The sequence below is a fragment of the Rhopalosiphum maidis genome, chromosome 2 (assembly GCF_003676215.2).
Source record: "Rhopalosiphum maidis isolate BTI-1 chromosome 2, ASM367621v3, whole genome shotgun sequence".
Lineage (NCBI taxonomy): Eukaryota > Metazoa > Arthropoda > Insecta > Hemiptera > Aphididae > Rhopalosiphum > Rhopalosiphum maidis.
The window spans coordinates 70920565-70974070 of record NC_040878.1 but is presented as its reverse complement, the minus strand read 5'-3'; the positions used below and the strand labels follow the sequence as shown (position 1 = coordinate 70974070).

General features: G+C 26.3%; 5 protein-coding genes and 1 pseudogene across 12 annotated transcripts; 2 read left to right on the top strand and 4 right to left on the bottom strand.

Annotated features, from left to right (window-relative positions):
- Positions 1-654: 654 nt before the first annotated feature.
- LOC113553715 lies at positions 655-3776 on the bottom strand (annotated as a pseudogene).
- On the bottom strand, positions 3632-4769 carry LOC113553716. Its single transcript, XM_026957200.1, has 3 exons — positions 4575-4769; positions 3908-4080; positions 3632-3842 (listed from the first exon to the last, which is right to left on the bottom strand). Exons 1-3 carry the CDS (start codon positions 4647-4649, stop codon positions 3653-3655), a joined length of 438 nt encoding a protein of 145 aa, XP_026813001.1. The 5' UTR covers positions 4650-4769; the 3' UTR covers positions 3632-3652.
- Positions 4770-15799: 11030 nt separating this feature from the next.
- Positions 15800-17576, top strand: LOC113551709 (40S ribosomal protein S2). The gene is made up of 6 exons (XM_026954112.1): positions 15800-15959; positions 16135-16341; positions 16460-16577; positions 16876-17039; positions 17113-17272; positions 17359-17576. Exons 2-6 carry the CDS (start codon positions 16141-16143, stop codon positions 17511-17513), a joined length of 798 nt encoding a protein of 265 aa, XP_026809913.1. The 5' UTR covers positions 15800-15959; positions 16135-16140; the 3' UTR covers positions 17514-17576.
- Positions 17577-19917: 2341 nt separating this feature from the next.
- On the bottom strand, positions 19918-29038 carry LOC113554325 (LON peptidase N-terminal domain and RING finger protein 1-like). 7 transcript variants are annotated; one of them, XM_026958119.1, is made up of 9 exons: positions 28771-29035; positions 28400-28628; positions 27136-27274; positions 27022-27071; positions 26745-26959; positions 26175-26388; positions 25875-26100; positions 20423-20487; positions 19918-19935 (listed from the first exon to the last, which is right to left on the bottom strand). In XM_026958119.1, the coding sequence occupies exons 2-8, from the start codon at positions 28512-28514 to the stop codon at positions 20469-20471; spliced, it is 978 nt and encodes a 325-aa protein (XP_026813920.1). In that variant the 5' UTR covers positions 28515-28628; positions 28771-29035; the 3' UTR covers positions 19918-19935; positions 20423-20468. The 7 variants fall into 7 exon arrangements, with proteins under 7 accessions (XP_026813920.1, XP_026813919.1, XP_026813918.1 ...); XM_026958118.1 differs by lacking the exon at positions 19918-19935 and adding an exon at positions 20226-20243; XM_026958117.1 differs by lacking the exon at positions 19918-19935 and having other exon boundaries at positions 20304-20487; positions 28771-29034.
- Positions 29039-29260: 222 nt separating this feature from the next.
- Positions 29261-31983, top strand: LOC113552361 (coiled-coil domain-containing protein 186-like). Its single transcript, XM_026955225.1, has one exon. The coding sequence runs from the start codon at positions 29835-29837 to the stop codon at positions 31356-31358; it is 1524 nt and encodes a 507-aa protein (XP_026811026.1). The 5' UTR covers positions 29261-29834; the 3' UTR covers positions 31359-31983.
- Positions 31984-34100: 2117 nt separating this feature from the next.
- Positions 34101-41048, bottom strand: LOC113553422 (E3 ubiquitin-protein ligase RNF8-like). Of its 2 annotated transcripts, none has more exons than XM_026956745.1 (9): positions 40348-41048; positions 40161-40271; positions 38345-38499; positions 36876-36960; positions 35295-35411; positions 35161-35230; positions 34977-35098; positions 34696-34894; positions 34101-34590 (listed from the first exon to the last, which is right to left on the bottom strand). In XM_026956745.1, exons 1-9 carry the CDS (start codon positions 40468-40470, stop codon positions 34385-34387), a joined length of 1188 nt encoding a protein of 395 aa, XP_026812546.1. In that variant the 5' UTR covers positions 40471-41048; the 3' UTR covers positions 34101-34384. The 2 variants fall into 2 exon arrangements, with proteins under 2 accessions (XP_026812546.1, XP_026812547.1); XM_026956746.1 differs by having other exon boundaries at positions 34385-34590; positions 34977-35095.
- Between the last annotated feature and the right edge of the window lie 12458 nt (positions 41049-53506).

The window sequence follows — 53506 nt, the reverse complement described above, 5'->3', positions numbered from 1 at the left end:
TTCTAATAGCAATCATCTTCCTCTTCTATATCTATCAGGCATACCGTTCACAAATATCTGGAAGAATATTTCTATTTTATTAAAATAGCATGTTAAAATAAAAATGATAATTGTTATTATCTTTCAATAATTTTTCCAAATTTTAGACTCATATTAACTAGTGATTAAAAATTATTTTTGTGAGTGTTGAATTGTCAAGTAAAGGACTTCAAACTTAAATAAATTGCTAAGTATTAAGTGATTACTAATTTAACATGAACTAAAGACACAAATTACTCTGAATTAAAAATATTATAATACAATTATAAAACAAAACATATTATAATATTAATATACTAGATAATTTATTTAATGCTTAAAAATAAAAATATTTGAAATTAATATTATTACATTATATACTACATATTGTATCATTGGTTATAAATTCAATAATAATATTAAAACTAAATTAAATTATTAATACATTTAGACAATACTTATAATTATATACCTACATAAACAAACCAATTATTATAATTTATAAATTTGTAATGCAATAATATTTGTTGCAACATAATCTTTTTTTATGTAAATACAAAAATAAGTAATGTATGATTTACTACAGTGTTTATTATGTTGTATAATATATTCATGAGTAGTTTTTATAATAATTAGTTTTTAATTTAACAAAAAAAAAAAAGCTAAAAATATTATAAGTATACATTATACATTACTAATTTTAATTTTAATCAAGAAATTAAAATTTATAATTAACCGATGGTAATGATGGTTTCCAAGGATTATGAACTGCGTTTGGATATTTTTTTTTTACCTAAAACAGTTAATTAATAATTTTATATATTATTTAAATCAAGCATAATACATTGTTATACTATATCAAGGACGTATACAGAAAAAAGTTTTGGGGACTGTTTTTTGAAAAGTAGAACATATTATAAATATACAAAAAAAAATTATAGTATACTTACAATACTTTTTTTAAATATAACCATTGATATAACAAAATTAACATTAAAATTAAAAAAATTAATAACCATACAAAAACTCAAATATTTTTTTTTGGGGGGGGGGGGGGTGTTTAAACAGCCAAAACACGATAGTAAGTACGATGTACTTAGCGTCTTATTATTATCGCCAATCGGAAAAATCATTCTACTCAGACCATTCTTAAGCAATTTGCAGATGAACATAAAAATATATCTAATGTTAAATTAATATAAAAAAAATTGTTATTAATAATTAAATTAAAATGTGTATGTTTTTGTTAAATTAATGATTTTGAAGTATTTATCTTCTATTAACAATAGAATATAATCTAAATATATCTATTTACAATAAAATTGTAAAATTTATATGAAGGGGTGCCCCAACAAAACCCTCCGTAGAGGGCCTATTCTATAATTATTAATTTAGCCCCCTTCTAACAAACCAAATTTACACCTAAGAGTTTTTTTTTTTTTGTATCGAGGACTGAAGGAAGGACGCTATGAGTCTGAACACTATGATTATAAATATTATTTCTTAGCTAAAAATTAAAAAATCTATATATTTAATTTTATTCAAACTTTGATATTTCGATTGTAAATGAATAATATAAAATATATACTATAAATTTTTATCTATGTGCATATATCAGATACCTAAACTGACTAAATAAGGCGATTCTTTTATCAAACAACACACATTATTTCAAAATCTATTAACTTTTTTAAATGACAACATACATTTTAAATTTTATATTCAAAACAGAATATTTTTTTAATGTCAAACAATTCCAATTTTGTGATGTTTTAGCTTAAACATTAAAGTGAATAAACGTATATCATAAAACTAATTATCTACATTATCTCATAGATATTTAATATATTTTAATCTTTGTATAAGTTTTAGTCACCAAAAATACTATAATTTAAAAATGTTCATTTTGCTTAAAAATTAAAATATAAATTATTATAATAACCAACAAGAACACAGTACATAGATAGTATTCTTATCGATAAATTTGAAATTTCTATTCACAATACAAAATTGAAACTACTAAACACTAAATTTCTATGTTGTCCATTTGTAAGATAAAAACAATATACGTGATTGACGTGATGCTCTTTAGTTTAATATTTATTTCATTTTGATTTATTACCAGCAAATTTAGAAATAGTAGTTTTTTTTTTGTACATTTAGATATTTTTTAACTATAGTAATATTTTCTGAGTAACACATAGATTTTCAATTCTAAAGTCATTACCATGAGTTATTGAAAATGAATTATTTTTATGATTACAATTTAATTTATATTTGTTAAAAATATCTGCAATCATAATTTAAAACATTGATGTAATAAAATACATATTTTACTAAAGTGTATTTTAAAAATCAGCCAATAAATATACTTGATATGAGTATAATATCAATAGTAATAAGGTTGGTAACAATAGAAATATTCCAATACATAATATAATACTATACAGAGCAAGTAGCATCGTAAAAATAGCCTATGTAACTGTGTACTACAACATAATAAAATTAAACAAAAGAAGGAAGTTAATTTTTAAAAAATATGATAATTTACTTACTTAGGGGAATAATATTTTGAACACAAATTCCATCATTAAGTGAATTAGCATGACAATCAAACCAATTTTGACGTCTAAATTCAATAATTTCATTCAACCACTTTTCATTAATATCAGTCAGATGTGGAGTCTTATAACGTTTAGAACATATTAATTTTGGAAAGGATTCATTTTTTGTTTCTTCCATATGATTACAGTAACATTCATTACTTTTAATATTTAATGTAACAGTTGGTGTTAATTTACTATATTCACAATTAATACATTTTTTGTCAATAACATTTTTTTTTAAATTTCTTTTATCAATCCAGGGTTTTGATGATAAGCTTTTAATCGAAGTATCATTATTAACTTTTTTTTGGCATACAGAGCAACCTAAACGGCTTTTTATTATATTTTTATCCATTGGTGTAGTTTGGACACCCATATCGCTAGTTTACTATATATCAGCTTCTTAAATCTAAAACATAATTTTATTATTTTATATTAAAGTAAAATATAGCATAGTGTAAATTGAAAAAAAATATATCAATATTTTATAATAAAGAGTTTCCTTTCAAACTATGAAAATACAATTAAACTATTCTCCATAATATACAAATTATAGATAAATTTTTTTTAAATTGGATATGTAACATATTTATAAAATGTGTATGAATTTTTAAATGTGAAGACATATAGATATTAAAAATGTTAATTAAACAATAATTAAAATATTTCTAAATTAACAATTTTGGTGTTTTAAAAAAATATTGTTTGTATGTAATTCAAAATTTAACATTAAACTGTTCTAAAAAGATAATATTAGTATTAAATTAAAATGTACCAATTTTTTTTTTTTACATTTTACTTAATTATTTTATGATTCAAAATATTATTTTGAATGCTACATTTTTAAAAAATTTAAGTCATTAAAAACCACTATTTTCTTCTCTTTTATAATTTGGAAAAAGACGCATAATATGTTTATTCAGTAATCGTTTAATTAAAATTTTTACAATTCTTATTTAAACACAAAAACAATAAAATTGTTTACACTTAGTAGATTTAAACGTAACTTTACCTCAAAAAATTATGTTTTATAATGAATCAAATTTTTCATCAAGCATATTGTCTAATTTTTGATGTCTAGCCATATTTGATAAAACTGCATCTAAACTAGTAGTTTTCTTCTTAGCACTTCCTTTTAATTCTTTTTTGCCATCCATACGATTTAAATTCATATGTGATATGTCTTCTTGAAAATCAAAATCAGATTGATCTAATGACCTAAAATAAATTGTATTATACAATTTTGTAAACAAATCAGTTAAAATTGAACAAGTCTATCATACTCTGCAATATCACAAAGTTCATTAGTAGTACTCTGAGATACTTGACTATCGTCAGGTGTTAATTCTCTTCGTCCAGGACAAGTCCATTCAAGTTTTAAAGATGTAACATTAGCTGACTCCAAGGCTTTGTACAATGAATAAATTTCAGATGGTTCAGGATAACATTCATTCATCTAGAAATTTATAATATATTTAAATATAAAATTTAACAATATTTTCTACTAGAAATGTTAATAGGTAAACAAAATAATTTACAATTTTGGGTAAATAATTAAACATTATACTTTGAGATTTCTAAACATACTCGGCTTTTGTAACATTTGTTTCCATAGGTACAGTTATTGATAATAGATTAATAATTGTATTCAATTATTTACTTTACTCACAGAAATAAAATTATAACAACTAAATTTGAATGTTTTTTTTTTAATTAATGAACAAATTCAAATATAGAAACAAGAAACTAAGAATTTTTCTTTTAATTTCTTGTTTATTTAATTTGTTAGTATTGATATTTGTTTCAGTCAACTTTAAAATGAATTGGTTAGCAAATTACTTATTATATATTATGGTTTCCATAGAGATTAAAACAAACATAAATTTCCTAGTCAAAATTATTGTATTTTTATAATCTTTAATTATGAATTATATTTAGTTTTACAATTACCTGATTTTGTTTAAAACCATAATTTTCATCATCAGAACATTCTATTATGTCTTGTGCATTAAAATGATCTGACATTATTTTCTATAGAAACCGAGAATAATAATTAAAAATATATATAACTATTAGCTTTTAACTCTTCCGCAGATTAAAAATTTGAAGATTAAAGTATAGAAATATAATAGGTAAAAATGTTATTTGTTATTTTAGTTATATTGAGTATTCTTTTTAATTACTAATTTGAATAAACAATAACATAACAAATTTACATAAATATTATACACTAATAACTATTGATTACTACTTTTTTTTTAATATTTAATTAATAAAATAAATCAATAATATAAACATTACATTTATGATAATAACAGAAAACAGTTCGACAAATCCGAATGGGGCTTAGACACCGATAAGTGATAAGAAATTACATTGGCTTTATGAGTAAGTGGTTACGTACCACCTAGATCCGGCGACAAGAAGATCCACATATGTCAACTGAATCCCTTTGGACATTTAAAACCTCAAAGACATTTTAGATTCCATATATAATATTATTATTAATTATACGTCTACTCGGACTTTTTGGCTTGTTAGTTGCTGGCTACTTAAGTTATATAGAAATTTTAATTGTTAATATAATTATTAATTGTAGGTACCTAGTTATTTTATATTTATATATAAAGATTAAAGGGGTAGGGGTAGAAAGTAAAAACTCTTTAAAAAATGATATACCTAAAAGAAAATAACTTAAATTAAACATTCATACATAATACATCATGTTTAATCTATGGACTATGGTACCTAATAAATAATAATAATTACATGACAAAATATTTTACAAATACAAAAACACCCAATAATATAAAATCCTTAATTAATACAAATTAACAAATTATAAGAGTCAAGAATCAGGATTATAAATAGTCTAAGCTAATAAAAGGTTTAAGTTACTACAAATTATTATTTATTCAATTAATAATTTTAAAAATTTATATTGTACATTTTCAATCTGATTGACATCTATGCTATTAAACTTTTATATTAAGCTCCTAAAACATCATAAGACATCAGTACATCACTATTAAAAGACCTTTTTTATTGACCAAATTGTTGTGGGATTTATTTAGGTATACTTAACATTTAATTCATAAAAACCAAATTGTAAAATAAAATTACCTTTAAATTAAATATTGACAAGCCGATAGCTTATGATGTTAAGGTCTCGTTTTCAAAATCCAAATGCGTTATAAATATAAATAGGTAACATACTAACATTGCAAACCCAAATACCCAATATTGTACATATTATATAATATGTAAATTATATATATATATAAAGTATGTCCATTTTCCATGGTATTAGTGCATTACCAATACAATAATACAAACTTATTAAATTTATATTTATAAACGCAAAATTACACTTTTAACAATAATGTTAGCTCAAAATAAGCTGTGGGTGCTAAGCACCCTCTGGCACCTCCGTGGACTGCATGTGCGACAATGGCGATGTTATTGTTTTAAAACATACTTTTGAATTTTATACATTTATAATTTATATAGTATATACATATGTAGGTAGGTTGTATCTCAATAATGTAATGTAATGTATAGGTACGTATATTGTATATAATCGATGAATTGTCGCATTGAACATAGGTTAGGTTAGAAGTTAGAATACAATAAGTGGAATGCTCACCACGTATTGTAATTATTGTAGCCCAAGCTACAACAATAATTTTTTTTCAAAACTATTTTATTGTAATACTTTATAAAACGTTAATATTTCTCGTTTCTTGATATAAATAATTATTTAATTGGTATTTAATAAAAAAACTGTATGCAAGGTAACTATAAGATAAGAATAACAGTGTTAGGTAATTTTCCACACCACCTTTATTATTAAACGACGTACAACATTGTCCGTATTGTTTAATAACTTTATGAGGTATTACACGAGGCGCGTTTTTTTTATTGTGGTGTCCCCAGTAGGCCTAATCCACATCGTAAGCTAAAACGCATCATATGCAGGGGCGTATTTAGGTAGGGGCTTTGAGTACCGTCACAACAAATGTGTGCCATAGAGGCATAGAATACTATAGTATTTATATAACATGGTGTTCTATGCTATTAACAGTTTCACCATTGCGCGGTGTAGAAGTTTTTAATTTTTTTTTTTATTAGGGGGAAGGCGGCAAAATATGTGTTGCCCTTATTCTAAAATTCCTAAATACGCCACTGATCATATGAATGCATTCAAATAATAAAAAAAATATACAATAACTTAAACTATGTAGATATCAATAATACTATATAATTTATTTCAATAAGGAAACCTAGGAATAAAAATATGATTTTCGCTATTGTACAAGCTACAAAAACGGGTAATGTGTATAATATGTGTGTTGCCGGCCGGCGATAGTCAATGTGTTGGATAAGTGGATGAGAGATGAGCGCTGACGCGTAAGGGGACAACTTAATAAAAATTATTATAATAACCTAACCTAACCTATACTATAAAACAAACACATCCTGGCAACACTTGATATTAAGATGAGCTTCTTATTAATGCTGCCAATCTTCCTCCGGGTTGAAACGAAGCAGAGTGCCGACACATTTCCCATCAGCTTTGTGACAAATTCTTCTTCACTAATAAATATTATATATAGTATACTGTACCTACTGGCTACTACGATTCTGAAAATTATAATATAATACAAACAAATCTTTTCGACAGTTGATATTAAGATGAGCTTCTTTTTGCTGCTGCCAGACGTCCTCCGTGTTGAAATACAGCCGACACATTTTCCATCAACTTTGTGACAAATTTTTCTTCACTAATAAATATTATATATAGTATACTGTACCTACTGGCTACTACAATTCTAAAAATTATCATATAATACAAACAAATCCTTTCGACAGTTGATAAATTGAGCTTCTTATTGATGCTGCCAATCTTCCACCGGGTTGAAACGAAGCCGAGTGCCGACACATTTCCCATCAGCTTTGTGACAAATTCTTCTTCACTAATAAATATTATATATAGTATATTGTATCTACTGGCTACTACGATTCTGAAAATTATAATATAATATAAACAAATCCTTTCGACAGTTGATATTAAGATGAGCTTCTTTTTGCTGCTGCCAGACGTCCTCCGTGTTGAAATACAGCCGACACATTTTCCATCAACTTTGTGACAAATTTTTCTTCACTAATAAATATTATATATAGTATACTGTACCTACTGGCTACTACAATTCTAAAAATTATCATATAATACAAACAAATCCTTTCGACAGTTGATAAATTGAGCTTCTTATTGATGCTGTCAATCTTCCACCGGGTTGAAACGAAGCCGAGTGCCGACACATTTTCCATAGCTCAATGACAAATTCATCGTCGGTGAGTAGTCCATTATCCAGCTAAATGTTTGGTTCCTATAAAACTACAAACTAATGTGCAAATTAAATGCAATTTAAACTCATAGAAAAAACAATTTTAATATTTCAGAAATCTGTTGGTGTTCTTTTATTTTTGAATTTAAATTAATTTTAAATTTTATATTCAAAATTTATCAGTTAAAAATGTAAATAAGAACTAAGATGATTATAGTATATTGCAGTTTAACTTTCTGTTCGGTGGCCACCTTTTAAATTCTTCACTCTCTTTTATAAGAAAGTTAAACAGCACAATAACTATAAAAAATATAAATTTAAACATACACAAAGATGAACTAGCTATGTAATAAGAAAAAAATTGGTAATTTATCAACGTATTATTGAAATAAAAAGAACACCTAAAACCGTAGTACAGTATATTATCTGAAAAAAAATCATAAAAGTTAAATATAATTTAAGTAAATATTCATAATATACTGTACTAGTGTTCAAAAAATTATAGTATTAAACAAACACAGCCTTGCGACACTTGTTATTCAGGTGATCTTCTTATTGATGCTGCCAATCGTCTTCCTGGTTGAAATTATACAAGAATATTGCGTAATTATTTCAGTTTTGTTGTTTTTCCGATATTATGGCAAGATCTGAAATTTTTTGTTTTATTTTACTATTTACCACCCAAAGTACCAAATAGATCATATTATTTGCTACAAGAATTCATGACAAACAGAAAATAAACTACATAATTGTAAAATCATTATACATTTTTCGCTACGTCCAGGATCTAAGGTGTACTTAATAACTTTATTTTATTCTTGGCAATTTCATCATTAATGCATGGTCGGTAACCTTTTTGATCTCTCAGGCCATATTCACAAATTAAAAACAGTTTGCAGACCAGATAAAAATAAAAATTTTATATTCTTAAATTATTTACTATAGAAAAAAATACTGTCTAAAACTTTAAAATAATAAAATATAAATAAAAAAAAATTTCAGTGTTTTAGAATTTAAAACGGGTCGTATATAATAACCTACCGGTTGCCGACCACTTAATTGGACTGAACGATCGGAAATAAAATATAGGTCTGTCATCGGGGTCACAGCTTGTAGAAGTCAATAAACATTTATTTTATGTATAAATAGTAAATTTATTACTACCCCAAAATTATAGGACAATTACGTAAGTATCCTTCGACGCTTTTCGGCGAAATCAAGCTGTGCCATATTAAAGTTCAAACGTGCACCATCACCGAAGAAACAGCTTGTTTATTTCTTCATTCGTCTTCTTTACGCTTCGGAATGGAATTATTGAAATATTTTATGAAAATGAGAGTACTTGTCATGTACTGAAGGCTGTTGTTTGACGACTGTTCAATAAAATTATTAGAATTGTTAATCATCTCCTACAAATGACAACGATTGTCGTTTGCCATGGATGATAAATATTATAATAATGTTTTTTTTATAGAACTCTTTGTAATTTTATAGGATTTATTATATTTCAGCTGTCTTGCATACGAAACTTTTGGTATCTAATTAATTTCATACGTAAAATCATAATAATTGTTTATTATCTTGACATTTTTTTAAATTATAATTTTATAACGGTTATTAACGGTTTTATACGGTATAATATGATAAATCTATATAGAACTCTTTATGATATTATACGATCTATTTTTCTATTTTAGCTGTTTGACATACGTAAAATTGAAACATATAAACTAGACCAAATCTTTATAGATATCACAAAGTATTAATATTTTATTCTAATGAAGATGATTACAAATTATTTTATTTAATCTATGAAAATAGTGAACTAAATAAAAATAATTATATTATTAAGTATTAAAAAAAAGAATTATGATTAATATTGTTATGTTTCTAAGTTATTATTTCTGCATTATTTTAATGCATTTTATATTCACGAACTAAAAATAGTTTGCGGAACAGACAAAAATAAAAATTTTATATTCTTAAATTATTTACTATGAAAAAAAATATTATCTGGAACTTTAAAATAATAAAATATTAAAAAAAAGATTTCATCGTTTAAGAATTTAAAACGGGTCGTATACAATAACCCGCCGGTTGCCGACCAACTGCATTGGACGATCGGGAATAAAATATAGGTCTAAGTAATCGAGGTGGCAACTTGTACAAGTCAATAAATATTTATTTTATGTATAAATAGTAAATTTATTTCTACCCCAAAATTATAGAACAATTAACCTACGCAAGTATCCTTCGACGCTTTTCGGCGAAATCAAGCTGAGATGCCATATTAAAGTTCAAACGCGCACAGCCACTGAAGAAACAGCCAGTTTATTTCTTCATTTGTCTTCTTTACGCTTCGGAATGAAATCATTGAAATTTTTTATGAAAATGAGAGTACTTGTCATGTACTGAAGGTTGTTGTTTGACGACTGTTCAATAAATTTATTAGAATGGTTAATCGTCTCCTACAAATTACGATAATTGTTGTTTGCCATGGATGATAAATATTATAATAATATGATAGATCATATGTTTTTTTTATAGAACTCTTTGTGATATTATAGGATTTATTTTTATATTTCAGCTGTCTTGCATGCGAAACTTTTGGTATCTAATTAATTTCATACGTAAAATCATAATAATTGTATATTCTGAATTTTTTTTTTAATTATAATTTTATTATTTCAATAGTTGTATGGTAAAATTTCTCACCAAAAAATAAGACCATGTTTGACCAGCGTAGTTTTACATTGTATACAATGCATTAATGCATTATACATTGAAAATTGAATTCAAATTATACAAATTCGTTATAGTGACATACTTAACCTAGTCTACATGTAGTATTGTAGTCATCTACTATAGTAGCTAAACTATAGTAGCAGTTTACGGTTTGGCTGAACTAAATGATTAATAATTTTAAAAATATTTAAAAGTTTAATCATTCAATTAATATTACATACTAAATAGTTAATAGATTATGATTTACGTTTTATAAAGAAGGACTTACAAAATTAATTTCTAAATATAAGCAGTTATTCACATTCGACTCGTTATATACACATGTGACTATATCATTCCCGTTTCGGTACCGTACTGCTTAAGAATAATACATACTCATACTATTTTTACTGATTTTAAAATAAATCGATAAATTCTAATTGATATGCTCAGATAATTTGCGATATTAATATATATATATATATATATATATATAATAAATGCATCTATTCATATGTGCTATGTTTATTTTATCCTATAAGTGTAAAATATTTTGAAAATTATAATATTTATAAGAAATGCAAACATTAAAATTTGTTAAAATTATCAAATAACTATAGTAATTCGTTTTTAAATTACTACAAAAAACAAAAATCGGTTGAAGAGAAATAGTTATCACAGAAATATGAAATGAATATCTAATAATGTCATAAAAATTCAAAATTTAGACAATTATAAAATATTAATGTGTTTTTTCGGAAAACTTTTTATTTTTGTTAGGGAAAAATAAACTTATATTAGTCAGGTACTCGGCCAGTTACAATTAATATAAATATAAATTATTATATAAAATGGGTCTGGTAATATACTAATATGACGATTGTGTATTTTCGGTCGCACGTATTGTATGCATCGCGCGTTCGTGAATAAAATCTATGCATACGTATATGTCACCCTGCGGGTAGCAGAATGTCCAGTGCATTAAGTATGTATTTATTTTATGTCTAAAAAAGTAAATTAAAGCTCCAAAGGTATAGAAAATCAAACTCACGTAAACATCGATTTTTTTTGTGAAACTTAGTTGTGTCATATTTAATGTCCACACGTTCAGTAACCACATTGCCGACACAGGAACACCTTTCCTCGTTCGTCTTTACCGCGTTTCGAATTGAAGATAATGAGATATTTCATAAAAATAAGCTGAAAAGAACGGCATATGCGTGTAAAATATTATATATATTAAAGTACGGTTTAAGGATTTGTACGTCTATTTTTTTTCTCCGTTAAAATGATTAAAACTGTCAATCGTCTCCAATGAATAGCGAAGATTAATGATTGCCATAGATGATAGATTAATATGATAGATCCATATCCATAGATTATATACTGTATTATTATATTGTAATATTATTATTAACCAGACATTTAAATTTATTCGGGAGTCTGCCGTTCGAGAGACTCAACTGTGACTTATAAAAATTGTATATGCACGACAAGGCGGAGGACGGGGTAGGTTGTATAGATGTTGTTCAGTACATTGAGACTAAACTCATTCAAAGTTTCTGCCATTGGCATCGCATAAATTAGTAAATAGTTGTTGTTATCGACATTTTTCGCCCGTATTATTAAGGCACTGTAGAGTAGTATCTTTATAGGGCCCTAGTATTATTATTGAAGACACCCATCTTCTCATTTTTAATGTAAAAATATAATACTAATATTATGATATCAATAATATTAATATCGAAAACCATCATAATTATTTTCAAAATAGATAAAAATATTAAATTATACTACAATTTTCTTCAATTTTTTTATTGCTTTACTACTTTTTTATGGCGAGTCGCCATCTCAAAGACCCTTGACAAGCCGCCACTGTAGGTGTGTCAATAAATTTATGGCATAAACACCTTAAAACTAATCTACATAATATTTTGAATACTTCTCTGTTAGTGTTGAATAATAATACACGAATTGGTGTCTTTAAATAATAGTTTTGTAATAACTTAAAACAAATAAATAGATAACTATACCTATAATTGTTATTTTTCGTTAAATATCCAGTTTTGTCAGTATTCAAATTTGGTATATGTTCTAACAGTAGCGCATAACACGGGTATGAACTGGGGAAAATTTTTCATAACTATTTATGGGTGGGTGGGTGGGTGTTAATCAAAAATAGTTTGTTATACTGTATCATGTATGTATATAGTTAAAAATAAATATAGTACTATTCGAACGTAACTAACTAAACATTTTTTTAGTAGGTGGGTCTAACACCAGCATTTTTTCTCCATAACATGAAATATAGATCGGCACCACTGGACTTACGACTAACCTCTGAGACTGGGAGTGAGAATATGAATAAAGTTAAAACTTTTAAGCAATAATAATAATAATATAATAGTAGCTATAGTTATATAGTTATACTATGTTACATACTATTCTGATTAATATATATAAAAAAACATCAGATGGTGACCAGACATGAGTTATTAGTCATTTTAACTAAGAAGTGAAATGTTCAGTAACTACATTTTAATTTTTTATTAGATGTATAAACGAAACCTAACATTATGAAAGCTTTATTTATGAAACAATTTATGCGTATATTATTAAAACATTAGGTTATAATAGAAAATATTTTTTAATTGTCTATTAAACAAAAATTATATGGATTATGTTAGATAACAACTGTATTATACTAGTGTCACTGCGATATAATAACGTAAAAACATTTAAATACATTGATAATTAAAAATTAATAAAACTAATTACAAAATTAGTTAAGTTGTAAAATCCTTATGATTATTAGATTCTCATGCGTCATTTTAATCTCGTGTCGATTGGATCCTCTTGCGTCAGTTAGTCACCGAGATCTAGCTGTCGAAGGATCTATGTGACCGTTCACCACTATTACCTACTACTTTTTTTTTAATATTTAGTTAATAACTTAAATAAATAGTATAAACATTACATTTATGATAATAACAGAGAACAGTTCGACAAATCCGAATGGTGCTTAGACACCGATAAGTGACAAGAAATTACATTAGCTCTATGAGTAAGTTACTAAGTTATGAGGCCCAGTTAATATCAAGCTAACGTGAAACCAGTGTCATCACAAAGCAAAATAAAAAAAAATAATTTATATAATTATTTACCATTCAAGCACAGAATAGAATTTATTGATATTTCACTTATTGCGTGACTTATGTACAATAATTTTTTTAATACTATCCAAGGATCGTAGTTTAAATGGGCTAACATCGAAGAATTGATGGGTAATCGGGTATAGCCTCTCCGGGAGTGAAAAATAGTAATAGTTAATTTTTTTTTTTTTAATAAAAAAATTCATTTTTGAGATTAAAAATAAAATAACATAACAAAATTACCACCCCAAATTGCCGCCCTAAGCTCGAGCCTCACGAGCCTAGTGGTTAATCCATCACTGGCTTAGGATGATTTTCAGACCGGGCTTGGGCTTTTTTTTTACAACATTTCTTGGACTGGGCTATCTGGACTGGGCAGTAACTGAATGGTCCTTGCAGGTCTATAATTGATATGAGTTAAGATTATTTATGTCTTAATAAGTAATGTGTTAACAAAAGTGGATATAGTTTTTGTTATATAAATTATGAAGTATAAAAAAAATATGTTAAATGAGTAAGGTTACCTAGCGAGCGGAGTGAGCGCCTTTTTTTATGTACTTAAAAGTTTTATAGTTATAGGGCCAAATTATTATTATGGCATTAATAAATTATATTTATTATTTATTTTTTATTAAAAAAATACAATAGAAAAATGTACTGTCTGCAATATAATGTGCATAAATATGAAAACAGAAAATATTAACATAATGGTAATATAGTATGAGAGGGGAGGCTTATCCAGTGACAGATTTTACAAAACCTTTAAGATATTTAATAAATATTATTTATATTTATATCAAAACGTTCTGGGTGGAGCTAAATTTAATATTACATGTAATCTTAATATAATAATATTTCTGTAATCTTACAAAAGCCTTTCATCCGTTTCCAATAATATAAATGCAGTAAATTATACATTGCTCAAACCAGTTCAAATTTTTATCAATGATATTAGGTAGGTAATAGTGGTGTAAATCGCAGTTAACAAGGTGTGTCCTGATGAAATTTCTCATACACGAGTTGAGTCCCTGTGATAAAAGTGGGGTACACGAGTCGTGTCCTAGTGATAAAAGAGGAATAAACGAATTGGATCCTAAATGTTTTGTAAAGTTTTACACAAGTTGTGTGATGATAAATTCAAATTAATATTTTTCAGAATAAAATATGTTGTTTTGTTAATTGAAATAAAAAAGTTTTTATAAATTTAAATCGAGAAATCTGTTTTTACTATAATAAAATGACTTTTATACGAACTTTTTTATTTTCCGTGTAAAATATTATAATATATAACATAGGTATTTTTAATTTTTTAATAGACAAATTCACAATTTGAATTTATTAAAATTGTTGGACACAATTTGTGTAGCCCAAAAAAACTGTGAGACACAATTCAGTATTTGGGACACAACTCGTTTGTGAAATTTAAATTTATTCTGTGGTACTTAATACAAAAGTGTGATAGTCAAATAGCCACATATGGACCTTTACTTTTGTAAACTTATTTAACTGTAAAGTGTAAAGTATTAATTTTTAGACATAGTTTTCCGTTGTTCAAGATTTTACTAAGCATTCTATTCAATAAATAACGTTTGTATACCTATTGTTACTTGTCACCACAGAGTTCGTTGTTCTGTTTATTGATTGTAAACTTAGAAAATCTATTTTATCTGCAATCGGTCGCGGATTACGTTTGATCTTTGTTCAATATTAATCCTTTTTGGTCGGTACATCCCAAACATGCGAAATGAAATTAACAATATACATAATGATTAATAATGTAATATAATAATATCTATTACCCAATAAGAAAATAATACATAGATTCGCATTTTCAAATTCAGCGGGCAATTCGTGCTTGAATGCTTTGATAAGAGGGGGAAAATCAGTGTAGGTAGTATGACTACACAGACGTTTTACGCACCGACATTTGGCTGGTGCGCACTGTGAACGACAACATAACCAACAATCTGTCGTACGTTCATACCGTCTCTTCGAGTTTTCCGTCTTTTATCTGAAAACGGGATTCACACTTCGAGTTCCAGTTTGACACGTTTCCCTGTTTCGTGCTCGTTTACTTACTTTTTGTTTTCTTCGACGGCGTTTTACCAAAGGTAAGTCATTGTATCTACCCGTGATCGGGTTGCTTGCCATTTAGCGTGCCGTCTGGTCTTAATACATATCTTCACCCCGACGAGCATGTGTGCTTCGTGACGGCGTGTGACGTGACGTTTAACTATCGTTTATATTCATCATTTATCTTATGTCCACAATGGTATATGTTCGCAGCTAAATATGGCAGAGACTCGCGGTAATTTCCGCGGTGGATTCGGCAGAGGAGGTTCCCGTGGTAGAGGACGCGGACGTGGTCGTGGCCGTGGTAGAGGCAAGGAAGCCGAAAAGGAATGGGTGCCAGTCACCAAGCTCGGCCGTCTGGTCAAGGATGGCAAAATCTCTTCATTGGAAGAGATCTATTTGTTTTCGTTGCCGATCAAAGTGAGCTCATTCGTCATCTTTGGTCTTTCCTTTGAGTCTAACATTCTTGGCGGCATGTCGCCCATCTTGAGCACTTTTCTGTTGGGTGTAACATTTATTAACTGTATGTGTTCGTTAGGAATTTGAAATCATTGACTTCTTCATTGGTTCTTCACTCAACGATGAAGTATTGAAAATTATGCCTGTCCAGAAACAAACACGTGCTGGTCAACGTACCAGGTTTAAGGCTTTTGTTGGTATGTATGCTTCTTAATAATGATGATGGTTTTTTGTTGAGATAATTCAACTATAACAGTTTGAATATACTTGAATCTGTATTATAAACTTTTTATCTGCCTCTTAATAATTGTCATGTACATAATGTATTCTTTGAATTTTTTTTCTGTTTAATGCATTTATTTTATTAACTTAAAATTAAACATCACATTGTGTTCAATTTAAAGCAACTACTGGATAATGTACAATCAGAGAGTGTCATATTACCTTATAAACACGATGATCAATTCTTATATTAATAATACTCATATATTACAGCTATTGGTGACTCCAACGGACACATTGGATTGGGTGTCAAGTGCTCCAAAGAAGTAGCAACAGCCATTCGAGGTGCTATAATTTTAGCCAAATTGTCTGTAGTTCCTGTAAGACGGGGCTACTGGGGAAACAAAATTGGAAAACCACATACAGTCCCCTGCAAAGTATAATATTGATTTATTTCTAAAATGTGTTGAGCTTTTATTTATTTATCAACTTTGTTATTTTTCCATCCAGGTCACAGGAAAGTGTGGATCAGTCGCTGTGCGTTTGATTCCAGCACCAAGAGGAACTGGAATCGTCAGTGCCCCCGTCCCCAAAAAATTGTTGACAATGGCTGGAATTGAAGATTGTTACACATCTGCCCGTGGTTCCACTGGTACTCTCGGCAATTTCGGTTAGTTAGAAAGACAAAATATTATGTTTTATACTTAAATTGTTACTGAGAATTATTTTTATTAATTATTTTTTTTGTTATTAAAGCCAAGGCTACATATGCTGCTATTGCTAAGACATACGCTTATTTGACACCTGATTTATGGAAAGACGTACCACTCAAGAAGACCCCATATTCCGAGTTCGCTGACCATCTTTCCAAATGTCACAAAGTCGCCCAAAACGTCAGGGGAGAAGTTTAATTTTATGTTAATGACGTGATTTACATTGTTTTGTATCAAATAAAATGATGGAAAACCTATTTACATATAATTTATTCTTAAAAATTATAAACACCTTAGTTCACAATATTCCTAAAAATTAACGAGTTAGTATAATTTTTTTTCTAGTATTTCTCAATCTATATAGTAATTTTATGACCAAAAGACATTGGTACTTTATTATTTTAGCAAATGTTTTCTGCTGCATACTAAAATTTGTTCCCTTAATTATGCTATATGAAAAACTAAAATATTTATTATTAAACATCCTGAACTCTTGAATTCTAATGTAATTATTATTTATTATTCTGTAATTTTTAAATTAATTTAAGCATTAATGCATTAAAAACTAATTTTTTTTTTATATTTACAAATTTAAACTTTCCAAGTTTGCTAGACTATTTTTTTAAACATCAGTATGTTTTTATTCTGTAGTATTATGATAGAACATGAGATACATGTGTTACCAATATTAATCTTTTTTTTCAATAGATTGTAATTCATAGTATATAGTAGGTGTAGGGTTAATTGTTGGTGGGAGAAGAGGTCTTCCTCAATAGATACTTAATATCATTAGTTATATAATTTACAGATTAAAGGTGGGTGAAATGAGGTTTTAGTTATGTACATTTTCTGTTGGCTGTTTTTCCCTTTAAGACGTATTTAATCAATATAATAATATAATCCGTAGGCCTAAAACTCTTAACGGAATTAATATTTGCATAGAAGTAAATAGAAAGTACAATATAATTCAGTTTTTCTCCAGTGCAGGAGAGCATTCGTCTGATTGTGCTTAAAAATATATCATTACATAAACATAATATTACAGCATAGGTTTTTTGTAATGAAATACTGAATAATCTAGAAGCATAAGCGTGTCTAGGTCTTAAAAGACTAACTGATTACTCCATTAAATTATTATTACTTCAATACTTCATAGTGGACAATGATTTTATAAGTATTTTAAAATCATATAACTGTAAGCCAATATTACAGAATGATTGATTGGTTACAGATTCATTAAATGGTGGATGATTTATCTTATCATATTTCTGAACAATGAATAGCATTTTAAATGATGTAAATAAGATAAGATTGCCATTATTTATTAACTGGTTATCATATTAACTATAATAATTGAATACATTTTAAATTAATTTTTAAAAATTTCGTTGTATATAGATAAAGGCATAAAGCATTGTAATTTAATAATTTGCTTTATATATTAATATGTATTTGTAATATATTAGGTGTTTAAAAAAAAGTAAAAGAAAAATGGGAGGTAAATTGATGAGGCAATATTTCCATTATAAATTTATAAATAGGGATGAGAAGTTATAGGACTAGCATTTTTTTGTTTATGCCTTCTATTTATAACTAGATGAACTAAAAATTGTTTTATAACTTAGCACCTAGCGAATTCATTTTTGTTGTTTTTTTTTTGCATAATTGGGTACATTTTTTAAGAAAAGCATAATAAACATTTTTTCTGCATAAAAAAGAAAATTTAGTTAATATTATCGAAGATTATATTTTAATAAAATAATATACTTGAACCGAAATATAATATAATAGAATAATACTTACCAAGACACCGGTATGTATATACTGTCCATCGCACACTTAGATGCCAGATAAAAAAAGGTTCGCTGGCCGAATGCGGTTAGGTATATAATGTTATACATCAGTAGTCTTCAACCTTTTTGAACTCGCGACCCACTTTTTTAGGTCTTTCATTTTTTATTTTTATTTATATTAAATTTTTTTTACATATTTTCGATGTTTTGTTTTATTTTTGTGCATATTTTGCCAAAATTTTATGACTGAAGACCAAATAATTAATAATATAATTACACTTCACAAAAAATTATTAGAACTTGGTGGCAGTTGACTAATTTAAGGAAACCAAAATATAGCATTAAATGTTATAATATTACTGAGAGACATTTAATACTATAATATTATATTATTAATAATTATATTGTTATGATATATTTATAGATACAATTGCTGAAAAAAGATCATATCATATTTATCGTTTTAAATGAAAAAAAAAACCTAACATTAAGTCTTAACTTTAGTATTGCAAATACTTATATGTTTTAACTTATAATTTATAATCTGAATTAATATTGAAAAATAGTAATGAGCAACATAGATAAGAATATATAAATAAATCATATATATTGTATTGTGTGCAGTTCTTTGGCCAACACTAATACAGATATGATAAATTTAATTATTAAAAGTCATTTTATATTAAAATTATGTATTTACAATCTTTATTACACATCACATCATGTTTGTGTATTATCAGTTGTATAATATTTAAAATAAAATAAAGGATTTTTACAATAAAATAGTTTTAAAATCGGTTTTCATTAGACATTTCCATTGTGTATCTCTAAAAAAACAAACAAAAATAATAAAAACAATAATAAGTTACAAAAAATTGATTACTTTTTACCATATCAAAAAATATGTATAAAAGTAACAACTAAACAAATTTATATAAAAATTAATATAAATCAATAATTTTCTTGAAAATAATTAAGAGAACATTAATAGTGAATTTTAAACATAATATGTTGAAAATCAAATTGAGAAAAAAATATTTTTCCATTAAAATAAAAACTTAATTTAATGATTAAATAGCGTCAAAAAACGATACAAAATAATTCTACTGGCGATACAACAGATGTAGAACAGTTACTAAACAAAAAAAAAATATTAATAATTAAGTTACAATTACACAAAAATAACTAAATGCATAAAAAACAGAAAAATAAAAATAAACATTGTTTAAAAACTAATCATTAAGTCTAGGTACATAATTGATTGTTACTGAAGTAACATTTGATTTTAATAGTAGTTTGTAAAGTATATCATACCATAATCATACACATCAACTCAATTGATATTCGATTTCCAAGTCAGTTATTCAAAAGGAAAAAATCTGAAACATTTATAAAAGTCGTAATAATGTAGGAAATCAATAATTTTTTTAAAATTATTATGTTAAGAGGGAGTCTCACCCATATGTGTTGTCTCAGTCTTACAACATGTACGACATAGTAAGTTTTCGTTCACCAGTTTCAATAGTGTGATTTTAGTTTTAATATTAGAGTGAATTAACCGACCTATTATCATACTTTTTGGTAAGAACATTATCTATGTTCTCTCGTTGGCTTTTTACGATATTTTAAGTTTTAGGTGAGTTATGAAAATGAAATTATTAAATATTTTAAAATGATCATAATTCACTTAAAAATTAAAATATTAAAAAAATCCAACGAGAAAACACAGATAATGTTCTTCCCTAAAAGTTTGATAATAGGTCCATTCACTCTAATATTAAAACTAAAATCACACTATTGAAACTAGTGAACGAAAATTTACTATGTCGTACGTGTTGTAAGACGGAGACAACACATGTGGGTGAGACATCCTCTTAATATTTGATTCTACTAGAATATTATGTTCAACCGATTTATGAGTTATCATTATTCATCACTGATCGAAAAAATTAGTTTTCTTTTTTTATTGTAAAAAACCAATATATTTTAATATAAAAATCCATAAACACGAAACAACTATGAAATAATACTTCAACAATTTCCAGAATTTGACTTTCAAACATCTACTCAGGCTATCGTGATTTGGCTTCATAAATTGTCAAAGTATGATATTAATTATTTTTATTGTTTAAGTTAAATGAATATTGACATTAATATAATATTACCAACATTAAAATAGATATTGATTAGACAGAGTTTAGACATAAATATTTAAAGGAATATTTATGTTGTAACAGAATTGTTGTTTTTCTTTTCATTCAAAGATTTCATGATAGACAACCAAATATTTTTTTATATTTAGTATGACTAAGGTACTCTAAAATTTAATATAATTTATAAATGTAGCTTATTTAATGTTATTATATTGGTCAAAGTTCAAACCTACAATAAGTTTCACCATTGAAAGCTAATTGTGCTTGTTAATATGAGTGTCGTGTTGTATAAAATAACATAATAATTTAAGATATTTTTTTTAATTATGAATAGGTGTACAAATCTATTAAGCATCATAATTAGAAAATAAATAAAATAATTTTACAAATTAATTTCAATAATATAATTACCTTATATAATAATATTATTAATCCATAATTTATAATAATGATAATAATAAAAAAAAAATTATACTAGACAAAAAATAATGCGAGCCAAGTATTTAAATATTTAAAATTAAGCAAACTAATAACTAATAAACGGAAAAAAAATTGTGCAGTAATACTAATGTTTATGAGATATATTTTAATTTATTTGATATTATATTATTATAAAGACCTGAATTATATGAATGAAAAAAAAAAATGTACATAAATTCTATAAATCGATAATCTTAGTTTAACAATTAATTATAATAAGTTGAGGACAAATGAATGAAACAAGTTTGCCCCGATTCATGATATGAACTACTATTAATAATCAAAACAATTACATCACAAGTATTATATTTTTATTTAAAATATAATATATATATATATATATATATATATATATATATATAAAAAAAATATATAAATAGTCCCAGCAAAAAAGCGTATTAGGAAAAGGTGCCTTCAACACGCAATTAAATAACGGGATAGTAGAAAAAAGTGATTAGCTCTACCATACATGATCAGTCTCCTCCATTATGGATATGGGGCAGTTGGAAGCTGAGTGTCCCATATTGTCACAATAAGAGCAAAAGTACTCATAACTGAAGACCGGAAAAAAAAACACACGAATTGATATTAAATAAAATACACTGGAAAAAAAACAACATATTTCAGTTTGTTTAAATAATAAATAATCTACTAGGCACTACAATCAAATATATTTCGAAGAAATTAAAAGCACAATCCTATAGTTGCTAAAATATTTTTTTTTAATTTAAAACATAAATAATTACACTTTAACAAGGCTCTGCAATGGCGGCTATCATGTGTCTAAAAAGGTGCTCAAGCAGCCCTTCATAATTGGGGTGGGTGGGAAGTAGCTGTTGGGTCTTGAACATACAGACACCAGTATCAACACATAAGACTTTTATTTTTTAATTAACTGATATTTTAAGTACAGTGCTCTATATTTAAAATCACAACGCCACGTTCATGTGGCATTGTGTAAGTATAATTGTGTTATATATTACGATAATACATATATAGTTAATCAATTATATTATAATATAATATATATAGTATATTTTGTATATAATACTATAATAGTAAATATGCGCATTTTGTACGAAATGAGTAAATTTTTTGGGTTACTGAAATACAAGAGGGGGAGGGGTACTATTTCTTATATAAGCGAGTACCTGCAACATTATTCAAGATAGCCTACCCCAAAGACTCTGAATTATGATATTTATTTATTTTATTAAAAAAAATTATTTAAAATATATGTATAGCAGTAGTGTATACATTTATACTTCAATAACTGTTAATAACGTCCAATAGGATTTTTAATGATCTAAATTCTTGAACATTAAAATTTATAATTTAAAATTGAACAGCAAGTAATTTTTAAGTTTTGGAAGATATATTTAATAGTTTTACTTTTTTTAAATTGTTGGACCATCAAAATAAAATATCTAAAAAAATTATAATATTTTTAGACTATCTCACGGTCGAAAATTAGTGAAGACACAATACATAATTCTAACCTATAATTTGATTAGAAAAAAAATAATTTGATCAACAATATTTATAAGCTTAGTTTTGTTGAATTAGCTTTAATATTAAAATGAATTGACATCTTTTCAAACTAAGGAAAGAACATTATCTATATTTTTTTTACATAAGATTTTAATATAATAGTGGTAATAATTTACATACACATAGTTTACTTAAAAATTAAAATATTGTAAAAACATAGAAAATATACTTTATAGCAGTTTGATTATACCTAAGTAAAAAAATTAATTACGCCCCTATATTATTCTAAATACACAAAATTGGAATGGCTAAATACAAATTTGCTTTCTTATAATTGTAAGACAAAGATAACACATGCGAGTATGAGGACCTCTTTATAATGCTACAGAGTTCTTAAACGTACCAATAAATAATCTACAATATATAAATAATTAACATCTATCAAAAAATTAATAATATTTTTAAGTATATCTTAATAAATTATTTAGTTATAATTTATAACCTTAAAGAGTTTAAAATATAAAATTTATATTTTTAGTTATTACATAAAACCATGTTCACTGCAAATAACACTGAATGGGGTCGTTTAACATTGTTCATATATGCTGAATGGCACCAATGGCATAATGTACTTGATATTAAATAAATTATTATTTTATAAGTATGTGCAAGAATTACACTGATATTTTACTTTTTCAATTTTTAAAAATATGTTTTCAAACAAGTATACTCAAATATGATACATAGCGAACATGTTTTATTGTTACTATAGCAACACGCAAATACAATTTAAAAGCTGTAGCTGAATTTTATATTTACAAAATAAAACGCACATACAATTTAAATATTTAGAAGTAAATTTAAGTTGGTACATTCTAAAAATTCTTAATTGAATTAATACTGAAAATTAAATTTAAATATCATACATGATTACATCATTATTTTGAAAATAGTCAAATTATACTTAATAGTAAATATATTATTTAATAATATAAAATATATATTTCTTTTTGTATATTTTAAGTATACCATACTATATTGATATAGAAATTGATTTTTTTCATATTTTAACACAATGAGAAAATAAATTACACATACGATATTAATAGAATAATTATTTTCATTAATTAATAGCTATTTTAATATTAATGCATATTTAATTAAGATTTAATATTATTTGTATTGTATGTAGGTATTCATCATTAAGGTTAATAAATCTACATAAGAATAAGGGCTCTTATTGAAATTTATTAAATTCATTATGGATTTAATGGTTTTATTATAATAAAAAGATGAATATTATAGTATAACTATGAAAAATAAACAATGACCACAATAATTCACAATCTGCTAATTATACAGTACTGAATAAAAACAAATTTTTTAACAGAAAAGACTGCAAGTGAGGTTTTCTAATATATTCAACACAGAAAACATTATAAATCACTCTAAACTTATATTTATTTTATTACTGACTACATATATGGCAAAGCAGATGATTTTGTGCTGACATATTTTTATGGATTTAATATTTATACGCATCAATTTTAAAGTAAAATATGTTTGTTATGTTAAATAATAAAAAAAGTAAAAAGTAAAATGTCTAATATACACAGTTAAATGTGAATGTGATTAAATAGTACAAAAAATATCCTTTAGAAATGTTCAAATTCATATTTTTAATAATAAATAAAATTAACCAAATATTACCAATTTTGCACACTTTTTTCCCCTTCCACCGGTCACAATCTATGCGGCGTTATGCGGGATATGTGCACTGCCAGACAAAAACTGGTTGTCACCTGGGATATTCTCTTTAGAATGGAGTATATTATACTTTATAGTTAATACTGCTACTACTATCTCTTTGTATAATACATTATTAAATAATATCACTACTAGAATTCGGATTTTAATGCATTTGCATATTTTTTTTCTTCAATTCGGACAGGGTACTTTTCAAACTCAAAATGTAATTCCAATACTAAACAAATGTAAAGCATATCTTTTATTTTCCAATATGGAATAAAGAGAAACTGATAATTTTAAATATTAAAACTTGTTTTTTTCATCCCCTGATTAAATTATCTTTTATATTTTCATGATAACCAAGTTTGCAAAGCACGAGTCTTGGCTATCTTAATAATTACAAACTAATATCAACTATTAATTTTTATTAAAATATATTTATGTCTACATTAATTTTTGACACTTGTCTTTAAAATTCAGTCCCTAGTCATTATATTTAAAAATGAATAAGTATTGATTGAAGCCATAGTTATTTATTATCACAGTGGATAAATGTCCCAAAAAAACATAATACATGCATATATTATAGATATGATCTAATATAAAATTTATAAATACAATGTGCATTTTGTGGTATAATAATAAAATATTAGAAATCTTACTCCATTTGTGCACATTTCAAAATTATCCACCTTTCAAATGAGTAGAATCTGTTAGTCTTGACTACCAAAATTATAATAATACTATTAAAATTCTTTCTAGTAATTTAATAAAAGAATTTTCAATGATCTTAGTAATTTGTACATGACTAGATATACCAAAAGAACTACTTATTCAGAAGTTAAGCATAGCTAGTTTTAATCTAATTGTTTTAAAATAGTACATGGTAATACCTGTCCAAGTCGCTATCAGACCATACATCATCTTCCCTATCATCTCTATTTCTACCAATTGCATCGCCTAAACGTATTGGATCAAATAATGCTTCTTCTAGGGCAATATTCCATTCAGCACCATCTCGATCTCGTTCACCCCATAATACACCTAATGTTTGACGCATGGATTGGTTTCTATGGTTTCTTCTCCTCGCATTATTTCTTCGGTTTCTATTAACCTCCACTATTATTAAGTATTATAATATCACCAACAAATATTACTTAATAATATATTATATTAAAAATACAATTTATTACCTCTATTATTATCACGTTCAACTTTTAAAGTTTCCCGCCTCGTTTTTATTTCATCTGGTAAGCAGTCAGATATTTTGTCCAAATAGGTATCTAAAGTTAGACAGTATGATTTATTTTTAACGTAAACTCGACATGTTGGGCAGTGATTGACTCTTCGAGTCCATGACTCTATGCATTCAAGACAAAATGTATGAGAGCAATTTAGCACAGTTGGCTGTAAAAAAAAATTTTTTTTTGCTATTAATGATAAATAAGAATTGATAAACAAATAAAAATGCCTATTTTATAAGTAATGACAATATTTTAATGCATTATATAAAATTACATTTATAGATTTGACTATTATTTTTAACATTAGGGTGAAATATTAATACTTAAAAAATTACAAATTAGGAGCTCTAGCCCTCTCTGCTCTATCCTTTCACCGGTATTGATAACAATCACTTAAATAAATAATAAACAAATTTAAAAATAAGTGATTTAAATATGTTAATTAAAAAATATTTAAGATTATAAGTAAAAAAATATAAAATAAAATTAATTATTGACTATTTTATTTAGCTATATTACCTTGATGAACATTTCGTAACATATATTACATTGTAGATCACTTTCAATGCACTGTTCCATTTGATGTTCAACCCAAGAGAAATTTTCTCCTTCATTCTTGATACGCAGCTGTTGACGAAGTGATGTAACTAAATTTTCAGCTTCATTTAATTTTTTTACTGTTTCTACTAACACATTATCAGGAGTACCTTCTCTTGTCTCCCCAGTATTATTATCTGAAAGCAATTTTTCAAAAATTATTTAATAAAATGTATATGTAGGAAAAAAATATAATTACTTTTTAAGCTCCACTTATTTTGGGTTGCTGTTTTATTAGTTTCTGGTGACCTAAAATTAATATGATTTATTAGTTAAAACAAAAATAAATAAGAATAAATAAAATATATCATACTTCTTTGCTGTATTGGGAAGAACTTGATTTCTTTGTCTAGGTCTAGATGCACTACTACTTGGTGAAGCTGTCATTGGAGTAGTTTCTCTCCTTGCCGCAATAGAAAAGCTGATTTCCTCCTCATCATCAGAGGATTCTGCTATAAAAATAAATGCAGAGCATTATAGAACTGTATACTATTATAGAAGGTACAAATGTACGAATAAGGTTCAAATATTTTTCAAACTTCCTAAAATAAGCTTATTTTCAGATAAGTTTCTATTATTTTAAATATAATAGATACAATATCAGAAGAATGCTTGTGGCGGATTTTAATGACTGTAATTTGGAATTAAAATTTATGGCCCTGCCACTCTTGTTTGTTATCACTTCGCCATTTAGGGTGCCGTTATTATACCTACAATTATTGTATTTAGCTTCTGATGGATGATCTATTTTGGGAAATGGAAAAACTATTGAACATTTTAAATTAAACTTTAATAGTACGCTGCAGGCTTTCGCTATTTTATTAAACTTTGACTTCGTTCAAACCCATACGAAACATTAATTTTTAATTTTATTTAATAAAATTAATTTTAATGAATTACTTACAGTTGTTTTTAACAATGATACTGCAATAACATTTTTATAAAAAAATAATATAGTCAAAACTAGTGAAATATGTGAAAATGGCCATATAATGTTCATCAAGGGGTCGTGATGGCGATGTCAGAAAAGAAGTTGTCGGAAGGAAAAGGGTTTAGGCATCGCCCCAATAACAAACAAGTACCGGAATTAATTTTTGATTAATTAACCTTTGGTTTACTGATTCAATTTTATAGCAATTTTTAAACATGTACGTGGATACATACGATAGGGCATAAGTCATAATAAATACAATGACTGATTAAAAGGCTTATAAGGTACATATACGAGATGGCAGCAAAACAAAATTTGAATTAAATGGTCTCTAATAATGATTTTTGTATGCATTTCAAGTTAACCTAGGATAGTTTACCTATCAAGACTTATGTCAATCGTTTGACATGTAAAACACTATTGTATATTTAATTCTATTCTAATGTCCGAAATCTAAAAATTAATTGTAAAAAAAACGGGCCAGATATATAAAAATGTATTTAACTTTTAACTTAAATATATTAATACTTATGCCGGAAAGCAAATGACATTCACCATGACGGATTTTACGAGAGGAACACACACAACAGGTAACACACATTGTATTGTCGTTGGACAGGAATAGAACGCGGACGATGGAATTTACCTTGATTTTGGAACGGGCTGTCAGAGTGGATGGATCCCAGATCGTGAGAGTTCCAGCAACGGTTGCCAAATCGACATGATCCCCTCATGAAATACAAACATACTGAAGAAGACATGGTGGACGTATAATATTCGTAAGCTGTTGTTGCGTTTATCTGGAAGTTCACGTAACGTCGTTGCTAAAGTTTATGGTGAAATCTTTGTCGTCCAACTGTGGTATTGTGTAGATGCTGAAACGAAAGAAACGGTTATCAGAAAAAGACAAAATCGTATTGAGAAACGTGCGCGTTAAGTTATTTGAAGATTCAAGATTTGACCGTAATCACTTTGCTGATGGAAGGGGGGTGGTCGCGAGGCGAACAGACTACTTACATCTTTGGTCGTTTCGGCGGCGTAGGTTGGAAAGGAAAAGACCCGAACTAAGAAACTGATCACACCGATAAAATGCGGAAAATCATACAGCGGTTTGTTTTAAAATAGATATGCGACATATACACCAAACGACAGACGGAAAAGAGACGAGTCACTGACGACCGTCGACTGATCAGTGATCAGTGTACGAAAAATGGTGATCGCCGGTCAGCGAACAAACAACGATCGGTGGCGCGGTGGTGGTTGAGCGGAGCGGTCCGGAATCTATGGTTTACAGAATGCGGAATTCTCTCTCCCGGCTCACGACGGCGGTTGCGCGATCGACGAATATATGGCTTATGCGCAGTTGCGCTCTACGCGGATGGCTAATAGTTTGGGAGGCGTGTCTCAGACAGTCAGACAGGCGCGATGACGGCTGACAGTGCGTTGTCGGTGGGTGGCGGGGTACACTGACCAACCGGAATGTTGGTCAGCTGCAGTCGTAATCTTTATCGTGGCGCGAGTGTGACCACCATAAAAATATCGGTCACGGACTGCTGCGTGACTACAATCTGTATAACCGCGGTCGTGGATCACGGCTGAGATATTTACCGCACGGCATCATCCATGTTATCTCTATCGCATTGAAGCGTTATCGGCTTAGATAATTTATTATCTATGGTTATCGGATACCGGAGCTCGCGCGCTCGTGAATCGTGATAGCATAAGGAATATGAATACGATATACGACTGCAGTAGACGTGCTGTACTACTGCTGTTTGGAGCACTACACTATATTCATTTATTGACAATTATTGCTGCGCACGTTTGTCTAGTCAGACTAGTACTGTGACTTTTCAAAAATTTGGTTTAAGATCTATCTTTGATCGTGCATAAAACGTCGAATTTTTTTCACCTATAATATTAGTTTACAATCTATGTTACTCCTACAGCTGTTTCCAAATGTTTGACGATAGAAGTATACGTTACTAAACCGATGGCTAATCGACGATGATGACGCGCTCCGTTAACACGTCATGCAGCTGTTGTGGGTGTCGTAGGTAGCCGTTATCCGTTGAGCAATAATGGATATCCCGGAGATTGTGAACGATTCTCCGCCTTCCAAAATAACCGAAAATAATGATCGCGTCGACAGCATCCAGGTAATGGATGATGACGAGGAGGAAGAAGAAAGTTGCACGTCCGACATAAACCTACTGAAAGTACCCGGTGAAAACCAATCGGAAATATCCAATGAAAACCAACTAGAAGGACCCAGTGAAGACCAACAGAAAGTACTTGATGACGTCGTTCAACAGCAACGAGATGAACTAGACTACTATCAGCGGCAATTGGCCATCAATGAGCACAAGTACCTGACTGATGTCAGTGATTTGCGATCGCAGTTACAGTCATCAAAAAAAATGTATGATACTGCTAAGCATGAAAAGGAAGCGGCGTTCATGCGTTATGTGCTTAAAGAAAAGGAAATTCTGGACTTGAATACAGAAAAGAAAAAACTGATTGATAGTTTGAAAGACAAGGACAAGCAAATTGCACGGTTGAAAGCCAACTGTAAAGATGTGGCCAGTTTTACGACCGTAATAGAAACAAAAAACAAAGAAATCAAAGAATACAAGGTTATAATTGACTTGCTCAAAGATGACAAGTCAAAAATTTCAAAAGACTTAGACTTCTGGAAAACTAAATACGAACACGAGTCAAAATGTTCTCATGAAACAGAAAGTAAATTACTGCACGAAATACAAGAACTTCAAAATAGATTGGAATCATTGACCAAACAAAATGAATCATTTAATGAAGAGAGTAATTTAGAAAAAATAATACTGAACAGTAAAATGTATTTGGATTTGAAGAAATTTTCAGAGCAACAACTTCAAGAGATGAACAAATTAAAAAGTGTTATCGAAGAGTTGAATAATAACTTTACCAAATGCACCTATACTGTAAATTCTTTGGAAAATGAAAATATTGATCTTAAAACGTATATGAAAAGTTGTGAAATCAAAACCAATGAATTGCTTATGTTCACTGAAAGTTTGAGTTCACGCAATGCATCACTGCAGTCAGAATGCTTAAATTTACAAACAACTTTGGACAAATTAAAAAGTGACTGTGATATATTGAAGCAAAAAAACAATGACCTCAAGATTGCTTTCAAATCACAAGAGGACAGTATTGCAAAAGAAAAAGAGCTTTATGATTGCGACAAAAAAGAATTGGCCAGTCATTTGGCGCATAAAATGCAAATGATTGCAGACTTGAAAACCACATTAGAGCGCACTCAAGATGATTTACACGTTTCTAAACGAAAGTATAAAACTACTGTGTCTGAACTGACCAAAGAGTTACAGAAAAAAAACATTGTTGATACCTCTGTTGAAATGAAAATGGTCTTAGACAAAATGGTCAAACTACAGCAAGAAAATGCAAGGATATGTGAAAAACTGGATTTTGTTGAAGACCACAACAAACATTTGCTATGCGAACTGAAGAAAAAAAGTAGTATTATGCAAAAACACGGTATATCTGGTGGCAAGAATGGCCTAGTGTCTAGTCTGAATGAAAAGAAACCAGAACGTTACTGATAATATGTGTACTCTCAACAATCAACAACTAAATATCACTGTACATCTGTACTAATTTATAAGTATTCATTATTGTTTTTTTAACTTAAATATAATCTAAGTATTTAATCTAGTCCTATTTTATTATTATTGATTATCATTATTATGAACGTTGTTACTATTTATTACATAAATAAAAAAAATAATGTACATTTACACTTTGGTTTGCGTGACATTAATTACTATGCCCAGTAACCATGATAAAAAAAAATTTTCGATTCATTGTGGACATTACTTTATGATTTGGTTAAGCAAATCATGTTTAGTGTGATTATTACAGTCAGTATTAATTAGTTGTTTTTTTTTATTTTTACATTGTTTCTTAGAGTCCATAAATTTTTTACCATATAAATATAATGTATTATTTTCCTATGACCTATGCAATTATTTATACTACTTATAAATTATAATTTAATTTAGTTCTAACTGAAAACAAATACATGTGTCATGTTTTATGTACAATATGTGTATACTGCATAGTTATGTAGAGAGTAATGTTTGAGATTCGGGTTAGGGACTATTTTATTATGATTAAAAAGTAAAAACAACTAACACTTAAAAAATTGTTGGAAAAATATAATAAATGTCATCTATGGTGTTACATGATGAAAGTGTATTATTTTTCAAAATCCAAAATTAATTAAATTCAAGCACTTTCAACACTAATATTTTAAAAAACAGACTTTTTTTTTTTATTTTTAATTGTTGAATATTATTGTCTTTGAAAGTTTGAAATATTATGTTTTGTTTTAATTTGTTATTTTATACAAGTATAATTTACTCTAGTTTTTAATAACCCTTTTTAACCTGATATTGTAAATTTTTAGTAACATTTATTATAAAATACCAAAAATCATCAAATAATTAATACATTTTTAAAAACATAAATATTAACTATTATTATTTATTTAGCAGAATTTAATTTTACAAGAATGGGTTAGGTATAAAAATATTGCACTGTATTGTCTACTATCAAAGATAAAATCCTTGTTTTAATAGACGAGTCTCCAAAAAATAATAATAACAAGATGTATACTCTCTGTATGATATTGTATTCATATTTTAAGTGCAATATATCTTGATATGCAACAAAAAATAAAAATGTTGATACTTTTTATTAATTACAGTGAAACTTCCATTAACAGTCACCTCTAAATAACAATCATTATTTATGGCCCCTCGTTAATTAGAAGTTTCACTGTACATAAATAATCATAGTCATATATAAATTTTCAGATTACAAATATCAATATATTTGTTGTTATATTCTTAAGAAACACACTAGTTGTGCCTATTGACTGGCCATCAATTAAGGAAATAACCATCTAGCTGTATTACTATCACAATTTAGTAAGTTTTGTAACAGGTACGTGCGAGACAATCAATAAACAATATGTAATTGTAAATTTAAGATTTGAAGAGAAATGTTCTCCAAAATTAAATGTTAATTTCTAAGAGATATTTTTAACAGTTGGTATAATGCTCAATAAATATCAACTAACAAGAAAAATAATGTAAGACTATAATATTTTTACTATTAACTGATATTGAGCTGACTTAATGTAAGTCAGCAGGACGTCAGGACATGCATAAATATTATAAAAAATAAATAAGTATTTATTTTTTATATCCATACATCGACAAATTTTAAGTTATTGCATATTGTGTTGGCGTAGACAGCTTCACTCAGTACCATTAGATAAATACATATGGTAACAATGGCAAAGATTCTCTCTTGATAATTAATATATATATATTATATTTTTATTAATTTCAAACTTAATCACTAATCAGTAAATATAACATATTTACTTTAAGCCAAAATATAAATTTAATTAATTGTTAGATATATATTTTTTCCATTATTTGTCCTTTATTGAGAATTTTTAAATAATAGTCTCATTGTAATAATTTAAATGTACTATATACAAAACAAAATACATATAAAAAGCTTTTACTCAGTCAAAATAAACATAATCAATTCAAAATACAAGTTTAATCTCAAATACCTATAATACTTGAATGCTTACAATATATTATATTATTATACTGAACAACAAGTTATACTATGGATTTTTAATAAATTTAATACAATTTTATGTATAATGAACAACTGAGGAAGATATTTTTAATGTAATTATAACATACTCATTCAAATAACAATTTATAATTTATATAATATATATGTGTGTGTTTTGCAATATAGTAACTGAAAAAGTGTTTATTAATTGTGTTTAATGTATCAATGTATCATAGGTATAGCATAAGAAAAAAAAATTATAATATAAATCAATAAATATTTAAATTATAAAAATTAAACTTTAATTTTAAGTGTTTAAAACTGTAAAATAATAATAAAATTACCTATAATCTAAATAATTTATAATTGAGCTCTGGATTATCAAATAAAAAAGTTTACAACCAATTTTACTGATTTTTAAGAGTAGAATATACAACTTGTAAGGAAACTGAAAACATTTAACAAAACGTAATACAATTGCACAACAAAAATTAAGATTTATACTTAAATTTTTAAGTTGTACCAGAAAAGATTTATTTTTGTAATTTATCTGTCTAGATGAAAAATAATAATAATATGCGCCGGTGACAAATTTAAATATAATAAAATACTGTTTAAGAATATAAACATAAAATTGTTGTTTTACATTAAAATGAAACCCGACTAATAATGTATGTTATTATACAGTGGTACTCTTAATAATATAAAGATCAAAGAGGTAATATTTATAATAGAATACTTTTATTAATTTTTTTTTATAAATACAAAAGAATATTGTGTTTCTAATGGATTCTTAAGTCTACATTAATTATAGAACTAAGTTTAAATTAAAAAAAAAAATATTTGAACACTGGTGCCTTATAATATAATGCACTAGGATTTCATTAACTTATGAAATTAGTATATTTTAAATTGCAAATGAGCGATCATTTCAGTATGCTCAAAATATTATAAGAAATAGTTAATATTATCGAGACGTATTATTTGTTAGATCTACAATATCAATAACAGGAGGTTGTAGGTTGTAGACACTATACCTAGCGCTATTTCTAATAGGCAAGGCTGGTGGTACATCAACGTAATCAAACATGGGTTGTTCTCTTCTAGTGCGGGTTGTTGATGGATTAGCCCTTCTTCTACCTCTTTTAGCCACTTGAGGTGGATACCCATTTCCTAAGTCAAATAATATATGTTGAATATATGATTACATCACTTAACGAGTTTTTTATGCATTATTGATTTAATAATAATAGATAACATTTATTTAAAAACTCTTACTTTCATGTTGTAAAGTAACACGTTGCTCCTTTATTGTTCCACCTAGAATATCACATAGGTTCGTGATATAAGTATCCAAAATAAGACAATAAGTTATAGTTTGCACAACACCCCGGCAGACAGGACAATAGGGGCTTTTGCTCAACCATTTTTTAAGACAGCTTTCGCAGAAAGTGTGGTTGCAACTAGCTGTACTTGCCTTTAAAAGATTTAAAAAGAATAAATATGTATTAATAAATAATAACATTGGTAAACATTAAATATAAATAAATAGTTTATACCCGAAACATCACTTCATTACAAATAGAACATTGAAAATCATTTTCTAAGAGTTTAATAATTTGAGTTTTAAATATTTCTACAGGTTCTTCTTCCTGAGCAGTTTTAGCATCCAACATTTCTGCTTTAAACAAATTAAAACCATAATGAAATTTTGAGTGTTAAAGAATAATTTCACAATATTACCTTTTTGCATCGCACATTTTTTGCGATTAATATTCAGCTCGTTATTCAACTCTCGATTGTTATTTTGTAGCTGAAAAAAATATATTTGTTTAATGATTTACATTCAATAAATGTATACTAAAATTTTTACATACTTTAATTATTTCTTTATTTAGCTTTTCATTCATTTCTGTTACATCCTTAATCATTTTATTAAATGCATTCATTTGAGTTTTAGTGTCATTATAAAGGTTTGTGTTATCATTTTTTAACTGCAAAAAATAATATAATCAAACATATTACTTTTATAATAGTTTAAAATAAAATATACAGGTGTTTATCACATAAAAAACATTGGGATGGCTTACAATATCAAAGATGTAAAATATTTATATGATGAGTAAAAGCTGTATATTATATTAAAACTATTTGATTTCAATTAATTGGTTCTGGGTCAATCGACCGACAAGACAATTTTACCTTTTATTTATATTATTCTTATTTTAAAAAATCTGAGCATAATGTATATAATTGACTATGTTAATAATACATTTTTTTATGATATTGTATTATAATAATATTGATAATAATTGTTTTATAATAAATAGTAATAGCTAATAAAGTATAATAATAAAATAATTCGTTATATAATAAAAAAAAAAGTACTTAAGACTAAAAATAATATATAAATATATGCGATTCTAGAACATATACTAGACTACTAGAGGCAAAACCCTAGAATTGTCATCGAAGCCAACTTGTGCGTGAATTGTATATAGTTGTATAAGAAGAGTAGGCACTGTTTTAAAAGTACCATCAACTATCCAAAACATTGATTGACTGGGTTTTTGAATGTTGTTTACAGTAGAAAATGGCATCGGCGTTGGAATGAATTGGTAGGGAGAGCTTATATTGGTCTGTTTACGCTGATTAAGGAATTTCAGAAAGAACAAGTTAAGGTTGATGCAGATATCAAAGCAATTCTTCGAGGAACTCCAAAGTCACGCCCAACAAATCTTCAGCAAAAACGTGAACAGCGCTTGAACACTGCTTTTAACAATCGTGAAGGTAAGACACATCTGAAGTATCTTTGAGGTATTGCTCACAAAGTCACAACCTAACCATGTGATATACATTCTAGAATCGCATATAATTATATACTATTTTTAGTCTTAAGTATTTTTTTTTTATCATATAACAAATAATTTTTTTAATTATTTTATTATTATACTTTATTAGCTATTACTATTTATTATAAAACAATTATTATCAATATTATTATAATAAATATCATAAAAAAATGTATTATTAGCATAATCAATTATATACATTATGCGCAGATTTTTTAAAATAAGAATAATATAAATTAAAGGTAAAATTGTCTTTTCAGTATTTTAGTTGTCGATAGACTATTCTGTCCGTCGAATGGTTGTCGGTCGATTGTCCACCTCCCCATTTGGTTATAATTCATAAATGATAAATATTAGGAGAGCAATGTATATTATCATTTATTAATTCAAAACTTATTCGATTATATAATTTTAGGTATAATGTTGCTACTTAGTAGAAGTAATACTATTGTGGGAACCACTTAAGTTGTGATACCATAGAAAAAATGTATATTTTCTACAGCTTATGTTAATTAGATAAAGAGTACAGAAATATATCAACTATCAGGCTGGTCAACTATTTATTTACAGTTTCAAATTTATCTTATTAACACCAATTGTACTTACTTCCTTTACAAGATTCTGAAGCTTACGTATCTTTGAGATTTTTAATTTGTTATGTTCCTCTACATCAGCAGTTTCTTCATCTAATCTGTAAATGAAAAACATATAAATAATATATTCATCAACTCACCATAAAATGTTTAAGTACTTCAAATATTTTTAATACAAAACAAACATAATTATTAAAGTTAAAGATTTAGAATACAAAAGTAGGAAATTATTAATTTCACAATCTATTATTTTTTAATGTGTTTTTCAGGTAGAAGTTTTTTGTTTTAACAGATTGAAAATTGAGAACTCTTTATTTGTTTTTTTAAGCATAAAGAAAATTGATCACTATCTAGATATTTGGAGAAATTTTAATATAACAGCTCAGAATATGTTTTTAATGCAACAATATTGATCACCTTCACACATTTAATATAATAATAAACAAGGTACCTGTAGAATTAAGAAAATTAAAACAAGTGTTTAACGCCAAATCTTATAATCTTTCAGTTAAGACTCCCAAACCCTCCAAAATGATCCATGGTCAATGATCTATGGTTTTACTCTTTGTGGCAAGTATGAAATACATACATATTAGTATATTATGCTATCATTTTTGGTGAAGACAAATAGCATAAATAATAAAATAATATTTTCAATGTTATTTCATATAATATTACCAACAACCTATTCTGTTTAAACTTTAAATAAGTATTGAAAGGTATTCAAAATTTGAACTTGAAATGTTTACTTATGACTTTTTGAGGAACCTTGTTTTAAATTTGTAAATGTAAGCTATACATTTTTAGCAAAAAAATAATTGAAAATGTTCATGTTTGTCAAAATATTAACTACAAACATTTATTGAAATAATTACTTGTATTTATTTTAAATTTTAAATGCTTTTTGACCGAGTTTAAAATTTATTATTTTTATTTATAAAGAAAGCTTAAATTTTTTTAAATTTATGGAATGTTTCAATTAACATAACTAATAGTTTAAGAATTAATACAAAAGAACAAAAAAATCATTATTTTACAAGTAAATATCCCAGCTTGTTATTATCTGACTATCAAACATATGAGAAACTTATAAAAATTTAATATCAAATTTTTAAACTTTATACTTGAGCATACCATTTTTTTTTAAAGATACAAATCATAAATTACAGAAAGATAAGATAAATAATTTTATCCAAAATTTATATTAATATATAATAGAAGTATTTACTTTCAATCACCTTTGCAACCAGAAATAAAATTCAATTTTTTTTTATACCAATACGACATACATTCAATTTTTCACTCAGAAACTAAAATAACACAGAATACATACATAAACTTCTTAATTGAAATTATTAGTGATTTATTTATGTATTCAGGATATATATTTATATAGTAATTTAAATTTAGGACAAAATTAGGTATTTAATTAATTGATATTCTTAAACACTATTACATATTAATTAGTATTAATTTACTTACCTGGATTTTTTTTTAGAATTTACTAAAAGGCAAAACTTGTAAATAAAGTCCCAGGTTTTACTTTTATCAGTATAGGCAATAAGATCTCCATTTTTTAATGGAACTTCGGCATTTGCAATTTTTTTATAATTTAAATATGTACCAGAAGATGATCCCTGAAAAAAAAGAAAAAATTGAAAATGTGAAAATAAAGTTTAAGACTTTCAGTTGATTTATAGTTGGTTATTGACCATTGTTTATTAATGACTGTATTCTATTCTATACTATCTCAAAGTATTATATTAGTGTTTGAATAATGGAAACTTATGATTGTTAATATTATACTCATAATGAAATGTTTTAAGAAAACAATTTTGATTTATCTTAAAAGATAACATAAAGTATTATGAATACCTATAGCTTAATAGATACATAAGAAATAGTCTACAAAATTTAAAAAATACTTAAAACCAAATTTGTGACAAATCATATTTTACATATTGCTTCCCAGTAGCAGCAGAGGATAGACTTTGAAACTGAATCTCCCAATAAAAATAAACAATAGCTGCTGATCAGTAGCTACTAATGTATAATAATCTAATAAAAATAATAATTCATAAGAATATTTTTATTGAAGTAAGAAATAATAATATTTTTTTTATCATTAATATATACATATATAAAAGTTATAAATGATAAATTATAAACAGAATGATTCACCAAACATGTTCCCTGTTTTTCAATAATGAATTTATTTAAATTCTAATTTTTGGAACATTTAAATATTAACCATAATGTCATCTAACTCTTGCAATTTTTTGTACAACTTAAAGAGAGTTCTGTGGTAATACAAACTTTTATTTTACAAATGAACCCCCTCCCCCTTGCTCCTATTTGTACTGTTAATTATTTTGTTTTTAATTTTTAAAAATATAAATGGGTAGTAAAATATTTTAATTAATAATAATGATCCTCAAAAATTGTTTTACTAAAATATAAAATATGTACATCACATTAAGTTTTTTTTTAACTACTAGTCCTCAAAGTTAAATAACTAAAAAACTACTTGTTTGAATTTTGATATTTTTTCATCAAAATTTCCACTAATATTATACACAAATAATTCTTTGTACAAAAGGAGCGTTGGAAAAAAAAATTTGTATCTCTTCAAGACATTCCTTAAAGAATGCTTTATCTGCATGTTTTTTTTCCATCTGACAAACTTGAATAACTATTTTTGTAGTTCTGATATCAATAAAATAAAAACAACGTTCCATAGTAAAAAATCTCTTTTTTTAATGTCAAGATTTGGTTAGCTTGGACTACAGCCCAAATGGTTCTTACCCACGTGAAACGGTTTTTATTATGTTATATGTTTGAAACAACACATGAGAGTGAAGTGACCTCTTACTATAAAAATATCAAGAATTTTGAATAACTGCATTATTGTAGAAAATAAAGGGGGTTAATATGCTTAGTGAATCATCCTTTTAATTTTAGTAAAATCATTATAACAATTGCCAGCTCAATGAAATTACTATCAAACTGTTTCAAATGTATGAATAATATTGTCAAGGCTATTACTGGGTTTGTGGAGAGGGTCAAGAATAAGCCACAAGTTATAGATAGTATTATTATTTGGTTTGATAAATTGTAATTTTTGCTACTTGATGTGTCATCCAATCATAACTCCCCTCAATATTTATTATTTACCTATGATACACCTCTACAGCAGACTTAAAATATTTTGAGGTTTATACCTCTTTACCAATAGTGTAATATCAATAAGATCATATAACAAATACAAAAAAAACTGTATGTACTAATATTTACTCACATTGTCCTTAAGGAGAAATTGACCACTTGCATATGTGATGGTAGAATGAGAGCGAGAAATGTATAGTTCTTCGATTACTACCGAGGATTTTAGAAGGCGTCCAAAGAGAAACTGTTTAAACAGATACACTTTAGTTACAAATTAAAAACAGACAATCAGAATAATGATAGGTAGATACAATACTTACTGGACTATCGGTTTTCACCTCATATAATTCTCCAGTCTTTGTGTCCTGAATGAATGCAAGCGGTACATTTGAATCATTATTCGGCCTTTTGGAATTCATAACGTTTTTGATGTCTTCTAACATAGCGAACAATGCTAATGTATTAAACGTGCATATGCCACAGATATTAGACACATTTTATATAAATTAATTAACAGACACAGGCACACACACGCAAACCTAATAGATGGCAGAGTGAAAAACTTAAGTGTGAAAACGCGATTTACGAAATATATTATGAATACAACGAGACTAGTTAAAGTCACAGATTAAAATAAAAGTTGTTTAAAGGACAATTAGTTAAGTCGATTAATAAACATTCAATGATACGAACATAAAGAACATACAAAAATTACGAGTCGCGTATAAGATATTATCAGATAATAACAATAATCAAACGAGAACGAAACGAACGTTCATTGCTTCCATCACATCATAATAGAAATACAAGTTCGAGTAGCAAGCAAGACTGTATTCAGACGTCGAAGTTGTAGCTCATAACACTAATATAGAATATACCATTCACCGTAGGACGTAGGTATTAGGTATTTGAAAAAACGATAAATCGAATAAATATTATAAATCTACTATCTTTAAGTAAAAGTCAACAACCATAAACTGTAAAACATAGATAAATATAATAACATGAAGGTAGTTGAATAAAACCGTCGCATCGCAATACTCGTAACAGCTTCATCATCAGCTGTGATAAACTCAGTGTGACCACACCACGCTCGGAAAGTCAGATCTTCCGAAAACATTATGCGAGTTTTCATGGAGGCATAGATTAAATATACTTAATCTATGGTGGAGGCATGAACATTAGATAATGTTCATGGATGGAGGTAACGTAAGCTAGATATAATATCTTTAATCGTGCTAAGTAGGTATAGTTAGCTAATTAGCTGATAGTTTAGTGGTTTACTGAAAATTTAAATATTGATATTATACGTGATCCAATGACTCATAATACGATTTGAGATAGACCTTAAATATATCTTAAATCGTGTTTCATATTATGAAACTTGTTCATTTATCATCAAAACGATCCGAAAAAGATAAAAATAATAAATAACAAATTATTTTTATTTCCATAAACTAAACCGTTAAAAGTCGGTTACTGATAGTAACAAATATTTTAATAAGTAGTTTTGACAGAATTAACGCCAAAATGATTTTTAATTATTTAGTGAACTGTTCTCGGTACCTCCTCGATCACCATTAAACCATGTAATAAACTATATTATATAGATATAATATAGAATAGTTCAATAGCGAAAACCTTAGATCATATGCAGCTTACCTATAATCCACGGACTAAGATATCTTAGTACATCTTAGTCCGTGTTATAATCTAATGCACTTATTATATTGATAAGTATTCATAGTCCATAGATAACAAATCCTGACAATGCAATTATGCAATCACCACACGATTTTCTATCATAGGATAAATTCGAAATTTAACAAAATGTGTAGCTATTGTTAAACTTTAAAACGTTTAAGTATTTATTATGTTTATATGTGATATGTTCCAGTTTACAATTAGAAAAATTCCTTTACAAATTAGCTACCGAGTATTAGCCGAGTAATAGTGACATTGTAATAAGAAAGTGAGTACTAGAAGAATATTTTGTATTAAATTATTAAAAATACAAATGAGAATAACAACTATAAAAATCAATCAACAGCAATAGAAAACAGTCAATATGCCACGTTACTAAATTGAATGGTAATTACTTACTGAAAAAATTATAGACTATCAATGTTTTTATTTTAAAAACTAATTGTTATAATATAATTTTTTTATGCTCACACACACACACGATTTATTTTTGTGATTCTTATTTTTATTTTATTTATTCATTTAATTCCATTGAATAAAAAAAACAACAGCAATATTTTTTGAAATAATGTGTTACTGTTTTCTGATCAATTACAGTGTATCAAAAATTATGATGATTATTGAATTAATTATGTTTTATTAATTTTATTTTTTTTCCCTGCTATATAATTTGGCGTTAAGCAATATTCATTTACATAAAAATGTCTATAAATAGCTTAAAAAGGTAAAAATTATTTCGAAAATATGATAACTTAAGCACTTAGTGAAAATTTTAAATTACTACTAACCGTAAGGTACTGGATGTACATATCTGGACCGCAGAATTATGTGGTCGAGGTTTGTACGCTCCACATATGTTTGTGTCCAGAACGGCCAGAACCCTACGGTCCAGATTTCTATGATTCACAATTATACAGTCCAGATATGTACGTTCCTGATATGTACAGTCTGGGTTTATACGATCCAGATTTATAAATACCAGGTTTATACGTGGATCCACTCTTATCGTAGGGAATCGAATCAGAAGATTTTAGAAGGTTTGTAACGTTTTAGCTAATTTTTTAAAAATTATTTGGAATATTTCGAATAAGGTTTTTATAGAAAGAAAAATTGTAAAATTCGGGAAAAACAGAAAGTGCTTATTTCAATAGGATTTTTATTTTTGTATGAGCTCGCGATTATATTGTGCATGATTTCCCTTATTTTTGGTGTACACGTATAGCTAGAGGTGTAATGACAGCATTTCGTTATGATTTTGTACATAATCATCAATACCTGTCCAAATTTCTTTTATGCAGATATATGGACTTTGCCGATTCTATTCAAAAATAGTATATATTTTTTACAGGTTAACTTTATAAATTATGGTATCCGGTATATCCTGTATAGGTTAGTAGTCGAGAATAGTGATGGGTAAATACCCGGTAAATATATATTTTGTAAATTCCCCTGTTATTGCCCGGTATTTTGGGTAATAAATTCAAACAAAAATTATTCAATAATATTTCGTTTACATACGAACAAAATGTATACAGTGTGGTGATCCAAGTGAAAATACCCATATTTAATTAAATACATTTTATGTGGAAAGTTGACAAGATCAAATTAATAAAAAAAAAATGTTCATAAGGTTACTGTTGTTATATTATTATCTAAAAGAAAATATAAAATATATTTTACTAAAAAAACTAAAATAAACACGGACTAAGATATAATAGTATATTTATATATAAAAAAACCCAATGTTTCAAAGGTAAATAATGTGATGTGGGTAGTGGGTAAATACCGAGTATTTACCCGAAATATATTTCTTATTCGTTGGGTATTTACCTATAGTTCATCATTAGTCTAGAAAGAGGATTTTGATATTGTAATACCCACTCTTCACCCTACAAACACAATCGTATTTATGCAAAATGTATATTTACTATGTGCTTCAGATGTATAAAAATATGCTGTTATGTGGATCCATTATTTATATTTGATATAGGTAATATTTGTATGAAGACTGATTACTACAACGAAGAGTGGGTGATCCGTACACTAGTTATATTCAAATTTAAATTAACACACCCCCCTAAAAAATTCTGGATACGCGTCTGACTTTTGTATACAAATTAAATTATTTTTCTAAAAAAAGATTCAGAGGCTAATGTAAGCCGATTTATTATCTACTGTGAACGTTTTTATCTTCCAACTAAAAATATTCATACATTATATTTTTGCCGGTTGTCGTTTGGCAGGTTCTTATTAATTATTAAATTATTATAATTCGTTCGATTAACATTATAGTATAGTATGACATATTGTGATGAATAATTTGTGTATGATAAAATTAACATTAAAAATAATAAGTTAACAATGTTATTATTATTTTGAAAAAATAAGCGCTGAAGAGGTAATGTATACCTTTGGTGTGGTCTATATGGCTATATATTAACTTAAGAAAATTATTGTGTTTACTTTTAATAATTAAATTAATAGTTTAATACTCAAATAATGACAAATTTAACTTATAATTAAAAATAAGATAAAGTAAAACAATTAACATGACTTATAATTAGTTTTAAACTAGGTAAGGACTAAGGATAGATTGGCTCACCAGAAAATTGGAAAATTCCCAATGGGCTATTGTCTAGTCTGTCTATATATAGATAATATAGTCTATATAATTATAATTTATTATGACTGTATAATAGTATAATACTTACAATTTAGTCACAAGATTGAAAAATAAAAATGAACATCTCTTAGGTCACAACAGGAATAATGTGATTATTAAACTATAGTAGGTACTATATTATGTACTTAATCCAGTGGCATGCCTAAAAATGTTCGATGGGGGGGATATATGTTATAAGAAAAGACCGGATTTAATTCCATTAAAAACACACAAAAACTGTAATTATACCAAAAAATACATAAAAATTGCATAGTAAATTGCACTGTAAAAATTCAAGTTATATAAAAAAACTTTAAATTCTTAATTATAATGAAATTAATTAAAAAAATGATGAATGTATTACTTTTTTGAATTAAAGTTAATAATTAAATATATTTCCAAATTATGTTCATTAAAATTATATCTTTTATTACTTAAAATATGTTTGTACAAAGAAAAAATACGTTCTACTTCTATTACACTAGTTATTAGTGAATATTAAAAAAAACTCAATAATTTAGGCGTTATATCTAAAAAAATATCTGCTTTACCCGACATGACTTCATAGTAAGATTTAATAGTTGTTTATGTTATATCCTATATTTTTTTTCAATTATATACATATACATACGTTTATCTATACTTTTTTTTCCGTCTGGACCAGGAATATTTGTTAAAATATCTTCAGCTTTTCTAAACCTATTCATATTTTAAGTAGCTCACTATACTCGGATTCTCCCAAGCTTGTAAGATTAATGGATAACTCAGATAAGTGTAATTGTATAAATACTTTAAACCACATTTGACTCCATTATATTGTACAAGTTGTTTTAGCTTTTTCACACTGATGGGGATTAACATCGTTTTTTAAATTTTTAATCACAATTAAAAAAATTTAAAAATTATTTGTATAGAAAATTTTAGCAATAGCCATGTTTCTGACCTTGTAATAATAAGTTCGGGAGTAGGGAGGTAATGGTATACCCGGCATTTCTTTTCTGTATTTATTTATTCTCAATGGTATTACTTTTAAGAAAGCTTTGTTTTCCTAAATAAACGAAATAAGTTACATATGTATTTAGATCTTAGATATTAAAATAATTACCATTGTTAATCTATTTATATAATTATGAATTTAGTTTAGTTAAATATTTTGTTCATTAAAACCCTATATTAAAAAAAAAAAATTAAAAAACGTGAGAAATTGCAAAAAATTGCATTATAAAATTAAATAAGCAGAGAATGAGAGAACATAAAGTATAAAATTATAATAAAATGTATAAATTATAATAAATATAATTTATAAGCAATGACTTTATAATAAGTAACAACTCTAATATCTAATAATTTGTTTTCCGAAAGTCAGCAAAAAAAAAGACAATGGGAGGAGGATATAACCCCTAACCTCCCCACTGGGCACGCCCCTGACGTCATCATGCCACTACTGATCAAACTAAGAATCTCTGAATTTTATAATTAAATTATTTGTTGATAATCTAAAACTAGATTGGCGTATTGTATATTTATTAATATTCCCCCGTATGATTATCGCAGTGTACACACCACATCACCTGCCAGCGAGTCGTATAAAATATAAATTAAATATATCTGTAAATTATCGGCTACCGGACCTGTAAACTGCAGATCCAATTTGTGCTCTGTAATAACTAGTAACAGATCGGTTAAAGTAATATAATATTATTATAATGATAAGAAAAACACGTTTTATTATCAATATTCTATTTATATTTTATTTTAACTAAATTAGTTATTGCGATTATTGTTTTTATCAAAACAATATAAAATATTTATTTATTCATTTATTTAACGGAAGTTAGTCCAATTCACATAGAACATAGGGTATACATTAAAAAAAAAAAAAATTAATAATATTAGAGATACATAAATATAAGATTATAACATGTTCAAGTATGTATACAATAAAAAGAAATAAAGATAAAATATAAAAGTTTATAATAATAAGTCTTAAGATATTAAGTTATAGAGAAAAATAATCTAAATTATTTACTGAATTTCTACTAGACAATAAAATATTTGTTGGAGTACAAGACATATAATTTTGAATGTTTAGGTTTTATATAAAATAATTCTTTATTTCAAGTGTTTGTATTAGTTGTTTTTAAAATTATGTTGCTTAGGAGGGAAGAATCGTCTATTTTATTATTAAGGAGTTTGAATAGGAAGGTTATATAAAATTGTTCTTTCTATCCTTTAATGTTTTAAAATTTAAAAAATTATAATATTTTCATATCCAGAGTGAGGAGGTCTGTATAGATTACATTTAAAGAAGATAAAACGAAGCATATTATTTTTAATTTTTTCTAATTGTTTGCAATGGCTTATGTTATATGTTTCCCAAATGATTGGTGCATATTCAATTTTAGGACGAACAATCGAAGTATATAGGCATTTTAGTATAAATGGATTATTAAAGCTAGAGAAATTTCGTTTAATCATGCCAATTAAAGAAAGGGCCTTCTTTTTTACAGCTAATATTTGGAGATTAAATAAAAGTTTGGAATCAAAGATTATTCTGAAATCTTTAATTTGAGTTGAGCGAAAAACATTTTTGTTATATGGTTTAATTTATTTGATAGCCACGGTTATCAATAATTTAATATTTTTTTAAACAACCCTAGAATAGTACACAATCATTAAAAACCTTACAGGGCCGGTAACAAATTTACAGACTTCTCTTTATGCAACCATTGCAAGTGCAACCTACCCTCAATATTATACCCTCTCATTGTCGCGCCACTGAAGTATTGGTTACTGGTTAGTGACAGGCAATGATAGATTTGGTGGGTTCTACCTACCTCTGAAAATAAATAGCTGTGTAATTTATTTATATTAATCTTCGAAAACTACAAAAACGGGTCGGTGACAGTTAATTTGGATTAGTGTCGATAAGATATCGATGTAATAATTACAAAAAATTACGAATTTAAATATTATAACTATTATACTTATTGGGTAATAAAGATAATATAGGTCAGTGACGGATCCAGGGGGGGGCGATCTTGGCGATCCCCCCGTTCTCTCTTAAAAAACAAATAGTTTGAAGTCCCTGATTTTAGTTTTTGACACGATTATACTTCAAGGGTAACAAAATTATAGTGATATATTTTTTTTATTACTATTACTATAAAAAATATTCTTTTTCGTTCTATATGAGACTGTGGAAAGTAACATATGTATGTACCTAAATAAATATTTTATCAAAATGAATGTGTGCCTTTTAAAAATCGCTCCCCCCCAGTTATTTTGGTCTGGATCCGCCCTTGATATAGATACTGCCCTATTACTTTCATTACCTATCATAACCTATGTATAATGTAAAGAAAGTCAGAAATATTTTGTGTAGACGTTTAGTATGTGTTAATATTTAATTATGTGCGTCAAGCGCGATATTGACGGTACGGTACGGTTTATTAAATTATTATTCTCATACGTTATGATTAAATTTGTGATTTAATTGTAAATTTTAAAATTGATTTATTAGTTTAAAAGATCAATTTAAAAATGAAAAGAAGTAGAGGTGAATCATTGTTATTTAGTTTTGGTGTGAAAAAAATTAAAAATAATGCAAAAAATGAAAATGATTGGGGTAATATTCATGATTAGGGCATGAATAGTTCATGCATTAAAAATTATTAAAATATGTGCTAAATATGCATTTAATTTTTTTTAAGTTAATTTTTGTTCGTTTTTGTTAAAAATAATGTTTAAAAGATGAGAGAAAATATGCACAATTTTAATATAATATAATTTGTTGTAATTAATTCAAAAATTAAAATTTACAACTAGGGATTTTAACAGGTTTTCAAATACAAATGAACGTCGATTATCAATCCGTCTAAGCAATGACCTATAATTTTAATCAGTTTTTATTTTATATTTGCAACGTTTTTATATGGACATATTTTTCAACAAATAAATTTTGAAGTATATTCAGTCCGGTATTTTTATGAAATATTAATAAATAAAAAAAAAACACAATAAAAATGGAATTTTATTTTAAAATATACATATTTTTTTTTAAATCTCAAAAAATCCACACTAAAATTTCATTTTTAAACTTATTAGATTGTGATTCAAATTTTTAGCTCATCCAGCAATTTTTTGATGCACTCGGTAAAAACATGCAAATACATGGAATTCCGGGCCCTATTCATGATATTGTAACTGATAATGATGTATTAAATACTCTGCAAATATAATCTGAGATGCATAATATCAATGAATTATAATGAAAATAATTTTTTAGATATTGTATAATTTTTATCAATTTCTGATTTAATGATGGAAAAAATATTATTTTTTAAAAATCCTTGAACACCGTCTAAAACTTGCTAATTTCCTATTGATCTACAACAGTCGCCAAAATTTAAAATTGATTAATTAATTTGTTATCCTTAGCTAGCTTAGGTAAATTACAGGGGCATTGTGTAGATGTTGTGTTATATTTTTCAATAATATAGTTGGTAAAGGGATTCATAAAAAATTAATTAAGTTCTACATAAAATAATTTCCAACCTAACTCTTATAATTCATTTTAGGACTATATTGTATTTTATTTATTTAAATTAATTTCATGTACAAGTAATAAAATATAATATATAATATATATTTTTTTTGTGTACTTGCCTGTTTAGTGACTATATGTATTAACTTTTAAACTTATGGTTCATATAAATAAAATATATCATTAATCTACTGATTGTCCAATTAAATTAATATGTCTAGTTCCAAGAAATAAGAGGAAGAAGCTGACAAATCTCGCGAAAAGAAAAAAGTATTATATTATTGAACTATAGTGATCAATTTTTAAAAATTTACAAAAACAACACATCAAACATTGATCATATTTTAAATGTGTCAGAAATATATACAAGGTAAGTTTAACAAAATATAAGTATAGGTATTTAGTATATGATTGTCAATTAATCATCAACTGCAGTTAAGTACTTTAAATCTAATTATTTGATTGTATATTTTTAATACAAATTGTCACGTACATCATTGTAGATGCTTAGCAAAGAAATGTATTAAAGTAATGTATAAAATGTGTTTGTAGTTTTTTTTGTTAAAAGCTTACTCAGAACATTACTTATGAAATAAAAATGTAATACTTTTATAATAATAATTAGTATTAAATACTAAAATTATTTTGTTGTGTATTGTTAAAAAATCCAATTATTACTAGATCCTTCAACACTTTAAATTAATCTAAATGAAACTTAAAAAAATGATAATCAAGCATTGATTGGAACAATTCCAATATGTATTAATTGAATTAGTTATATAAATTTTAAAAAAAGTTAACAGTTCATCAAAACTTACAAGTTAATTTGTCAAAGTCATTTTGTAAGTCATTTCTATTATTTGATTATATTTACAATTTTATTATTTTAGGGTAAAAACAAATGTTCATTCTAAAACTTATTTTAATTTAAATAAAAAAAATCAAGGATACCACTAAAAAAATATTAACAATTATTATTTAACAAAAAATATAGAAAATCAATTATAAGAACATTAAATCTGAAATCAGAATGGTAAACTATTATTTGATTTATTTTAAAATTGGGTAAGTACCTTATACCTAATTTTTTAATTGTATGTATTATATTTAAATTCAAATATATTAAATTATAATATTTTAATAGTTATAAATATTAAAAAACCATTAGATACTTCTTTAGTATATTTTATACTAATAGTTTAATTATTTTTAAGTAATTATTACTTAGCTATTAAAGATTATATAGATAAAAAATTAAAAAAGATTTTATTGTTAAGGAAGAGAAAACTTATATTTGTATCAAAAACTACAGTAGATTTAAGCAATATGTACTTTAATCAATAAATCAATCAGCACAGATGTAAACAAAATGTAAATGTATTCTTTTATGTTCGATAATACACAATACATCATTGCTAAACATCAATGTGAATTTATTATAAGATATGTCGACCATAATATTCATGAACGGTAAATTTTTTTTATAAATTGTACAGATGTAACAGGTTTACAATATGGGTCAATTACTAAAGAATATTCTAAAATAAAAAGATTTATGCATAAAAATCACCTTTATTCGCCATCAACTTTATTTACCTTATGGAATAACTTCAACATTTTTTTAAACAATCATATAATCACATATTCACATAGAATATTTTACTATACCAACAAAATGTACTTAAAATAAAATTTTTAGTAATACTGATCCTTTTTCAATAAATAATAGCTACAGATCAAAAAAATAAATCTTTTAAAATCATAAGAACTAGTGGATATGACTTTGAAAAACTGATTTAAATTCAAAAATATTTGGATGGAGTAAAAAAGTGTGAGTATGTTTTTGTTCTACAAATAAACACTGAATTCAGCCAGTTAAATTTGGATATGGTTGTAGAAGATAATTTCCCCAAAATTAAAAGCCGAAAACACAAAATAATGCTAGGAGAGTTATAGAAAATTATAATTAATGATCAACTTCAACAATTTTCAGACTTTCAGTTGATGTACATAATATAACTCTTGATACTACCATGGAAAGTTTGAAAAGATTTCTTTAACATTGAGACTTAATACTGATTTATCAAGCCTTTCTTCAACAAACTTCAAAAAAGTAACTAAACATGGATTATTTAATATTTCTGCAATAACTACTTTAATAATAAACTTTAATTTTTTAGTTAAAGTGCTGCAAATGAACATATAAAAAATGAGCTTATAAGTTTTGCAGAGAATTCTGAATTAGCACAAATTAAAAAAAAAAAGTATTCCTGAAACGTATGCAACAATCATTTATATAAAAACAACAATGAAAAAGATGTATTGGCAAAAAATGACAATAATTCAAAAACATTTTGTAAGAAGTAAAAATTATTTTTTGTAGCTTTTATCTTATCACGTATAAATATGTGCTTATGTTACCTTAAACACAAGTGACATATACAAGATCATTTTCTCAGCTTAAGATAAATAAAACAATGCTTTGTAGTCAATTAACAGAATGAAAGCTTAAAAAAGTTACTAACTTCTAATTTCTAGAAGTTCGATTTAAAAAATGTAAAGATGTTTGAATTGGTTAACAAGTCTACTTTCCATCGATTGGAGCACATTTAATATTTTAATATATTCAATATTAAACATAGACAAATTTGTGATAAAATGTAAAATATTTATTTTCCTCAAGAATTTGTTAAAATTTAAAAAGTGTTCCGACTGATACTAATAAATAATAAACTTGTTTACTACCTAATTCTAACATCTTTACACTTTTTTTTATATCAAACCAATAGAGAAGTATCTTAATTTTTGTCAGTGTGACGGCTATTTTACGTTCATCATCATTTGGTCTTGAATATTTTGATCTTATGACGTTTAAGAGGACGCCAGGCCCGCATGTGTTCAGTGTTGTCTCTGTCTTACTAACGTACATCCTGTGGCGGTTACAAGGGCCCCCCTTGGGCCATATTTTTTACGTAATTTTTATTTTATAAAATTGAGCTGAAAATTATATTTTTATTTTTTTGATACTATTAATAACACATACAGAGCATTAGTTAGTGAAATAATGCAAATAATTAACCTCCAATAAATTACAGGTTATATAATAATAGGTAATTTAATTTTTAAAAATTCGCTCTCCCCTTGAGTGACCTGGATTTGCTACTGCATGTCTACATACATCATAACAAATTTGCGTTCAGAAAAACACATTTTGTTATGTTAGCTTTAATATTAGAGTAAATTTACCTATGAAAATTTAAAGGTAAGAATATTATCTAGAAAATGATATGCATTTATTGATATAATCATTTTAAATTTTAAAAGTAAGTTATGAACATTTTAAAGTTGTAATATTTTGCATAGCTATAACTTACTTTAAAATGGATAATATTAATAAAAGCATAAGTCATTTTCTAGGTAATATCCTTACCTTTAAATTTGATAATAGGTAAATTTACTCAAATTATATTAAAGCATTTAAAACTAACATAACAAAATGTGTTCTGCTGAATGCAAAATAAATTTGTTATGATGAACCTACCTACTTTAGTAAGACAAACAACACATGCGGTTGTGGCGTCCTCTTTTAATGACATGTGCATGATGCGTAATTTATATTCAATCAACCACGGCAATAATTTTGTTTATCACTATTAATTATAGTATAATACAAATGACTATAAAAACGTTTTATTGACAAAAATACTATAGTATATTTACCAGATTACGAATTATATTATTAGCGTAAACATTTTATCAATGAACTATATTTTGTGTTATTATAACGATGTGTTTTATTTTTTGATTTGTTTTATCATACGTATATAATATACGATCGTTGTTCTGCGTGTACTGTGTACTACATAACTGTCGTAATTTCAGTTGTTTTCATGAATTCCATGTACTTAACCTAAATTTTTTGATACTAAATTTTATATCAAAAATGAATAAAAATAATTTTTTTTTTTCATATGCATAAAGACCGAAAAAATTATTTTTTTTATTTAAATGGTAAAAATACAATTAGTTATACAGTATAAGTATTATAATAAATGAATATATAATACGATAGGTGTAAAAACTTTTCTAATCATAAACATAAACATTTATTAAGTATCATTTTTGGTATTAATACAAAAAAAAAATTGAAAAAACGATCTGAAATGGATCCAAATTAATGCAAGGGAGAAAAACTTTGGGAAAATAAGATTCTTACGAAATGTCAGGAAAGCCAAAAAATTGTTATACAATATATTATATATTCCTAAAGCTGTTAGTTATTGTCATTCGTTTATAATAATATATAATTTCCCAATTTCCAAAATTACCCTATTTTTTCCTGTGATCGCCTGTTTTCTAGCTTATGTAAAGCTATGTTCTTTACACGTAGAATACACGACAACAAATCATACATTTTTTAAGATTGTAATGCATTAAATTCATAACTCTAATTATCAACCATTAATGATTTGTATAAACAATGTTAATCCTACAAAATGTGTACACCTATGTTGGTCAGTGCCAGTCTTAGACAGAGGTCAGCAGGCCTCGCGCTTTAGTATGACAT

Coding starts and splice junctions, on each gene's coding strand:
- LOC113553716 (XM_026957200.1), bottom strand. CDS start 4,649: ATGTCAGATCATTTTAATGCACAAGACATAATAGAATGTTCTGATGAT. Junction 4,081..4,574: donor ATGGTTTTAAACAAAATCAG/GTAATTGTAAAA, acceptor ATAAATTTCTAG/ATGAATGAATGTTATCCTGA. Junction 3,843..3,907: donor GAACTTTGTGATATTGCAGA/GTATGATAGACT, acceptor AATTTATTTTAG/GTCATTAGATCAATCTGATT.
- LOC113551709 (XM_026954112.1), top strand. CDS start 16,141: ATGGCAGAGACTCGCGGTAATTTCCGCGGTGGATTCGGCAGAGGAGGT. Junction 16,578..16,875: donor CAGGTTTAAGGCTTTTGTTG/GTATGTATGCTT, acceptor CATATATTACAG/CTATTGGTGACTCCAACGGA. Junction 17,273..17,358: donor TGGTACTCTCGGCAATTTCG/GTTAGTTAGAAA, acceptor TTGTTATTAAAG/CCAAGGCTACATATGCTGCT.
- LOC113554325 (XM_026958113.1), bottom strand. CDS start 28,514: ATGTCTTCTTCAGTATGTTTGTATTTCATGAGGGGATCATGTCGATTT. Junction 27,275..28,399: donor CAGCCCGTTCCAAAATCAAG/GTAAATTCCATC, acceptor TTATTTTTATAG/CAGAATCCTCTGATGATGAG. Junction 26,960..27,021: donor AAATAAGTGGAGCTTAAAAA/GTAATTATATTT, acceptor AATTGCTTTCAG/ATAATAATACTGGGGAGACA.
- LOC113552361 (XM_026955225.1), top strand. CDS start 29,835: ATGGATATCCCGGAGATTGTGAACGATTCTCCGCCTTCCAAAATAACC.
- LOC113553422 (XM_026956745.1), bottom strand. CDS start 40,470: ATGTTAGAAGACATCAAAAACGTTATGAATTCCAAAAGGCCGAATAAT. Junction 40,272..40,347: donor AGGTGAAAACCGATAGTCCA/GTAAGTATTGTA, acceptor CTGTTTAAACAG/TTTCTCTTTGGACGCCTTCT. Junction 38,500..40,160: donor AATTTCTCCTTAAGGACAAT/GTGAGTAAATAT, acceptor CTTTTTTTTCAG/GGATCATCTTCTGGTACATA.